General features: G+C 43.7%; 2 protein-coding genes across 2 annotated transcripts; both read right to left on the bottom strand.

Annotated features, from left to right (window-relative positions):
* Positions 1 to 28,608: 28,608 nt before the first annotated feature.
* Positions 28,609 to 38,003, bottom strand: ESM1 (endothelial cell specific molecule 1). Its single transcript, XM_044292591.1, has 3 exons — positions 37,530 to 38,003; positions 31,897 to 32,052; positions 28,609 to 29,050 (listed from the first exon to the last, which is right to left on the bottom strand). Exons 1-3 carry the CDS (start codon positions 37,828 to 37,830, stop codon positions 28,962 to 28,964), a joined length of 546 nt encoding a protein of 181 aa, XP_044148526.1. The 5' UTR covers positions 37,831 to 38,003; the 3' UTR covers positions 28,609 to 28,961.
* A 10,754-nt stretch (positions 38,004 to 48,757) lies between these two features.
* On the bottom strand, positions 48,758 to 62,091 carry LOC122936434 (granzyme A-like). The gene is made up of 5 exons (XM_044292589.1): positions 61,963 to 62,091; positions 58,139 to 58,277; positions 57,191 to 57,329; positions 50,719 to 50,988; positions 48,758 to 49,629 (listed from the first exon to the last, which is right to left on the bottom strand). Exons 1-5 carry the CDS (start codon positions 62,012 to 62,014, stop codon positions 49,474 to 49,476), a joined length of 756 nt encoding a protein of 251 aa, XP_044148524.1. The 5' UTR covers positions 62,015 to 62,091; the 3' UTR covers positions 48,758 to 49,473.
* Positions 62,092 to 72,089: the final 9,998 nt, after the last annotated feature.

Raw genomic sequence — 72,089 nt, 5'->3', positions numbered from 1 at the left:
TCGAAGTCACCTGTTGCCGCTGGTTTTTTCTTTGTTAAGAAAAAAGATGGTTCTTTAAGACCTTGTCTGGATTTCAGGGAGCTGAACAATATCACAATTCGTGACCCTTATCCGCTTCCTCTGATCCCGGACCTATTTAACCAGGTTGTTGGGGCTAAAGTCTTTTCCAAATTAGATTTAAGAGGGGCATACAACCTGGTCAGGGTCAGAGAAGGGGACGAATGGAAGACGGCCTTCAATACCCCTGAGGGCCATTTTGAAAATTTGGTTATGCCTTTTGGTTTGATGAATGCCCCAGCCGTTTTTCAGCATTTCGTGAACAGCATTTTTTATCATTTGATGGGAAAATTTGTATTGGTGTATTTGGATGACATTTTGATTTTTTCTCCCGATTTCAAAACTCATAAGGAACATTTACGTCAGGTCTTGCTCATTCTGCGGGAGAATAAATTATATGCGAAACTGGAAAAATGTGTGTTTGCGGTTCCAGAAATTCAATTTCTGGGGTTTCTTCTCTCCGCTTCTGGTTTTCGCATGGACCCCGAGAAGGTCCGCGCTGTGCTTGAGTGGGAGCTTCCTGAGAATCAAAAGGCGCTGATGCGTTTTTTGGGCTTTGCCAATTATTACAGGAAGTTCATTTTGAATTATTCTTCTATTGTTAAACCACTCACTGATATGACCAGAAAGGGGGTAGATTTTTCTTCTTGGTCAGTAGAGGCGCGTAAGGCTTTTTCTGATATCAAGGAGAGTTTTGCTTCCGCTCCCATCTTGGTGCAACCTGATGTTTCGTTACCCTTCATAGTTGAGGTTGATGCTTCTGAGGTGGGTGTGGGGGCGGTCTTGTCTCAGGGTTCCTCTCCTGCCAATTGGCGACCGTGTGCCTTTTTCTCAAGAAAACTCTCCTCCGCAGAGAGAAATTACGATGTGGGAGATAGGGAATTGTTGGCCATCAAGTTGGCTTTTGAGGAATGGCGCCATTGGCTAGAGGGAGCCAGACACCCTATTACCGTATTTACTGACCATAAAAATCTGGCCTACTTGGAGTCAGCCAAGCGTCTGAACCCGAGACAGGCCAGATGGTCGTTGTTCTTTTCTAGGTTTAATTTTGTTGTCACGTTCCGCCCTGGAGTTAAGAATGTGAAGGCACCTGCCCTGTCACGTTGTTTTCCGGGAGGCGGGAATTTTGAAGACCCGGGTCCCATTTTGGCTGAAGGTGTGGTGGTCTCTGCTCTTTTTCCTGAATTGGAGGCAGAGGTGCAGGCAGCCCAGTCAGAGGCTCCTGATCTTTGTCCTCCTGGGAGGTTGTTTGTGCCTCTCACTTTAAGACACAAGATTTTTAAAGAACACCACGATACGGTCCTTGCTGGGCACCCGGGGGTAAGAGCCACACTGGATCTCATCGCTCGGAGATTCTGGTGGCCTGCGCTTCGTAAGTCGGTTGAGGGTTTTGTGGCAGCCTGCGAGACTTGCGCTCGTGCCAAAGTCCCTCATTCACGGCCATCAGGTCCTCTCCTTCCCTTACCCATTCCTTCCCGTCCTTGGACACATCTGTCCATGGACTTCATAACGGACCTGCCTCGTTCCTCGGGGAAGACTGTGATTCTGGTGGTGGTGGACCGTTTTAGCAAAATGGTGCATTTCATCCCTTTTCCTGGTTTGCCCAATGCTAAGACGCTGGCGCAGGCATTTGTTGATCACATTGTCAAATTGCACGGTATTCCTTCAGACATAGTCTCTGATAGGGGCACGCAGTTTGTTTCCAGATTCTGGAAGGCTTTCTGTTCTCGCTTGGGGGTTCGGTTGTCATTCTCTTCTGCTTTCCACCCGCAGTCGAATGGTCAGACAGAGCGCGTCAATCAGAATCTGGAGACATATCTGTGTTGTTTTGTGGCGGAGAATCAAGAGGATTGGTGTTCTTTTTTGTCCCTTGCTGAGTTTGCTTTAAATAACCGTCGTCAGGAGTCCTCTGATAAGTCACCATTTTTTGGTGCATATGGGTTTCATCCACAGTTTGGGACTTTCTCGGGAGAGGGGTCTTCTGGTTTACCTGATGAGGACAGATTCTCCTCGTCTTTGTCATCTATTTGGCAAAAGATTCAAGATAATCTAAAGAGCATGAGTGAGAGATATAAGCGTGTGGCTGATAAGAGACGTGTGCTTGGTCCGGACCTGAATGTTGGTGATCTGGTGTGGTTGTCTACCAAGAATATCAAATTGAAGGTTCCCTCCTGGAAGTTGGGTCCTAGGTTTATTGGGCCTTACAAAATCCTGTCTGTCATCAATCCTGTTGCATACCGTCTTGATCTTCCTCAGACTTGGAAGATCCATAATGTTTTTCATAAGTCCTTATTGAAACCTTATGTTCAACCCATTGTACCCTCGCCTTTGCCTCCTCCTCCGATTATGGTTGATGGGAATCTTGAATTTCAGGTCTCTGGGATTGTGGATTCTCGTCTTGTCCGCGGTTCTCTTCAGTACCTTGTTCACTGGGAGGGGTATGGTCCTGAGGAGAGGATGTGGGTCCCAGTGACGGACATTAAAGCCTCTCGTCTCATCAGGGCTTTCCATAGGTCCCATCCTGAGAAGGTGGGTTCTGAGTGTCCGGAGTCCACTCGTAGAGGGAGGGGTACTGTCACAACCAGACAGCTGAGAAGCTCTGACAGAGGCCTTTCAGAACCTCCTCTTTGAGTTTCTGTGTTGTGGTATTCAGCTCCTCCTCTCCTTAGCCTCTCTCAGCTGTCATGTGTTGGACTAATCGCTTCCCTTTAAATTCTTCCCCAGAAGGCTTTTCTGGGCGGCTTATATTTCTTCCTGGAGTATGTGTGCATGCCCATCTGGTTCTCCTCTCCTCTACAAAGTTAAGTGTTATACTGTTATCTGTTATTTTCTGTTTGCTGGATCCCAGGTGACCCTGACTCCCTCCGTGTCTGGTGTAGGGAGCCGGTGGTCGTGTCCCCTCACTATTGTAGGGTGCTCAGGGGTTATATAGTCAAGGTACGTGGATATGCATACCTCCACCATTCGGATCTATGCATAGGCTAAGCAGCCAGGGAAAGTGCCAGGTCTTCTACAGGGGTCTCCCTTTTGTTCCTTAGCTGTTGGATCCAGCGAGTCATTTATGCATGTTGTTTTGCCTTGTTACCTGTACACATTCCGTGACACCAGAGCTACAATAGAATGGTTCAAATCAAATCATATTCATGTGTTAGAATGGCCCAGTCAAAGTCCAGACCTATATCACATTGAGAATCTTTGGCAAGACTTGAAAATTGCTGTTCACAGACGCTCTCCATCCAATCTCACTGAGCTTGAGCTATTTTGCAAAGAAGAATGGGCAAAGATTTCAGCCTCTAGATGTGCAAAGCTGGTAGAGACATACCCCAAAAGACTTGCAGATGTAATTGCAGGGAAAGGCGGTCCTACAAAGTATTGACTCATGGGGGGCTGAATACAAATGCACACCACACTTTCCATATTTTTATTTATTAAAAATTTTGAAAGCAGTGTTTCATTTTCTTTTCACTTCACACATACTTGCTAGTTTGCGTTGGTCTATCACATAAAATCACAATAAAATACATTTAAGTTTGTGGATGTAATGTGAAAAAAATAGAAAATGTTCAAGTGGTATGAATACTCTTTCAAGGTACTGTATAGTGTAATATTTATTGAGTGCTGATCGGTTTATATGGTTACATTTTAAATGAAGTAACTTAAAGGTGTTCACCTATCTGGGACATTTATGGCCAACTCAGCTTTTTTCAAAAGTGTTCGGCTAGTTTTACACCTGTGGCTGTCTCTCTGGCAGGCTCTATCAGCATAGAACAGCCGGAGTTTCCAGATCTAGCAGTACCGGATACTGCCACCTGCCCACCGGATCCCATTGACTGTAATAGAGTCTGGCAATGATCTGGCTACTACCAAGCAAATACACATGTAGCTGAGCTAGAATTGACTCTGATAACACATGGCACAGTGTTACCTTGGTTATCTTGTCACAAAAGCTATTGAAATCCATTGAAAACTCAGTTAACATTTTCTTGACGGTTTTTACTTAACACGTCAACCATCAAGTTGAGCTCGCCTGCATCTGTATAGTGGAAATTAGCCTGGCAAAAAAAACGCTGCACTCAGCGTTTTTGACCGGTCGATTCCCAACATTCTCTGCTAGAACAGCCGGAGAGGACAGCCACAGATGTGAAATTAGTGATTGCGACAGCTAGCGTACAGGTACGGTGTGCTGATTGGGTGGGTGCAGAAACTGCTCCCGTTCGATTAGTGGCAGGGGCTTGGCTGTTCCTGACAGCTGAGCCCCTACAGAATCCACCATCTTAAGTGAAAACACAGATGTCGGCACATTAACCCTTTGTATGCCACAGTCAACACTGACCGCTGCATGTTCGAGGTTTGCGGAGGGGTAGGGCTCCCTCTCCATCCCCATCAGGTCCCTGTACTGTGGTCACTGGAATCCCATGACTGGTAAGGCAACCCACAGGCATTGGGGCTTACCTCCTATGGAAGCTTGTGAGACCTAGCCCCCTGGCTGGGTCTTACTTACACAGTTTCAGTGTATTACACTGACAAGCAATGCTGCATTGGAGAGGGGATCATAACCCCAAAAGTTAATGTCCCACAGTGGGACATTTTTTTTTTTTTTTTAATAAAAAAAGTTAAGTTTCAAGTGAAAAAAAGTGCCCTCATCAAGCCATATACAATTAAAAAAAAAGAAGAAAATTAAAATGGACATATTAGATATCACCCTGTCCGTAATGACCTGCTCTATAAAAATATCACATGATCCTACCCCATCAGATGAACGCTGTAAAAAAAAAAAGTCTTTATGCTGCTTCCCAAAAAGCTAAATAAAAAGTGATAAAAAAATCGTATGTACCTCAAAATAAAAACCAATTATAAAGCTGTATGGTTGTCAGAGAATGGCTACACTAGACTCCAGAGGCTGAACAATATCAACATAGCGCCCATAAACCATTCCACCAAAATCTGCCATCCAAAAACCATATAGCACCCCTTCTCTTCTAAACCCTGTGGTGTGCCCAAACAGAAATTTACGACTATATATGGGGTGTTGTCATGTTCAGGAGAAAATGCTTAACAAAATTTGTGGTGCTTTTTCTCCTGTTACCCCTTGTGCAAAAAATGGGGGGCTTATGCAGCATTTTATTGGAAGAAATTTTCACAGCCAAGTGTTTCTAAATTCTATGAAAAGCCCGTGGGGTGAAAGAGGTAAGTACATCAATAAATCCCTTAAAGAGGACCTTTCACCACTCCTGACCTGCCTATTTTAATAGCATGCACTCCCCATGCAATAACAGTTCTGGAGCATCTATTCTTATGGCTCTATGTTGTACCATTCCTTTATTATTTCTACTAGAAGTTATGAATGAATTGCTAATAGCCTTCAGAAAGGGTACAGAGGGGAGGTAACCAGTTTGGGGGGGGGGGGGGGGGGGGCGGACCTCCACAGTCTGAAAATGGCAGCATTGATTGGATAGAGTGAGTCTGTGCAGGTACACACCCTCAACTGGTTACCTCCCCTTTGTACCCTTACTGAAGCCTAATAGCAATCCATTCATAACTTCTAGTGTAAATAATAAAGGAATGGCGCAACATAGAGTCATAAGAATAGATGCTCCAGAATTGTTATTACATGGGGAATGCAAGCTATTAAAACAGGAATGTGAGTAGTGGTGAAAGGTGCTCTTTAAGGGATGTAGTTTACAAAATGGGGTCACTTTTTGGTGGTTTCTACTGTAGGGGTACCTTAGCCTTCAAATGTACTATGACGCCCAAAAACCATTCCAGCAAAATCTGCTCTCCAAAAACCATATGGCGCCACTTTTCCTTCTGAGCCCTGCCGTGTGCCCATACAGCAGTTCCCTTACGTCCTACCAGCAGCACAGATGGGGTTAACTGCCCCTGTGGACTGGTAGGACCGGCGGAATTTTAATGAGCCCAAGAACCAATAAACGATCTTCAGCTCCCTGAAAGGGAGGAGATCACCCCCCAGCCCACCGTGTTTTTTTCTGTCCTTTGGACAGGTTGGACTGGCGTATCGCTCCCTTTTAGGGAGCTGAGAGTGCTAGGGGCTCCTTTCGTCTAGATAGGATCGCCCCGTTTTTTTGGCTCTCTTTCTTTGCCTTTATTTTAGGCTGATGGCGGCGGTTTTTTTGTACCTGGGGACCGTCGGGGGGTGGGGTGTCCCCTCCCCTCTCCTTTCAGTGTTTTCGGGTGTCCGTTCCTTCCCATCGCCGCATGCATGCGGCGCTATGGGCGCCGCCATCTTCCGGAAGTGACGCGCACTTTGTGCGCTACGTCACTTCCGGTTTCATCGCAGCGCGATCTGAGGTTTTTTCCTCATCTCCCTGATTAAAGTTGCTCCCCTATATACATCCTGGGATCCAGGATGAACCAGGGGAGCTATCTACAGCAGGCTGAGCCAGTATTTGGCTCTCTTCTATATCTGGGCTATTTACGATCTGGGAACCCGCCCAGGGGGCGGGGCTTTCTCCTTTTAAGCGCCCAGAGCCTGTCATTCAGTGCTCTGGTTGCATCGCTTTGACAAGCTAGCTCCAGAGTTCCCTGCGCCTTGTGATATCCTTAGTTGTATTGCTTGACGTGGGTTTGTGTGTTCCTCTGCTGCAGCTCTATATTTCTTCTAGTGCTGGTGGGCCCCCTTAAGGTCTTGTTTCTCCACCTCCAATTTTTTAGGTGTTATGACCTGTCTTTTCTTTCCAATTACAGACTATGGCTTCCCCCAGGGATCCGGATCAGCGAAAGTCTGGGGCCAAGAGGAAGCATTTGGCGTGTTTTGATTGCAACACGCCCCTAGACGACGGCTGTCCCTATTCTAGGTGTGAGAGTTGTCGCACGACATCCACGGAACCCACGATGCAGGAGATGTTTCAGTGGACGAAGACATACGTGGATGATTCCATTAAGGGAGTGGTGCAGTTACTCAATGAGAGGTTACCAACACCCTCTCAGACTCCCATGGATGTGGTCGCTCCAGTCGCACCAGTGGAAAGACCTACCCCCTGGTCTGTGGGGTCTTCTTCTGAGGAAGAAGAAAATACTTCTTGCTTTTTCCCTCCAGAAAAGACGCAGAAGTTACTTAAGTCCATCAGGTCGGGGGACCAGGATGTTGACATTGGGGAGTCCTCCGATCCCGCCGTTCGGACACAGCGTGTCTTCAGAGCGGATGAGACCCTTCTCTCTGTGATGCGCACAGAATGGCGCAAACCTGAGAAAGGCCCAGTTCTCACCAGAAAGTTTAAACTGATGTACCCGATGGCTAAACCCTTGGTGGAATCGTGGGGTTCCGTTCCCAAGGTGGACATGGCTATAGCCAAGTTGTCCTGGCGCACTCTAGTCCCCGCAGACGATGGGTCTAGTCTGCAGGACCCTCTTGATCGGAGGGCAGAGTGCACCCTTAGGAGGAGTTATGCGGCGGCCGCTGCCTCCGCGTCAACTTCTATCGCAGCCACTGAAGTGGCCACCTATTTACGCTCTAGGCTTAACCAGATCCAAACAGACGTGGACCAGAGCGTATCCAGGGATGATATCCTGGCAGCCTTCAAATCAGCCAACCTGGCTATGGACTTCCTAGTTGACTCCACCCAGATGCAGCTGAAGCTGGCCGCCAAAACTATGGCCTTAGTTTCGGCTGCCCGCAGACCACTTTGGCTGAAACCCTGGATCGCGGACAACGCGTCCAAATTCAACCTCTGTGGGCTCCCCTTTGAACCAAACAGGCTGTTTGGGTCCGAATTGGACAAAATAATGGAGGGGCTCTCCGACAAAAAGGGGAAGAGCCTCCCCCAGCAGCCCTTCCGGGGACGCCCCAGGCAGGGAAAGAGGCGCGAAGGACGCCCGGGGCAGCAATCTAGGCGCAGAGATTGGGGGGGACCGTCTCGTAAGTATTCGAGGCGCTCCCGTAAACCCGCCAAGGAGGCAAAACCCTCCTGACTATGGGCCTCCTCGAGGCTCTTGGATAAGCCCTGCTGCCCCTGCAGTGTCTCCTCTAGACTTTCCCATACCACTCCCCCAAACACCCGTGGGGGGCCAGTCTCTCCTTTTTCAAAGACTCCTGGAGTCAGTTGATCGCAGACCCTTGGGTTCTGAACTTGGTCTCCGTCGGGTACCGGGTAGACTTTCTCTCTCTCCCACCAGAGAGATTCGTCGCTACACGAAACTTCGGGCCGGCCAAACAAGTGGTCCTGGAATCTTACATCCAGGACTATATCTCCAAGGGAGCCCTAGAGGAGGTGCCGGCAGGGGAGAGAGGCCTAGGCATTTATTCACCAGTGTTCCTGGTTCCCAAGAAGACGGGAGACCTCCGGATTATCATCGATTTGAGATTTCTCAATCGATTTATAAGGAAAACAAGGTTTCGTATGGAAACCATAAGGTCAGTCACCCATATCCTCAATCTCGGGGATGTCATGGCTACTCTGGACCTCAAAGATGCTTACCTTCACATCCCGATCCATTCCGCCTTCCGGAAATTTCTCAGGATCGCGGTCCAGATTTCAGGGGTTCGCAGGCACTTTCAGTTCACCGCGCTCCCCTTCGGAATCTCTTCTGCCCCCCTGATCTTCACCAAGGTGGTGGTATCGGTGGTGGCAGCATTGAGACTCCAAGGGCTGACTATCATTCCTTATCTGGACGATTGGCTTTTCATAGCCTCTTCAGTTCCGATCCTTACCCACCATCTTCAGATCGCAATCTCCTTTCTTCTCCGCCTAGGCTGGATCATCAACTGGCAGAAGTCGAATGTGAGCCCATCATCTTCAATCCAATATTTAGGATTCGTGGTCGACTCTGTGGAGATGTCCCTCCGGTTGACTCAAGAAAGGAAAGCACGGATTCAGGACCTGGCAAAGGTCCTTCATGTCCCTCGTCGAGTCTCTATTCGGACTCTCATGAAGATGGTGGGGCTCATGTCAGCGGCTGCGGACGCAGTCCCTTGGGCGCTATGGCACCTCCGTCCTCTTCAGTCGGAGGTCTTACACTTATGGAACGGCAGCCCTGCGGGGCTAGATTCCCTGTGCTCCCTGTCCGGTCAAACCCGGAATTCCCTCAGATGGTGGTTTCGACTGCCAGCAGGGAAGTCTATGACCCAACCAGTTTGGGTCATATTGACTACAGACGCGTCCCTTGTAGGCTGGGGCGCTCACCTGGACGGATCCCAAGTGCAGGGATCTTGGTCCCCCTTGGAGCGGCATCTTTCCTCCAATCTTCGCGAGATGCGAGCTATCCGGCTAGCCCTCCTTCACTTCGCCCCTCAAATTCGGGGCAAAGCGGTGAAAGTCCAGTCAGACAATATGACTGCGGTTCTCTATATAAACAAGCAGGGAGGCACAAGGTCATTACCCCTTCTATCAGAGATCGGGGTGATTCTTCGGTGGGCAGAGCTGAACCTTTCCCATCTATCTGCCGTTCATATCCGAGGTTCCCTCAATATGATAGCAGACCGCTTAAGTCGAGGATTACCGACCATGGAGTGGTCTCTGCATCCGGAGGTCTTCAGGCAGCTAGTTCACAGTTGGGGTATGCCAGAGGTGGATCTCATGGCAACCAGGTTCAACGCCAAGGTGCTGAGGTTCTGTTCCCTGTACCGGGAAGACAACCCCCTGGCGATAGATGCTCTGTCGATACCGTGGAGGTTCAGGCTGGCTTACATCTTCCCTCCTTTTTCCATGATACCGAGGGTATTGATGAAAATCCGTCAGGATCAGGCCTCGGTAATAGCCATCATACCGTTTTGGCCCAAAAGATCCTGGTTTACCCAGCTCATTCAGATGAGTCGGGGACAATACTGGAGACTCCCCCCGGAGCAGACCCTGGTGTCGTGGGACACTCACCTCTGCCCAGATCTGCACAGGTTCAACCTGACAGCCTGGAGGTTGATCAGTCCCTTCCCAACATAGAAGGGCTTTCCGAGTCGGTCCTGAGAACTTTGTCGCATTCCCGAGCAGAGTCTACAAACAAGGCCTACTCCAGGATCATGAGAATCTTCGTGGCATGGTGTGATTCCAAACAGGTGGCGTCTGCAGATCCGCCCCTTCCTGCGATACTACATTTCCTTCAGGACGGATTAGATAGAGGCCTATCTCCAGCTACCTTGAAGGTACAAATGTGTGCCATCTCGGCCTGTCTCAACAGGCCATACTCTCGGGATCCACTCATCAAACGCTTCCTGAAAGGGGCGGAAAGACTAAAGCCTACTATACTGAAACCCATTCCCCAGTGGGATCTTTCAGTAGTGCTCAGGGGTCTAGCATCTTCCCCCTTCGAGCCTTTGGAGGAGGTTGATTTCAAATATTTGACTTTAAAGATGGTTTTTCTTCTGGCTATAGCCTCAGCCAAAAGAGTTTCTGAATTGCAGGCTTTCTCTGCAATTCATCCATATATTATTTTTCTACAGGACAGAGTACTCCTGAAGTTTCTGCCATACTTCAGACCTAAGGTGCCTACTTTTCAGAATATCAACCAGGTAATCTCCTTACCAGTTTTGTTTACAGCCTCCTCCTCTGATACTCCAGCTAGAGATCCGCTGGATATTTCTAGATGCCTCCAGATCTATGTGGATAGATCCAGAGAGTTCAGGATAGATGAGAATCTCCTTATCCTGTTTGCCGGTAAGTCTAAAGGCCGTAAAGCGTCTAAAGCCACCATTAGTCGCTGGATCAAGGAGGCCATTAAGGAAGCTTTTGTCTCCCAAACCTTAGATCCTCCCGAGTTTGTGAGAGCCCACTCTACTAGGGCGGTCTCCACCTCGGTTGCGGAAAGAAGCCTTCTCCCCTTAGAGTTGATCTGTAAGGCGGCCTCCTGGAGCTCTGAGTCAACCTTCATCTCCCATTATAGGATAGACGCTAGGATGGCAGAGTTTTCGGCTTTCGGGCAGACAGTTCTTACTTCTGCCAGGCATGAGGACCCTCCCTAGGGGTTTTATCTTGCTATCTCCCCATCTGTGCTGCTGGTAGGACGTAAGGGAATCGTTAATTTCTAACGATAATTTGTTTTCCCTTAGTCCTAACAGCAGCACACAAATATCCCTCCCTAATTTACATCATACTTGTTAAAGACACGGTGGGCTGGGGGGTGATCTCCTCCCTTTCAGGGAGCTGAAGATCGTTTATTGGTTCTTGGGCTCATTAAAATTCCGCCGGTCCTACCAGTCCACAGGGGCAGTTAACCCCATCTGTGCTGCTGTTAGGACTAAGGGAAAACAAATTATCGTTAGAAATTAACGATTTACAACCACACAGGAGGGGTTTCTGTAACCTGGAGAATCAAGGTAATATATATTTAGGTTTGTTTTGCTGTTAACCCTTGCTTCCTTACAGGAAAAATGTATTAAAATATAAAATCTGCTACAAAACACTTTGAAATTGTGAAATTTCACCTCCATATTCTACAATGTTTGTAGAATCCATTTTAAATACTTTTAGGGGTATAGTTTCTAAAATGGGGTCACTTATGGGTGATTTCTACTATATAAGTGACTTCAAAGCTGAATTGGTCCTTAAAAAAGTGGATTTTGGAAATTTTCTTGAAAAATCTAAAAATTCTAAGCCTTCTAATGTTCTAAAAAAATAAAATCACATTTACAAAATGATGCAAACATAAAGTAGACATATGGTTGCACACATACCGTTCCACCATGTTGCTGGAATGCTGCTTTCCTGCTAAGTTCCGTATTAGCTGGTAGTGCCGGTTGTTGTGGCGTGCTGACAAAGCTTTTCCAAATTTCAGCCATGCTAACCCTCCCTTCTGAGGTGCTGGCGGTGCCCCAGCTGCATTGGCAACTTCTTCCTCCTCCTCTGCCTTCGCCTTGTGCTTCCACTGAGCCCCCTCTGTCAGGTGGGAATGCAGTCAGCAGCGCATCTACCAGCGCGCGCTTGTACGATCACGCTCCAGTGACTGAATTAAGGATGGCATGTTGTCCTTGTAGCGAGGATACAGCAGGGTGGCCACCCAGTAATCAGGACTAGTTAGAATGTGGGCAACTTGGCGGTCGTTGCTCAGACACGGCAGCATTTAGTCGCAAATGTGTGGCAGGCTGCCCAGAGGCAACGAAAAGCTGTCCTCTGTGGGAGGTGTATGGTCTGTGTCTTACGTATCCCCCCAGCCTCGCTCCAGTGATGGCCATGAGCTGCTTTGGGTGCCATCCTGCTGTGAACACGGTTCCTCCTCCTCATCATCCTCCTCACCCTCCAGAACTTTACTAGATTTATTTCCCTGTCACGTATACAGTGCAGGTGTACCTCAGACAAACAATGGGTATATGTCACCCACCGAACTAACAGATGGATTAACTATTATTTTTTTGTGTCAGGGGTACAAAGATGGTGCATTGCACCCACAAAAAAAACGCTATAGGTCACCCACAGAATTAACAGCCAGATTATTTATTATATTTTGGTGTCAGGGGTGCAAAGCTGGTGTATTGCACCCACAAAAAAAATCACTGTAGGTCACCCACAGTATAAATAGCCAGATGAGGTTTCTAACACTCTCCCTCACTTCAGCTGCCTGCTTCCTGTTCCTGCACTACTCAGAGCTGATGGGCGGTGCTACAAGTGATCCAGCTTGTATAGAGGTTGGGTCACATGATGCACCGGCCAATCACAGCCATGCCATTACTAGTAGCGTTGGGCACGAATATTCGAATTGCGAATATCGGCACTTCGAGAATTTTTTGAATATAGAGATATATATTAGTTGCCTACCCCTTACTATATAAGAATCTCCGCCGGCAGCCATTTTCTACAGTTTTTTAAAGTTCTGAGATAGACAGCAGTGTCATCTCTGTGCTCTGTGCTTTCCACACTACATTAGATAGATAGTTAGATAGATTATATATATAATACAGATAGTTAGTGTAGGTTATATCCTGATATAGTGTAGCTGTTGCAGTGTAGAATGTTAGGTAGTGTGATAGGTTCTGCTGTCCATACATACAGTCTGTTGTCCATACATAGCAGACCTGCTAAAATTTGATGTTTCATGTATTGCACAAAAATATTCGCATCATTAGTGCCGATTAGCGATAACGCGAATATATTGGCGCACTCTAACTGTATTGCGCGAATATTACATTTCAGATTTTTTGCAATCAAGAAAATAATCGTGAATATTCACCCAATTCGCAAATTCGAATATAGCCCCTGCCGCTCATCACTAATTACTAGGCATGGCTGTGATGGCTTCTAAGTGCCCACAGCTTAAAAGCTTGTTGATTGGCTTTGTTAATAAAGCTTAATAAATAAGCTTTATTAAATGCCCGAACACCGAACTCGAACCTGAACTTTTCCTGAAAAGTTCGGGTTTGGGTCCGGGTACCCAAACTCGCAAGGTTCGGTACAGGTCCGAACTTTACAGTTCGGGTTCACTCAACGCTAATGCTGAGACAAGGATAAACATTCATACAGTATAAGAAATGCAAAAACATCACTACACAAATGGTGTTTTTGTCTTTTTAGCAAAGTTATATTCAATTCTCACTATGTACCTATATTTAAGAAACTTTCTTTAATTCTGTTCAAAATATCATCACCAGTAAGAGTTGAAAATATCCAATCCTTGTCTTAAGGGTTTAAAATACAAAAAAATGCCCATAAGAAGGAAGTCTGCTGTCAAGTGGTGTGAGAGATGTTTTGTTAAGCAACAGCTTCCCAATTGGTAAAATCCTGTTTGCCGCAGACACAACAGAAAACAGGAAATATTTACTGGCTCTGCAGGTGTCAGGAAATATCCGCAGAACAATCTGGTGACCTCAGCAGCATGATATGGTATGTGGAGGCTGCGCAGGTGTTATTAATATTTCCTTATTGTGTGTTCTTTGGCTTCAGTGTGTCATTTGGTGCGCTGTATAAAAAGCGAATAGATTTTCCAACAAAGCTTATTGGCGGCGATGTTAAAAAAAATGGATTTTGTTGGGTCAAGATTAATATACCAAGTGGTACTTGTTCTTTCGAAGCAGTCTTTAATAACTTCCCTCTCTATGGTGTGCTGTGTATGTGGGTAGATGATAGACAGATAGATAGACATGTGATGTTCACATACTGTAGGCTTCAGCACATAGGGGCACATTTATTAAGATTGGCGTTTTAGACGCCGGTCTTAATAAAGCCCTAAGCTGGTGGTGGTCTCCATAACTTCGGCGCATCCAGCGGCAGTCCTAAATGCAAGACGGCTTCCTTACTGTCTTACATTAAGACTAGAGTTGAGCGAACACCTGGATGTTTGGGTTCGAGAAGTTCGGCCGAACTTCCCGGAAATGTTCGGGTTCGGGATCCGAACCCGATCCGAACTTCGTCCCGAACCCGAACCCCATTGAAGTCAATGGGGACCCGAACTTTTCGGTACTAAAAAGGCTGTAAAACAGCCCAGGAAAGGGCTAGAGGGCTGCAAAAGGTAAATGTAGGTAAATCCCCTGCAAACAAATGTGGATAGGGAAATGAATAAAAATAAAAATTAAATAAATAAAAATTAACCAAAATCAATTGGAGAGAGGTCCCATAGCAGAGAATCTGGCTTCACGTCACCCACCACTGTAAGAGTCCATTTTCATAAATTTAGGCCCAGCACCCAGGCAGAGGAGAGAGGTCCCGTAACAGACAATCTGGCTTCATGTCAGCAGAGAATCAGTCTTCATATCATAGCAGAGAATCAGGCTTCACGTCAGCCACCACTGCAACAGTCCATTGTCATATATTTAGGCCCAGCACCCAGGCAGAGGAGAGAGGTCCCGTAACAGAGAATCTGGCTTCATGTCAGCAGAGAATTAGTCTGCATGTCATAGCAGAGAATCAGGCTTCACGTCACCCAACATTGGAACAGTCCATTGGCATATATTTAGGCCCCGGCACCCAGACAGAGGAGAGGTTCATTCAAATTTGGGTAGCTTCGCAATATAATGGTAAAATGAAAACAAAAATAGGATTGAATGAGGAAGTGCCCTGGAGTACAATAATATATGGTTAAGGGGAGGTAGTTAATGTCTAATCTGGACAAGGGACGGACAGGTCCTGTGGGATCCATGCCTGGTTCATTTTTATGAACGTCAGCTTGTCCACATTGGCTGTAGACAGGCGGCTGCGTTTGTCTGTAATGACACCACCTGCCGTGCTGAATACACGTTCAGACAAAACGCTGGCCGCCGGGCAGGCCAGCACCTCCAAGGCATAAAAGGCTAGCTCTGGCCACGTGGACAATTTAGAGACCCAGAAGTTGAATGGGGCCGAACCATCAGTCAGTACGTGGAGGGGTGTGCACATGTACTGTTCCACCATGTTAGTGAAATGTTGCCTCCTGCTAACACGTTGCGTATCAGGTGGTGGTGCAGTTAGCTGTGGCGTGTTGACAAAAGTTTTCCACATCTCTGCCATGCTAACCCTGCCCTCAGAGGAGCTGGCCGTGACACAGCTGCCTTGGCGACCTCTTGCTCCTCCTCTGCCTTGGCCTTGGGCTTCCACTTGTTCCCCTGTGACATTTGGGAATTCTCTCCGTAGCGCGTCTACCAACGTGCGCTTGTACTCGCGCATCTTCCTATCACGCTCCAGTGCAGGAAGTAAGGTGGGCACATTGTCTTTGTAGCGTGGATCCAGCAGGGTGGCAACCCAGTAGTCCGCACACGTTAAAATGTGGGCAACTCTGCTGTCGTTGCGCAGGCACTGCAGCATGTAGTCGCTCATGTGTGCCAGGCTGCCCAGGGGTAAGGACAAGCTGTCCTCTGTGGGAGGCGTATCGTCATCGTCCTGCCTTTCCCCCCAGCCACGCACCAGTGATGGACCCGAGCTGCGTTGGGTGCCACCCCGCTGTGACCATGCTTCATCCTCATCCTCCTCCACCTCCTCCTCATCCTCCTCGTCCTCCAGTAGTGGGCCCTGGCTGGCCACATTTGTACCTGGCCTCTGCTGTTGCCAAAAACCTCCCTCTGAGTCACTTCGAAGAGACTGGCCTGAAAGTGCTAAAAATGACCCCTCTTCCTCCTCCTCCTCCTCCTGGGCCACCTCCTCTTCCATCATCGCCCTAAGTGTTTTCTCAAGGAGACATAGAAGTGGTATTGTAACGCTGATAACGGCGTCATCGCCACTGGCCATGTTGGTGGAGTACTCGAAACAGCGCAACAGGGCACACAGGTCTCGCATGGAGGCCCAGTCATTGGTGGTGAAGTGGTGCTGTTCTGTAGTGCGACTGACCCATGCGTGCTGCAGCTGAAACTCCACTATGGCCTGCTGCTGCTCGCACAGTCTGTCCAGCATGTGCAAGGTGGAGTTCCACTAGGTGGGAACGTCGCATATGAGGCGGTGAGCGGGAAGGCCGAAGTTACGCTGTAGCGCAGACAGGCGAGCAGCAGCAGGATGTGAACGCCGGAAGCGCGAACAGACGGCCCGCACTTTATGCAGCAGCTCTGACATGTCGGGGTAGTTGTGAATGAACTTCTGCACCACCAAATTCAGCACGTGCGCCAAGCAAGGGATGTGCGTCAAACCGGCTAGTCCCAGAGCTGCAACGAGATTTCGCCCATTATCACACACCACCAGGCCGGGCTTGAGGCTCACCGGCAGCAACCACTCGTCGGTCTGTTGTTCTATACCCTGCCACAACTCCTGTGCGGTGTGGGGCCTGTCCCCCAAACATATGAGTTTCAGAATGGCCTGCTGACGTTTACCCCGGGCTGTGCTGAAGTTGGTGGTGAAGGTGTGTGGCTGACTGGATGAGCAGGTGGAAGAAGAAGAGGAGGAGGAAGCCGAGTAGGAGGAGGTGGCAACAGGAGGCAAAGAATGTTGCCCTGTGATCCTTGGCGGCGGAAGGACGTGCGCCAAACAGCTCTCCGCCTGGGGCCCAGCTGCCACTACATTTACCCAGTGTGCAGTTAGGGAGATATAGCGTCCCTGGCCATGCTTACTGGTCCACGTATCTGTGGTTAGGTGGACCTTGCCACAGATGGCGTTGCGCAGTGCACACTTGATTTTATCGGATACTTGGTTGTGCAGGGAAGGCACGGCTCTCTTGGAGAAGTAGTGCCGGCTGGGAACAACATACTGTGGGACAGCAAGCGACATGAGCTGTTTGAAGCTGTCTGTGTCCACCAGCCTAAATGACAGCATTTCATAGGCCAGTAGTTTAGAAATGCTGGCATTCAGGGCCAGGGATCGAGGGTGGCTAGGTGGGAATTTACGCTTTCTCTCAAATGTTTGTGAGATGGAGAGCTGAACGCTGCCGTGTGACATGGTTGAGATGCTTGGTGACGGAGGTGGTGGTGGTGTTGGTGGTACATCCCCTGTTTGCTGGGCGGCAGGTGCCAACGTTCCTCCAGAGGCGGAGGAAGAGGCCGAGGCGGCGGCAGCAGAAGAGGCCGAGGCGGCAGCAGCAGAAGAGGTAGCAGGGGGAGCCTGAGTGACTTCCTTGGTTTTAAGGTGTTTACTCCACTGCAGTTCATGCTTTGCATGCAGGTGCCTGGTCATGCAGGTTGTGCTCAGGTTCAGAACGTTAATGCCTCGCTTCAGGCTCTGATGGCACAGCGTGCAAACCACTCGGGTCTTGTCGTCAGCACATTGTTTGAAGAAGTGCCATGCCAGGGAACTCCTTGAAGCTGCCTTTGGGGTGCTCGGTCCCAGATGGCGGCGGTCAGTAGCAGGCGGAGTCTCTTGGCGGCGGGTGTTCTGCTTTTGCCCACTGCTCCCTCTTTTGCTACGCTGTTGGCTCGGTCTCACCACTGCCTCTTCCTCCGAACTGTGAAAGTCAGTGGCACGACCTTCATTCCATGTGGGGTCTAGGACCTCATCGTCCCCTGCATCGTCTTCCACCCAGTCTTGATCCCTGACCTCCTGTTCAGTCTGCACACTGCAAAAAGACGCAGCAGTTGGCACCTGTGTTTCGTCATCATCAGAGACATGCTGAGGTGGTATTCCCATGTCCTCATCATCAGGAAACATAAGTGGTTGTGCGTCAGTGCATTCTATGTCTTTCACCGCTGGGGAAGGGCTAGGTGGATGCCCTTGGGAAACCCTGCCAGCGGAGTCTTCAAACAGCATAAGAGACTGCTGCATAACTTGAGGCTGAGACAGTTTCCCTGGTATGCATGGGGGTGATGTGACAGACTGATGGGGTTGGTTTTCAGACGCCATCTGTGCGCTTTCTGCAGAAGACTGGGTGGGAGATAATGTGAACGTGCTGGATCCACTGTCGGCCACCCAATTGACTAATGCCTGTACCTGCTCAGGCCTTACCATCCTTAGAACGGCATTGGGCCCCACCATATATCGCTGTAAATTCTGGCGGCTACTGGGACCTGAGGTAGTTGGTACACTAGGACGTGTGGATGTGGCAGAACGGCCACGTCCTCTCCCAGCACCAGAGGGTCCACTAACACCACCACGACCATGTCCGCGTCCCTTACTAGATGTTTTCCTCATTGTTATCGTTCACCACAACAACAAAAATATTATTTGGCCCAATGTATTGTATTCAAATTCAGCTGAATATAAGTTTGAGGCCTAGTATTTAGGCGCTGGGTGACCGGTATGGATTTACTGACAGAATTAGACTTGGAAATGCACAGTAGCGTGTGTGTGAAGTTATTCTGAATGACCCTATGTGCACCTTGAATATTATATACCCTTTTAGGGATAGATTTCAAATAGCTCTGATATAGCAGAAACCACTAAATTATGAAATTGCTAAATTGGGAATTGTATTTCAACCCAGAACAAAAAATGTGCTTTGACGGACACTAAATAAGTACTTGCCCAGCCACAACAGTACAGCGGTAACGACAGATTTAGCGGGATATAAATTTGAGGCCTAGTATTTAGGCGCTGGGTGACCGGTATGGATTTACTGACAGAATTAGACTTGGAAATGCACAGTAGCGTGTGTGTGAAGTTATTCTGAATGACCCTATGTGCACCTTGAATATTATATACCCTTTTAGGGATAGATTTCAAATAGCTCTGATATAGCAGAAACCACTAAATTATGAAATTGCTAAATTGGGAATTGTATTTCAACCCAGAACAAAAAATGTGCTTTGACGGACACTAAATAACTTGCCCATCCACAACAGGACAACGGTAACGACAGATTTAGCGGGATATAAATTTGAGGCCTAGTATTTAGGCGCTGGGTGACCGGTATGGATTTACTGACAGAATTAGACTTGGAAATGCACAGTAGCGTGTGTGTGAAGTTATTCTGAATGACCCTATGTGCACCTTGAATTATACCCTTTTAGGGATAGATTTCAAATAGCTCTGATATAGCAGAAACCACTAAATTAGGAAATTGCTAAATTGGGAATTGTTTTTCAACCCAGAACAAAAAATGTGCTTTGACGGACACTAAATAACTTGCCCAGCCAGAACAGTACAGCGGTAACGACAGATTTAGCGGGATATAAATTTGAGGCCTAGTATTTAGGCGCTGGGTGACCGGTATGGATTTACTGACAGAATTAGACTGGGATATGGCCAAAAAATAACCACACTATTGCTGGTTAAATGCACTTGGTGTGACAGCTTGACCAACCACACTACTGAGGGTTAAATGCACTTGGTGACAGGCGCAGCTTGCCACTGATGTAGTATATGGCCAAAAAATGAACAGACTATTGCTGGTTAAATGCACTTGGTGTGACAGCTTCACCCTGATGTAGGCTTTAGCCAAAAAACAACCACACCATTGAGGGTTAAATGCACTTGGTGACAGGCGCAGCTTGCCCCTGATGTAGTATATGGCCAAAAAATAAACAGACTATTGCTGGTTAAATGCACTTGGTGTGACAGCTTCACCCTGATGTAGGCTTTAGCCAAAAAACAACCACACCATTGAGGGTTAAATGCACTTGGTCGCAGCTTGTGCTGGCGCACCACAAGACACAAAATGGCCGCCGATCACCCCAGAAAAATGTGACTGACAAACGGTCTGGGCAGCCTAAAAACAGTGAGCAATTGAATTTCAGCAGCTCAATGATGCACAACTGCAGATCGATCGATTAATCAAGTCCTTTGGAGGAGTTAATCTGCCTAATCTCGCCCTACTGTCGCAGCCGCAACCTCTCCCTACGCTAATCAGAGCAGAGTGACGGGCGGCGCTATGTGACTCCAGCTTAAATAGAGGCTGGGTCACATGGTGCTCTGGCCAATCACAGCCATGCCAATAGTAGGCATGGCTGTGACGGCCTCTTGGGGCAAGTAGTATGACGCTTGTTGATTGGCTGCTTTGCAGCCTTTCAAAAAGCGCCAAGAAAGCGTCACAAAAGCGCCAAGAAAGCGACGAACACCGAACCCGAACCCGGACTTTTACGAAAATGTCCGGGTTCGGGTCCGTGTCACGGACACCCCAAAATTCGGTACGAACCCGAACTATACAGTTCGAGTTCGCTCATCCCTAATTAAGACCATTTTCTACACCTAAAACAGGCATAGAAAATTATGAATGAGATTGGGCTGCCTGCCCATCCCCTTCCACGCCACACCCACTTACTTAGGTCTGGCGTGAGGGCAAAGTCGCAGGGGCAAAGTCGCAGATAGCTGCACAACTAACCGTTGCGCCACCATCAGCATCTGAAAAACACCTAATTTCGGGGTATTTCAGAATATTAAATGATCCCCATAGTGATCACATAGGCTGTCATATTTATTATTATACTTTTTACCTGTTCCATGTTCTTTTTGACTACTGATAATGTAATACCCCAGAGTGGTATTACCACTACTGCACCCTGCTACTGTCTTTATTGGGCTAACAAAACGTCATCTTATGTATTTCTGTCCAGGTCCTATATACTGTGCATTCCTAATCTATTTGCAATTGTTATGTTCATGTAATATGCCTGGTTCACCAGCAGGTGGCATCAAATATGGCAGAGCTGTACTCAGATAGAATGGAACCATTCCATTCTAACCCCCCTCTGTAGGGGAGTGGACCAGTCCTACTTCCTGCAGGAAAGGTGGGGACCAGTTAGAGTCAGTCTAGCTTACCCCGAGCTAGGAGAAAGGTGTGCAGGGGCACGTCTCTGCTGGACATGCCAATGCCAGCCATAGCACCCTAAGCTCTGCTGGCCATGGAGGCCGAAGCTTAAAGCCGCAGTAGCCAGGAGGAATGTTCCCTGGCATAACCCAGAGTCAGACTACAGAGAAGAAGTGCAGCATACAGAAGAAGCTGAGTTATACAGCCAGTCTGTCAGTACAGCAGAGTGAGAGAAAGATATAGCAGAGTTGAGTTTGCCTGCCAGTTTAATGCTAAAGACTGCTGGAACCAAGAAAAAGCCTATAAACTGTTTGACGAAACGTTCATTCAAAGTAAATCTGCCATTAAACTTAATCTCAAGGTCTGGACTAACGTTATTCTTTCAAATTCCTCAATTTTTCCCCCTATTTATTTCTTCTGAGCTAAAGCCTAGGGTCCAGCTGTATCCAGGTAGGAGCACCGTGACACACATAAAGAGACATTTAGGCCGCACTACATCACTCGGCATTCCTACCAAACCTTGGACGCAATATAGAGGGCCCTGGGGGGAGGCGCCCGTTGCAGTATCACTAACATAGAGTGTTTGTAAGATCATTTCTTGCAATTCGCTTGGAGTCAGATTTACTCCGAACAAATTGGTTTGTAGAATTTTTTCAGGTACAAATAAATTTGGCCTGAAACGACAGTGCCCTGAAAAGGTTTTTATGACACTCTTTGGTCTCCTAGGACTCTTTCTCTCTTGTCTTTCTCTCTTTTAAAAATGTTTTCCTCTCTCTCTTTCTGTCTCTCTCTCTCTCTCTCTCTCTCTGTCTCTCACCTTTGAAGTGCAAAAACATTAGTAATGTCATAGTAACAGTGACATATATGCAGCATGCCAGACCTGCAGGGTATAGCGAGAGTGAGGTCACGGTTATGGGCAATCGAGGGTTACTCACTTTTTAGGGGGGAACCCTGGGCAGGCATGCGGCAGTGAAGGAGAGGTAGGCACAAGTTCCTCTGGGGCACACTCTGTAGATAGGGACCAGGCCTGATGGTGTGTGAGGTGCCCTGGATGTTGCAAGTATTTTGAGTGCCTGAGGTAAGGTCCCTTTAAGGATCGTGACGCCAGTGCCTGTAACGGTGGCACACCGATTTGTAGGAGGATTAAGAGAGTACACAGTTGGTAAACCAAACGTTGCTTTACTTTGGAAAACAGTCCAACTTTGTACAGGCAGTTACAGTAGATGATGATGATGTTCTTTATAGCACAAACGCACAGCAGGTTCACTTTACAATACGGCAGGTTTAAATCTTGCAAGATACTTGGAGGGTATGTAGTTAATGCTTTGCAGTACAATGCTGCTCTATCCCCTCAACTATACTAGCTGGCTGGATCCCAAGGCCCGGATGCCTAATTGCTGGCTTTAATCCTTGGTATACAAAATCTTCCTCCAGTATTGACACTTGCTCTATATATCACAGTACCTCTGCCTCTCAGCTTACTTTAATGCTGGGTTGAAAGGTGGCTGCAGGTTTCTCCCAGGAGGTCCACTCCTACTACTGGGATGTCTCATCTGTGTTTGCTGGATTACTGGTCTCCAGACAGGCTGTACTCCTTCTAGCCTCCTGGTGCAACTAGAAACCAGGACTATCTAGCTGCATGTCAGGAGGAGGCCCTCAGCATATCTCAGGCTGGTGCCTTCTCACTTCTGTCTCCACAGACTCCTGACTATGACCTAACCCCTCCCTGTCTGGGCCTGGACATTTATACTAGGGGCTCCCTATCTCCCTCTAGTGTCTGGGATGTCTAATTACACCCAACTAGGCCTACTAAGCATTAACAGGGGAAACATACAAATGTAAAAACACACAGAAAATACATTACAATGCATGGATAAATATAATATCACTGTCCCTTGTGAGCAGAAGTAATACGTTACCCAATTGACCCTTGTGTAGTGCCCACTCCTACCTAGTGGGACACTACATATATAGCTATGAGTAAACACATGGCTGACAGTATTAATGAACAGCCTCTTTAATAACACACTTCTCTGTTGGATTTCTTATGCTTTTTTAAATTAAATTAAAAAACTTCCAAAAAACTGTCCCTTATTGGGGGAAGATGTCTGTTGGTGTTTCTACACACATGGTAGTATTGGAAAAACTGTGGCTTGCTCTGAAGAAGCATCCAAAAATTATGCCTGAACAGGAGAAGATGCCTGCCCTTGTTTATACAAACATACCGTAGTGTGAGAAGAAGCAGAAGCTTATTCTGAACAAGCATCCAAAAATTGTACTTTTTTTTCTGTAGCAGCAGCAGTACCATATGGAAAACAGACAGGAGATGTGCTGCTGATAGGGAAAGGGATAGTAGTTTTCTGATGTGTGCCAGGTTGGCGCAACACTTGAAAAAACTGTTCCATCATGTTTATCAAACTGAAATGGCTTCTGCTGTTGTGGCTTTTGCTACTTGTTGTAGTAGTAGTTCCAGAAGAGATGGCAGGAAGCTGGTGACTCAGTGGGGTGCAGAGAGGTGCTTCCTGGTCAGACACACTCTGGCAGGCACAACTACAGGGCCATGAGCAAGATGTGTAAACTATTCTTCATCCACTATACCTTGTTGCATGAGCGTGACCATTTACTCTAATATAAATATCTGGAGGTAACATAGTTGATGCTGCTATTGTCCCTACTCACAAATCTGGTGGCCTCTTTGAAGAGCTTGAGCATGTGACATGTGTCCCTAATGAGCTGCCACTGCCTGACCTCAAAAAAGCATATACTCCCTGCTGTGGTGGTCTGGTGCATGATATAATCACTGACCACTTTATGCTGCTTGTACCCTGAATAGATGCTCCAGCATATGCAAGGTGGAATTTCAGTGAGGTGGAATATCGTGGATCAAGCTGTGCAAAAGCAGACCATTCTGTAACCACAAGTCCAGGAGGGCGTGCTTAGCCACTAAGGAAGAGCAAATCGACTTCGGATGAAACATCCAAAGTTGATTTGCATAAAACTTAATTAGAATACTGTACGGAGCGAGTGCTTCATACAGTATTAGAATGTATTGGCTCCGATGAGCCGAGGTTTTTACTTCAAGAAGTCTCTCGGGACTTCAGGTCATAACTTCAGAAATTCATTTTTACTCGGTATAGTAATCTAACAAACGGGTCATGAAGAAGGGCTGGAATTGTTTCTAGTAGCCCGAAAAGCTTAGACAAGACTGTTATTTTGTATCCTCGGATGAGTTTTTAACCGCAAGCTGAATAAACGCCTATTCCTTTTTAAGTGGAGCTGGATTTTCTCAACTTCTTTTCTTCAGTAATCTAACAAAGTTTTATGCGAATCAACTTCGGATGTTTCACTCATCCCTATTAGCCACATAAGAATTGCCAAATGTGCAGATACTCTCCTGGACCCCCCGCCGGAAATTTGCTGCTTAATTCACATTAGCAACTGATCTGCTGTGTTGCTGCTCTTGCCCAGACTCATCAGTTCTAAGACAGCATGGCAATGCTTCTGTTTACTCATATGAAAGGAGGGATGTGGAGTGGGAGCAACGCTCTGCCCTTTTGCTGATGGGGATCGGAGGATGTTAATAGTGGCATCCACCTTGCCGCACAATGACAATTCCAAGGAGTGGCCCACGTTCTCCGCAATGACAGTACAAGGCAGGGTTGACTTATTTAAAGAAATAACAGAGGCTAGGTATCTTCCATCGAGGCTGAGTGCCCGCCATCAGTTCCCTAATGGCAGTGGAATCCAAAAAGTGGTACAGCAGCAACCACATTGCCAGCAACTTAACCAGGTAAGAGTTCAGTTTGCACACAGGTGGATTTCTGGGCATTTAGAGTTCTTTCCTGGCTGCACTTTCTGTCATGGATGACTGACAATGAAGTTGAGGACAAGGAGGAGCCGTTTGAGCTGGAGAAGCAGACGCTGATGATGGTGACAACCACACTGTACTGCTTGTGGATGCGTCCTGGCTGCAAAAAGGAGGACAGTCTGGTTCTGATTTCTAGTCAGTTCGATTTTTCCACTGTATCTTGTGAGGCCGCATCATGTGCTGCAATAAAGCCGTGGTGCCTGTGTTTGAATGCCCACGGTTTATTTTCATCTTGCAGAGCTTGCACACGGCTTTTATCTACGGGCACTGTGGAGAAACATTGCTACAGTATATGGGAGATAGCTGCACAGAGTATGGCCTAGGCCTGTGATGGCTAACCTTTAGCACTCCAGCTGTGGTAAAACTACAACTCCCAAGATGTACAGTTGCTTGGCTGTTCTCAGAACTCCATAGAAATGAATGGAGCATGCTGAGAGTCGTAGTTTTACCACAGCTGGAGTGCCGGAGGTTAACCATCACTGGCCTAGGCTGACACACTTTGAGCCTGCATGAACAATCTCAGCGCCATCACCTGTTACTGAGGTGACCACAATAGAGGCAGATCTGGCTTTGGCAGTTTTTGGGGATTTTTTTTTTTTTGGTCATATATTGTCCCTCCTTATCTGATGTCAACACCTTCTAAGGGCTCATGCACACGACTGTATGTATTTTGCGGCCCACAAAAAACAGATCCTCAAAAAATACGGCTGACGTCCGTGTGCATTCCGTATTTTGCAGAACAGCTGGCCCTTAATAGAACAGTACTATCCTTGCCCGTAATGCCGACAATAAACGGACATACAGAAACGGAATGCACACGGAGTAACTTCCTTTTTTTTCGGACCCATTGAAGTGAATGGTTCCGCAAACGGTCCACAAAAAAAATGGAACGGACATGGGAAGAAAATAAGTTTGTGTGCATGAACCCTAATAATAGTAATAATATTTATTGATATAGCAGTCATTCTCATGGGCACGCAAATACATGCTTTTTCATGAGCACTGGGGATCCCAGCAGTTGAATCCAAAGGGATCAGAAACATACCCCTTTTCCAACCATTTGAAAGATATCATTTCACCTCATTCCAGCCACCACTAGGGGGAGCTTAGGAGGTTACTGCATACTGTTATACATGAAGGCCATTTATCATTTTACCAAACTGCACACCTTGGAGAGATGAGCAGAAACAAAGAGTTACAACTCCCACAGGCTTCTGCTCATGTTTTCAATACATTTATCATTGGTGGTGCATGAAACTTCTTAGAGGGGTTAAATGGACCAACTTAGAGGGGTTAATCCTTTTAAGACAGGCATCCTCAAACTGCGGCCCTCCAGCTGTTGTAAAACTACAACTCCCACAATGCCCTGCTGTAGGCTGATACCTGTAGGCTGTTAGGGCATGCTGGGAGTTGTAGTTTTGCAACAGCTGGAGGGCTGCAGTTTGAGGATGCCTGATTTAAGACTTTGATGGCATATTGCTAGTATATGCCATCAAAGTCAGATAGGTGTGGATGGGACCTGTTCGGGGTCCCCTAAGTGAAGAAGTGCACACTGCGCATGCGCTAGTACTCTACACTTACTGCTATGGAAGTTCTGAAAATATCTGAGTGAGCACACTTGGCTATTTTAAAAAATCGCATTGAAGTCAATGGAGAGCGCACCGTGCATGCACAGCCACCTCTCCATTCATCTGCATGGGACTGGTGGAAATAGCTGAGTCAGTGCTCAGCTATTTTCGGAACCTCCCTAGTGGTGAATCAAGGGTGGCCACACTTGCGCAGTGCACTCTCTATCTTTCTGGAGATAGATGAGAGTCCACCCATCTCCTAGCGATATGCCATCAATGTGTGAGATAAGACAACCCCTTTAAATCTGACACATCAGTAACTATGTCTAGTATCACCATTATAATTATACTGATTATTCAAATCAAGTTTCATGTCTATATGGGTGGACAACCGGCAGAATTGTAAATACAGCTCTGGATTATAATGATGGCTGTAAGTGAGTATTGCAAGGTATATACAGTGGTCCCGTAACTTACAATATTAATTGGTTCCAGGACGACCATTGTATGTTAAAACCATTGTAACTTGAGTAATTGGATTCAAGGGCCCAAAATGTCATCCAGATCAGAGAAATATTTTACCAGAGAAGTGGCCTTGACTCGTTGGATCTGAGTCTGAGGCATGGTATGTTGAGTCTGGTTTCAACTTACTATGGGTCAGAAAAGACCATTGTATGTTGAAATTATTGTATCCTGAGGCCATTGTATCTTGTAACAGTATATAAGGCCGAAAAAAGACATTTGTCCATCCAGTTCGGCCTGTTATCCTGCAAGTTGGTCCCTGTCTAAGAATCCTGGAAGGGAGAGGAGGAAAGGTTTTGTTTGGCCTGTATGCTTTCCCATGTTCATGATTATCTAACTGGTTTCGAGTGTGGAATTTCTGTTGATCCTGAGGCGGCGCGGTTCAACAAAAGAAATGCATCTACATGTGTGAACTGTACCCACTTCACAATTGGGACCTGTAATGCACCTAAGGCAAAGTACATTTGAGGCTGATTTTTATTGTTTAACTGTTATCTTGCAAGTTGATCCAGAGGAAGGCAAAAACCCCTGTGAGGTACAAGTCAATTTTCCCCACTTAAGTGGAAAACAATTCCTTCCCAACTCCAATAAGGCAATCAGAATAAATCCCTGGATCAACGACCCCTCTCTAATAGCTATAGCCTGTAATATTATTACGCTCCAGAAATACATCCAGGCCCCTCTTGAACTCTTTTAGTGAACTCACCATCACCACCTCCTCAGGCAGAGAGCTCCATAGTTTCACTGCTCTTACCGTAAAGAATCCTCTTCTATGTTTGTGTACAAACCTTCTTTCCTCCAGACGCAGAGGATGTCCCCTTGTCACAGTCACAGTCCTGGGGATAAATAGATGATGGGAGAGATCTCTGTACAGACCCCTGATATATTTATACATAGTTATTAGATCTCCCCTCAGTCGTCTTTTTTCTAACGCGAATAACCCTAATTTTGATAGTCTTTCAGGATACTGTAATTCCCTCATTCCCGTAATTACTTTAGTTGCCCTCTTCTGAACTCTCTCCAGCTCTGCTATGTCTTTCTTGTTCACAGGAGCCCAGAACTGTACACAGTTGTGTACTCCATGTGTGGTCTGACTAGTGATTTGTAAAGTGGTAGGACTATGTTCTCATCACGGGCATCTATTCCCCTTTTGATGCAACCCATTATTTTATTGGCCTTGGCAGCAGCTGACTGACACTGGATTTTACAGCTTAGTTTGCTGTTTATTAAAATTCCTAGGTCCTTTTCCATGTCAGTGTTACCCAGTGTTTTACCATTTAGTATGTACGGGTGACTTGCATTATTCCTTCCTATGTGCATAACTTTACATTTGTCAGTGTTAAACCTCATCTGCCACTTATCTGCCCAAGCCTCCAATCTATCCAGATCCCTCTGTAGCAGTATACTGTCCTCTTCAGTGTTAATTACTTTACACAGTTTAGTGTCATCTGCAAAAATTGATATTTTACTGCTCAAGCCTTCTACAAGATCCCTAATAACTATATTGAAAAGGATAGGGCCCAGTACTGTATAAAGTATAAAGTTGCTGAACTTTTTCTGAGGATTCTATCTAGATGTACTGTAGACCGTAAAATGGTTCGGGCCTGCCTTAAAATCATGTTCACTACAGAAATGAGAAATGACGGCAAAAGTAACACCAGTTTATTCTACAAAGCATTTATTTAAATACACATGTAAACCGCATTAGATATAACAGATGACTGAAAATGATCCAAAATAAAAAGTTTATATAACTACACATTTACAAAAAAAATGGTTGACCAGATATTTGCTTCACAGAACAAAAGATGTACATCTGCAATTCTTCCACAGTCTATCAGGATCTCTCCATGGCTATAAATTATCGGTGTCATGTGGCGAGCCGACTGCCCAATAAATGACGCGTCCACTTTGTCTTCATGAAATCCCGCTGTATTGTTATGTTCTCCCTTAGTCCGATGTTCACACGGCCCTTCTTATACGCCATTATAAAGTAGTGATCAGCGGGGATTTAACCATTTTATTCCTGATCGAGATCCTTTATCCTTATCCTTGACGCTGTTCCCATCTCCCGAAGCCATTTCAAGATCTAAGAACAGAAAAGAAATAAAGTTTAATGAAATTGCTTATACCACCAATAAAGGATTGTGCCATTTGGATAATAATTGGGAAGAAAACATATAGTTATGAGTCCATAGGCATCAATAATTGGTCAAATGGGGTCAACAGGCTCACAAATACAGAGGACTCGGAGCTGTACCATCCAATCGTAAGTCTGTGGACCAGTCTGTAGAATCCACAGTTCTTAAACTAACTCTCCACCCTTGAACACCATTTATTTCACATCTCAAAAGATCCTAATTCTGTGCTCCATTTTTCAGATACAGAGCTCTTTTTAGGAGTAAAATAGAGATGACCTATCCTCAGGATAGGTTACCAATATCTGATCAGTGGGGGTCCAACTTCCCCATGATAAGTTGTTTGAAAAGGCCGTGGAGTTCCATTGAGGACTGTGGCCACTGATGTCACGTTCCTTGATCATGTGAACTTGGTATATCTCAGTTCCAAGTGAATGGACCTGGCCTGCAATACCAAGGACAGCCACTATAAAGTGTATGGCGCTGTGCTCTTCCGAGCACTGTAGCCACTTCAAACAGCTGATTGGCTGGGGTATCAGAAGTCAGGCGTGGACTGGGAACTTAAAGCGGTCCCTGGAAAATATAGTTAAAGTGGCCCCATGTTGTTGGCGTAGCCAACACAAGTGGGAGGGACAACAGAGGTAGGCAGTGCCAGCAACACCGTAGTGCAGCACCAAATATTGCCCAAAGTAGAACCAAATATCACAGAGCAACACAAAATTCTGCAGTATTTTGCAGTATGTGACTGTATTACTATCCTATAGATGGCGATACAGTTTAATTCAGGAAGGATCCTGAGACCACCCGCTCGGTGCATAAGTACCTGATATTCTTAGCATTAATTAATTCTGACAGCATCAGATTGTTATGTACTTGGTCAGCATCCATGAGGAGCGCTTGTGCGCCCCCCTGGACATCATCCCACTGGCCAGTTCACCTCTGCCAGAAGTCATACCCACACCCATCTGATATTGATGTAGGACATCAAACTTGTACTTCCGGAAAAACTCTTTTAAAGGGATATTTCAAGACCTCAAAAAATGTATGCAACATTAGGAAGTGCGTGAGCCCCCGCTGTTACAGCGATGCCGCTTCAATGCTCCACTGGATCAAACAGGCGTGTGAGCTTTCTTTATATTAGCACTGTCTCTAATTACACAAAGGCGCTTACTGCTTCGAACATTGAACTCAATAATAAAACATTATGAGGTTACCTCCTTATCTCCCTCTAGTGGCAGCTACAGGCAGCCATTATTTTATCACTTAACTAAATTTATGCATGGGGCTCTGTTTTAGAAAAAATGGACCTTTGACCACTATAAAGATATATGATAAAATTAATCAGAACGGATTATGGGATCAAAAAAAAATAAACGTGAAGACAAACAGTGGACATTCACTTTAAAGTTGTTTCCTCCTTATTATTTGACAGACTGATATCTCATGACTGGTGCCTGCTGTAAGAGGCCTGTAATTTATGATGAGGTATAGGCCTTTGTCCTATCCTTGCACAGTATGTTTACTACTTTATTACAATAGGCCATCAATCTTACTTTCCGCACTCATCTATTTGAATGGTCTGTGGTGCTCCATTCATTCATCACCCTTCCAGTATTCATTTATGTAAAATATTTGGAGGGACCTGACTGTTTTGCCTCAGGCCTGATGCAGCAGAACCTTTCCTGCACCGACAGCAAGCAAGTTTTCCCTATAGATACAATAGGGTTCTCTAGGACTGTCAAGGTCAATTTATAAGCAAAAGTAGCCCATAGTAACCTTTCACATTCCAGTTATCATTTTGCTACTGCAGGTTACAAACAGGGGCGGAGTGGGAACTTAAAGAGGACCTTTTACCGATTATTACATTGTGAACTAAGTATACAGGCATGTAGAGCGGCACCCGGGGATCTCACTGCACTTACTATTATCCCCGGGCGCCGCTCCGTTCTCCCGCTATGCCCTCCGGTATCTCCGGTCACTAAGTTATGGTAGGCGGAGTCTGCCCTTGTTCTTCTGTAGCGCTGGCCAATCGCATTGCAGAGCTCACAGCCTGGGAGAAAATAACCAGGCTGTGAGCTCTGCGCTGCGATTGGCCCGCACTAGAGCAGAACAAGGGCAGACTCCGCCTACCATAACTTAGTGACTGAAATCTCCGCCTACTATAACTTAGTGAGCGGAGATACCGGAGGGCATAGCGGGAGAACGGAGCGGCGCCCAGGGATAATAGTAAATGCAGTGAGATCCCCGGGCGCCGCTCTACATGGCTGTATACTTAGTTCACATTGTAATAATCGGTGAAAGGTCCTCTTTAAAGTGGCTCTGGACAAAAGACCTAAAAGTGGCCCCATGTTGTAGGTGGGTCCAAACTCACAGAAGGTAAGACAACACAAGTAGTCAGGCCCAACTTGTGGGCAGGGTGAGCCCAGCAATACTGTAGCACAATAAAATACCGCCTCAACAGAACCAAATACCAGAGTGTAGCACACAATAGTGCCACCCGGGCCACAGTATAAAACTGCATTATTGTCCTGAGGAAGGCAATACAGATGAATTCAGGAGGACACCTGCGGGCACTGGCCAGGTGCATAAGTATCTCATGCTCCTACATTAATTAATGCTGGGAGCATCAGATCTTTATGTATCTGGCTTATGGCCAAGAGAAGGACTTCGCTGGTCGTTTGGGCATTGGTCCACCAGGAAATTTCCCTGTAGGGTCTATGGACAGTCCACCCTTGGTTAGAAATCATGAGAAGTGATCTGATATTATAGTATCCAGTATATTGTACAGGGAACATACCAGAGGATGAAGAGGGTCTTCGTTTGTCTGCAGGTCTGGTTCCGGTCAGTTGGAAAAAAGGAAATTTCAAGCATTTTCCTGTCACGCGATCACATATTCCAGACGGGCAGTTGCAGGTTCCTCTGCAGTCCATCCCGTAGGTGCCATATGGACATTCTGTAATACAGCAAGATGGAAGGAAGAGTGTTACAGTGTGCAGCAAATTAGTTTGTTCCAATGGCACACAGGTAGGTTGTTTGGAGGAGTCATGAGCACTCCGGTTACAAGTATCTCCACCGTGTGGCAGGTGAAACAACAACTTACGCTTTGTAGTATGAAGGGCTTTCATAGTATAGTAGTATAGTTTCCTCCAATATTCCCAGACTCCTATATGGTATTACTGCCTAGTTATTTCATTGTACTCACTTATATAGTGCCTCCATATTCCGCACAGCTTTGCAGGCTTTTTTGTCACTTGTTGTCCCCAGGGGGCTCACAATCTAAATTGTGATGTACATGCCTTTATAACGAGGCAAGTTGGGAAGAATTTGGGTTTGTATTTTATCTTACACTACAAAACATCCTGATGATTGCTTCCTACAGATATGAATGAATGTAATCTGTACATGTAGGTATATGTTATATTTTAGTTATATTACTGTAGACAATGTGATAGATACAGTGGATAGAGATAGATAGATAATAGATATGAGATAGATAGATAATAGATATGAGATAGATAGATATGAGAAAATAGATAGATATTAGATAGATAATAGATATGAGATTATAGATAGATAGATAGATAGATAGATAGAGAGAAGGGCTTTATGTAGACACTCTAGATTATAATACAGTATATTATTTAGCAATGTTTCTGTCTAAGAACTTTGAGAACGCAATTCTATCACCGTCAGGCGAGCCCCTGCTTAATTTAGGCAAGATTTATCTGTGTCATGAATCAACAATGTGCTGCATTCAGAAGAGAACAGATGAGGGGGACACGAGAGATATGGAAATAATTAAAAAGGTTCATTTTCTTGGAAGTGAAGATCAGGTTAGTCAGCTGGCCCGGCTCTTCATTCCTCACATCCTCCGAGGCTGTCACCAGGACCTCTGTCCTGACAGCTAAACCCACAGAATAGTTCATTTTGTTTTCTGTAAAGAGTTGGCTTGTGAAAATAAAGAATCCTGACTAACAAAAAGTTACCGTATTTATGTGCAGTGGATGCAAAATGTCTTTTGTACAAATACACAATATAAAGGACTATCACAACGTATGGACTCTGCCGTAGAGACAATGACTCATTAGAATGTCACTTTTGAAGTACTTCCTTAGTCCGGATAATATAGCGGTCATTAGTCTAATAGTCGGCTGCGTTCACTTTCTTATTAGAAAAGCATTTTATAAAATCTCATATCTATCTGTATTTCTGTTTATTTATCTCATATCTATCTATCTATCTATCTCTATCTATATATCTATCTATCATCTATCTATCTATCTATCTATCTATCTATCATCTATCTATATATCTATCTATCATCTATCTATCTATTATCTATCTATCTATCTATCTATCTATCTATCATCTATCTATCTATTATCTATCTATCTATCTATCTATCTATCTATTATCTAGCTATTTACTTTCACTTTTGACGAGAGAGTGCTGCTGTTGTTTTTTGTATCTATCTCTCCAGCTGTTTATTATATATCTTCTATCTATCCATCTTTCTTTCTTTCTTTCTATCTATCTATCTATCTATCTATCTATCTTGCTATCTGTCTACCTCATATCTATCTCAAATCTATCTAATATCTATCACAATATACTGTATCAGTGTTTTGTCAGTGCTTTCCATCAGTTATTGGGAGCCAAAACCAGGTGTGGGTCAAAAACACAGAACTGGTGGAAATCTGTCGGTTATGCTTTACCTCTGTGTAGCCTCCACTCCTGGTTTTGGTTCACAATCACTGATGGAAATCACTGACCAAACACTGACATGTGAAAGTGGCCTAGGTAGGATGTCTTGAGAACTGGTAAGGCTACTTTCACACTTGCGGCAGGACGGATCCGACAGGCTGTTCACCATGTCGGATCCGTCCTGCGGCTATTTCGCCGTGCCCGCGGACCGCTGCTCTGTCTCCATTGACTATAATGGGGACGGAGGGGGAGCTCCGGCGCAGCACGGCGGTGCACGGAGAAAGCCGCCGGATTAAAATTACTACATGTCAGGCTTTTTAGTCCGGCGGCTTTCTCCGTGCACCGCCGTGCTGCGCCGGAGCTCCCCCTCCGTCCCCATTATAGTCAATGGAGACAGAGCAGCGGTCCGCGGGCACGGCGAAATAGCCGCAGGACGGATCCGACATGGTGAACAGCCTGTCGGATCCGTCCTGCAGCAAGTGTGAAAGTAGCCTAAACCAGCTGAAGATGTTTTTAGCAAAATCTTGCCAGTGCAGTCAACAAGATATATTGGTGAGCAGTCCTATTCTGTTATATGCAGTATTTATATAGCAGGAGAGCTGAACTTGTTCTGAACTGTAGTTCAGTAGGCTGTGCTAAATAATCTATCTATCTAATTCCAAAACCGAGGCAGCACTCCGACATCAGGTGAAAAGGTGATGATGACCCAATTTAATCCCAGGCAACGTTTCAGCCCACTCAATGAGGCCTTTATCAATATCTATCTATAAGATGTCGGGCTCTGCTACACCTCTATGTCATCACTGTATTTCCATCTGTCCATCTAAAATCTATCAGCGCGGTCTATCTTGGTCTTGCATGTAATGTGTGAGTACGGTGCACCAGGATGCTGTCAGGGTTACAGATATCAAGGTCTTGCACCTATACTATAAGTTTTCTCTAATTAAGGCTTTCACTTCATCGTGATAATATAATACAATCTGAAGGAAATATTTCTATAATCACCAAATGTAATATTCAGTTTACGTTTAGAAAATGAGGAACTGCTGTTACCTGGAAACCATCAGCAAGCTGCCATTACTAAAGCTTATAACTGTACTATAACCCTATACTTTATAAACATAGAAACATGTACTTTATAAAAATATACTATAGTAAATCAGAGATATAGTCATTCACATCCGGGTACATGATATGAATACCAGATCTGCTAACAGAAGCTTGCTGTTGGGTCCCAGATAGAAACAGAAGTATTTGATATTTACAGATCACTGATGTAAGTTATTACTACTGATATTAAAATGTTGGTGGAGGACATCAGTATATGCCCTGTATAGGATACACGTATATACCCCACTCCAGTCATCTGCTGCGCAAACAGTCAGTAAAATGCTCCCTGCATCATATTCTATGCTCTCTGTGTTCATTACTTGTGGTTATGTGGGTTTACATGACTGCAACTAGTGTTCTTTGATATCAGTCTGGTGCGGCTTTTATCTGGAAAGCACAGGGAGGTGTTTAATTTAAGGCTGCATCTATCTATCTATCTATCTATCTATCTATCTATCTATCTATCTATCATCTATCTATCTATCTATCCATATCTATCTATCTATCTACCTACCTACTGTATCTATCTATCATCTATCTATCTATCTATCTATCTATCTATCTATCTATCTATCTATCTATCATCTATCTATCTATCTATCTATCTATCTATCTATCTATCTATGTATCATTCTACCTACTGTATCTATCTATCTACTGTATTTATGTATATATCTGTTATCTATCTATCTATCTATCTATATCTCATATCTATCTATCTATCTATCTATCTCTATCTATCTATCTATCTATCTATCTATCTATCTTCTATCTATCTACTGTATTTATGTATCTATTTATCTATCTCATATCTATCTATCTATCTATCTATCTATCTATCTATCTATCTACTGTATCTATCTATCTATCTATCTATGTATCATTCTACCTACTGTATCTATCTATCTACTGTATTTATGTATATATCTGTTATCTATCTATCTATCTATCTATCTATATCTCATATCTATCTATCTATCTATCTATCTATCTATCTATCTATCTATCTCTATCTATCTATCTATCTATCTATCTATCTATCTTCTATCTATCTACTGTATTTATGTATCTATTTATCTATCTCATATCTATCTATCTATCTATCTATCTATCTATCTATCTATCTATCTATCTATCTATCTATCTACTGTATCTATCTATCTATCTATCTATCTATCTATCTATCTATCTACTGTATCTATCTATCTATCTACTGTATCTATCTATCTATCTATCTATCTATCTATCTATCTACTGTATCTATCTATCTATCTATCTATCTATCTATCTATCTATCTATCTACTGTAGCTATCTATCTATCTATCTATCTCATATATATCTATCGAGTACCTGTCTATTGAAATATATATCTCTCTATCTAATATCTATCTATTATCTGTCTATTTATCTATCTATTTATCATCTATCTATCTATTATCTATCTATCTATTATCTATCTATTTATCTATCTATCTACCTACTGTATCTATCTATCTATCTATCTATCTATCTATCTATCTATCTATCTATCTATCTATCTATCTATCTATCTATCTACTGTATCTATCTATCTATCTATCTATCTATCTATCTATCTATCTATCTATCTATCTATCTATCTATCTATCTATCTATCTATTTATCTAGCTATCTATATATCTTATTTGTCTAGCCACCCATCTTTTTCATTATCTATCTATCATCTATCCTCCTAATAGCTATCCATAAATCTTCTCTTGTACAATATATATGGCATTTCTGCACGTTTTTGAGTATACACATTTTTTGGTCCAACTAGACAAAGTATAGAAAATACTAAATATTCATACAGTAGTTAGGCAATGGTAAAAACAAGTGTTTTCAATCAACCAACACTAATATCTGTTCACATGGTCTTCAACACAAAATAAATCAACTTCAAAAATGAATATAAGGTGAGCTATCTATCGCTCTGTCATGTGGATATTGTCCCGTTGCACCTGAATCCAAGGAGAAATCATTTTCTTCATGTATACCCTACTGTATTATGTAATCCATCATATGTGTTGTTAGACTTTTATACCTGTTCCGTGTTCTTTTTGACTATTAAGAGAGTTTGTAAGATGTATATAGATGGATATACAGACAGACCAATATGGGATAGATAGATAGATAATAGAGACAGATAATATCTATATACACTGGCAATATGGGAATAAACTGTATAATTATACTAGAATTGCTTGAAAACTGTCAGAACTATACAAGGAAAGTGATTTTTGCATTTACGACACTAATAAATGTATATATGTAGCAGAACTGAGTTTGCTATGAGGCATAGGCCCTCTTGATGTTGCAACATGTTTCACATAGGGCTGCAGTAAACCTACTAGTCAGGCAGTTGTCACAGATCATAAAAGATGCAAAATAACACATTCAGCTCTGCTACACCTGGTGACGGTTCTGTAGTTGTGACTAATGTCTTCTTCCTACAGATTTGACCCTTAATGGGGCACGTAGCTAGTTCCAAAAGTCATTAGTATTATTTATAACCATGAAATGATTGCACACAATGTTAGAACTGGAAATAATGCAACATTTGGGTCATTAGCAATTGCCTAAAATGTGATTATTACCTCTGCATATTCCAAACTCATCTCCAAAATCATCCTCTTCTGTCAAAAAATGGCATTTCAGTCCAGGCCCACATTTAACACCATCCATGCCAGACACAGTCCGGTAGCAAGTTTCCCCAGCGGCTGCAGCACAGACCCTGCAGCAGCCGCAGTCGTCCAGCACGGTCCGCTTGCACCTTATGGTGCTCTTGCACTCATTGCTGTCGCAGCGTTCTGGGCAGTCCACTGCGTACTGGGCATTCCAAGCTGTGCCAAGGTGCACGTTCATCAAGAGAGAGGCGACCAGGATGCAGCACTTCATATCTGCACACAGGGTGGACTGGGCACTGAGCTTCAGCTGACGACAGGAACAGATCCAAAGTAGTAGCTGAGCATCAACCTACAAATTTAGCAGCTTTATACATTGTCTTCCCACAGGCTTGTCAGTCGTCAGCTTCCTCAATCCGGCAGTGCTGTCCTACTGCCAGCCTCCCTTCTTTTTACTTCATGAGATCCAGGATGGAGGCTGGATTAACAAGCTGCTGCTGCCATCCAGGAATTCAAAAGCCTGAGTTGATGTCATTTGTTTTGTTTAGATAGCTGATTTTTTTTGTGTGTGTTTTCTTTCTTTCTTACAAGCTCTGGTCAAAGTACCCAAAATATCAACATGATTTACAGAAGGATGAGAAGAACGGAAGACAATAGCAGAAGTAACTTTTTTCCTTTCTCATTATACTTTTCAAAAATATTCTGGGTCAAAACTTAAAGGGATTTTCTAGCTTTCACACATTTTTCACACATAGGTCACAGCTGTGGCCAGTTATTGGCTGCAATGACTCTCGTGACCCCTGTCCATTCTCAGAGTTGACAAGCGGGAACCAGAGAGTTAGGAACTAAAGGAACCACAACCAAGAGGTGGGGAGCAGGTAACTATGCTTCCCTTCACTGGTCCAGCGAAGATGGGGCTGTCCAAAAATGTGTGAAAGCTTGACAACCCCTTTAAGGGTGACTTAAATATTGAAACCTATCCTCTCGGTAAATCATCAATATCTGGTCGGTATGGGTTCTGCAATACAAAGCACAACAATAATACCATTTACGGCACTGTTCTTGGTTTACTATCAAGTGACCACAGCACTTGTGTGAGCACTACAACCCCTTAAATCAAGTGATCAGAGGGGCGGAAGGGAGTTGAGCCTCCACTGATCAGATAGTGATGATCTATCTTGAGGACACGTCATAAATATTTAATATCTATTCAGTGATAGCATATTGTGCATGGGGAGGAAGGATCATAGCAGCTTACCACTGTAGAGGGTGCAGAGGGTGGGTGTAAAATGTAATTATGGGACCACATAGCAAAAGTTCTACAGAAGCATCGCTGTACAATGGCCACCATCAGCAGTGAGTGTCCTCAAGACACAAGAAGGTTATGATTATGTGCTCTATCTAGTTGGTCTTTTACTCCCTTCTTTGGCCCTTCAGTGTTTTGCCCAGAGCTCCAGCTCATGTTCAAGTTCTTCCCCATCATTCTGCACCTTGTACTCCATAATGAGAAACTATTTTATGGAAAATGAAAAACTAAAATCTTGACATACTGTAAGTATTCAGAACCTTTACTCAGGACTTAGTTGAAGAATGTTTGGCAGTGATTCCAGGCTCCAGTCTTCTTGGGTATGATGTAGACCTGGATTGGGGGGATTTTATTCCATTCTTATCTGCAAATCCCCTCCAACTTTGTCAGGTTCGATGGGGACCATTGATGGTCAGCCATTTTCAGAGATGTCCCATTGGGTTCAGGTCAAGGCTCTGGTTGGGCCACTTAAGGACATTCACAGAGTTGTCCCTAAGCTGCTTCTCTGTTGTCCTGGCTGTGTGGTTAGGGTCATTGTCTTGTTGGAAGGTGAACCTTAGGCCCAATATGAGGTCCAGAGTGCTCTGAAACAGGTTCTCATTAAGAATATTGCTGTACTTTGCTCCATTCAGCTTTTCCTCAACCCTGACCAGTCTCCTTGTCCCAGCCGCTAAAAAACACGTCCACAGCATGAAGCTGACAGCACCATGCCTCACTTTAGGCAGTGTGGTGCAGAGGACCAGACTGCAGGGCAGTATGTGAGTGCACGGTGGGCTGATGGGGTTAGTAGTCGAACTCACGTTTTGTAGCTCTCTGGGTCGGCGTGCAGTGATGAGGAAGACAGCACTAAATCTTCAGGGGCACTCTTTATTGCAGTGAACACTAGCCAGATGGTAGTTGAGGTGCTCTTGATGGTAGTGGATATGCCTAGGGTGCTTTGGTGGCTGGGCCCCTGTGTTCGTGACGCCAGCACCATGAGGTGTAATTAGGAGATGATGTGGAATAAGGAGACAAAGTTTCTTAACAAACTACCAGTACTTTACTGAAGCTGATCCTAAGGTCATCAATGTATGTAAAAGTCATTTACAGCAAGGCAGCTTCTACAGTGATTCAGATTAGTTCCCAGAAGTTGCATAAGGGGCAATTTTCTATGACAATCAATCTTTCTCCCTTGTTTCTCCAGGTTGGAGGGATGTACTATCTCTGCTGTACTGTATAGTCATATACTTCTCTATCCTTTCTAGGAATACTATCTCCTGACAGATGGCTTTTCTGTCTTTGGTTATGATGGGCAGCTTGTAGCTTAGAATCTCCACGACCACGCCGGCAAGGACAGGATGCTTTACAGATGTGTTGTTGATGGAGGACATGCAGAGCTTTTTAAGTCCTATGCATTGGCACAGCCCTTCGGGGTCCACCCTCAGAGAACGACTCGACCGACAGGTAGCAGACTACCTTGCCTTAACTGCAGATATCGACACTGAGGAGCGATGAACCCCTTGACTACTGGGTGTGCAGGCTTGACCTGTAGCCTGAGCTATCCCAATTTGCCATAGAACTTCTGGCCTGCCCTACTTCAAGTGTCCTGTCAGAAAGGACCTTCAGCGCAGCAGGAGGTATTGTCACTGAGAAGAGAAGTCGCCTAGGTCAAAAAAGTCTAGATTACCTCACCTTTATTAAGATGAATGAGGCATGGATCCCGAAGGGACTAATAGTGGGGGATGCATTTGACTAAAAAAGGCCTGATGAGCTGCCTTGGGCTAAAAATGGTCCCCACGCTGCTGTATTTAATCTCTGCATGCCGGATGACTTGCGTGACTTCTCCGCCACCAACTAGGGTTCAAACCGCAATGTTTTAGTGCACTTTCTGCCTGAAAAACATCAATTTTGCGGCTGCAACAATACCTAATTTTTCAGGCATGTGTACATGCCTAATTTTTCTGGCCTCTGGTGCTGCACTGTGGCTGCAAAACCCCCCCCCAAAAAAGGCACATACATGTGTCAATTCCCCTTCGTGATCGTTACCTTGTTGTGGTGAAGGGGCTTGCGTATCACAATGAAGCGATCACCTCTACGAGTGTGTTGGCAATGTTGGCACACCCCAGATGATAAGGTCGTTGCTTCATTGTGAACAGACCAAAAGCGATCGGCTGGATAATTTTTCATAGAAAAAACATTAATTTTCTTTGTGATCATCTAAGGTGATCATTAAAGCCTACTAGGACAACAATGGGCCCACACTGCAGAATCATTGTTTTCTGGGTCACTTAACTGTCACTGAACTACCTCAGCACGACCATAGGCTGCAAACGTGCGCACGAGCACAGTCATCACTACACTAAGATTGACACATAGAGGAATAAAATTTATGTCATGAGTGTGTCAACTATTGACAACTCTTTGCGGTTGTTTGCGGTGCGTTAAACGGGGAGTTTGGTCTGTCAGAGTTTGGTCTGTCACTATGAAGCGGGCGTAACCCTTACACTACCTGATCGATACAACATCATACCTGATCATATACACACACTGGATGTTTTAAAGCACGTTATTCCAAACAATTTAGGAATGTTACGGGATTTATGCCCTTTATGGATTAAAACCCGACTCTGCGTCAACTACGCAATTTTCCATGGGAGTTTTGCCATGGATCCCTCTCCGGCATGCCACAGTCCAGGTGTTAGTCCCCTTGAAACAACTTTTCCATCACTATTGTGGCCAGAAAGAGTCCCTGTGGGTTTTAAAATTCCCCTGCCTATTGAAGTCTATGGCGGTTCACCCGTTCGCAAACATTTGCGTAAAGTCGCTTTCGCCGTTCGCGAACGGAAAATTTTATGTTCACGACATCTCTAGTCTTTAACAGGTACAGCTACTACAAATTTGGTGTAGTGATGAATCATTGTCATGGTGTAGGTATATCCTGAGCGACTTGGTTCTAGCTTTACATCATCAATAGCCACTATTTCTAGAGGTGTTCAGCTTACAATGGGATGTAATGGTGCTCTTTAGTCATGTCTATCATTTCTTCCAATGGCACAAGTAGAACATTCTCGACACCAATTTTCAATATCTTCTCTCATTCCAACCCAATAAAATCTTCGGCGGATGGTAGCTTCTGTTTTTTGTACACCAAAGTGTCCTGACCTGTCTTGGTACTTTTCGAGGACAATTCTGGCATCTCGGCGTGGTACTATAATTTTATGCAGCCGATCCTTGGTGACGGGATCTAGGGTTCTTCTTAACATTAGTCCCTTTTGCAAAAACAGTTGCTTTCTGTGTCTCCGTAGCTTGAGCAGCTCTGGATCTGAATTCTTTCTGCGGATTCTTTCTGGTGTTCTTCCAGTGGTGAAGAAATCTTGTAGCTCACCTAATACTCTGCTCTCTGCTTGCAACTTGATCCACCTTTCTTTCTCAACTTGCTGCCACCACCATGCTTCACTTTAGGCAGTGGTGTACTGCCAATAGAGGCAGACCAGGCAGCTGCTATGAGGTCTGTGGGGAAGGGGGTCTGAACGTAAAAAAATAAAAATAAATATCCCTGCCTCCTAATTAACTTAATTCAGGCTCCTAATCTGAGTCCCTGCCCTCCGACTTCCTCTGTGATGTGCTTTGTCCTCCCTCTCTTAACCACCAAGACTTCTCATGGCAGGTGCATTGGTGTGTGACACATGGGAAGAGGATGTTATGTGCTAGGTGCTTAGGAAGGTGAGGTGCGGGGTATGTGCTGTGTTCAGATAAAGAGGATCGACTGGACACACCGTCATTGAGCACACACTCCCAGGTACAGAGCTGCAAATGTAGTGTCCCACTAGGTAAATGTGAGCACTACACAAGGGTCAATTGGGCCACGTTGTTCTCCACCTCCTGTGGAACAGTGGCATTGTGTTTAACAGTCCATTTTAGTGTATTTTTATATGTATTTATGTGTATTTTCCCTGTGATGTGTGTAGCAGGCCTATTAGGGTGTAGTTCTTCCTCCTAGACACTAGAGGGAGCTAGGGAACCCCTAATATATATAGTTAGGCCCAGACAGGGAGGGGGTGGTCTGTCTGCAGAGTCAGAAGCAAGAGGACACTTTAGCCAGAGTGGAGCTGAGGTGTAGACTCTGACATGCAGCTAGACAGCCCAGGCTTCTAGCTGATCACCAGGGGAAGAGTTTACCTCCTGAGAAACCTGCAGTTCCCATTACAAAGCAGAGCAGAGCCAGTATTCCAGCCAGACAAGAGAGCTGAAGGGCATAAGGACTTTACTTAAAGCAAGGATATATACCTGAGGAAGTTTTCTACCAAGGATAAAGCCAGCATTAGGGCATACGGGCCTTGGGATCAAGACAGACAGGAGTTCTGAGGAATAGTGCACAGGATTTCTGAGGAAAGGTGCAGCCTGTTCTGTAAGTGTTTTAACCCTCTGAGTATCTTGCAAAGAACATTGTACCTGCCATTGATGTGAAAGCCTGCTTATGATTGCTGCTGCCAAGTGGAACTGAACCTAGCATGTAAAAAGTTAACTGTTTCCAATAAAGGAAGTTTTGGTTCACCATAACAACGTGTTCCTCAATTATTCCTATCATAAATCGGTGTGCCACCGTTACCGGCACTGGCGTCACGAATTTAAAGGGATCTTGCCACCGGCACTTTAAACCTGCAACATCCAGGGCACCTCACCTACCACCGGCCTGGTCCCTATATACAGAGAGTGCCCCAGAGGATCCAAGTGCCAGCCTCTCCATCACTGCTGTACGCCTGCCCGGGGTCTCCCATAAACTGTGAGTAACCAAAAGCAACCCTCGTTTCCCTATTAACTGTGACCTCACCATCGCAATACCCTGCAGGGCTGCGTACTGCACATACATATCATGGTGTCAGACAGGGACTGTTCAGCTGGAGAATCCAAGTGGCTGTGCTGCCTGGAGGAATAGTGATGGGTGAGAGGCAGAGTCATGTGTTGTAAAAGTGTGCCGGGGTGCAGAACAGTGATGTGTTGCATGGGTGAAGGTGTGTCAGAACTATTGGGTATGAATAAAGTCCATAATTATAAGGCCTATATAAGAGTATGGACATGAGCCTAAGGGACAACCATTTTGTCTTATTTTAAGGCAGAGTGAATTCAGGATTTTTTTTTACTCTGAAATTGCTAACCTAAGGTTTACGATATATACCAAATTGTTTACCTAGGTCTGTTTTGTGAGAAGGAGATGTCCCAAGGCCTAGATAAGACAATGTATTTGAGTTCTGATGATTTTAGTGAATATAAAGACTCTAATCTTTCTTTGTGGTTTTTATATTAATCCATATAGGAGTAGATTGATTTTATATTATCAATTTTAATAGGTGTGCTGAATATATAGTATATATATAAGAGTATAGTCCTCATAGATATATTCAGTTTTAAGATTAGAAACGAGGTATAAACTCCTCTGTCATGTTTAGAATCTGTCTCAGTGTAACACACAAATTAATTATTTCTTTCCTTGAATGGAGAAATGTGGACACAGGTGATCATGAACAAACCCTGTCTCCTCCAAGAACAATGAATTGAGATAGCCCTATTTATCTTGATTTAATTAAGTCTGGTCAAAAGACTTAAGGATACACAAGGTAGTTGACCAAGTATAAAAGTCATTGTCTCTTCAAGATCTTCTCAAGGTTTTGTCTGAAACCTTAGATAACATTTATTGCTATTATATAAATAAGAGAAATAAGTGAGTGCTTCGATTTTAGTATGGAATACTAGTGCCATCTAGTGTTAGGGTAACAAAGATCTAGGGTATATTTTTCCCTAGAGGGAGGTTCTATTAATTATAAAGTGAGGTCACTAGTTAATGATAAAACTTGGCCAAGCCCTTTCTAAGATAGGATAAAAAGATGGTATGGGCTGACAGAAGGGGATCTCTCTCTCTCTCTGAACATCATCAAAAGACCAGATCCAACCCTGACCACCTTGCCGGTCATTGGAGGCAGCCATCTTAGAACCATCGAAACTGATTTCTGTTAGCTGACATTTTGGTATAGTATAACCTTACCTATATTTTATAGGATAATTAATTAATATAATACATATCTATAGATATATTCAATTAACCATACTTTGTGTATAGTATCTGTTTTGGAATAAGATTGGGGTGTACCTGCAGCATCATCCTGAAAATTAATCCAATACAGGGAGATTGAAAATATACTAGTGAAAACACGGTATTATCTCCAAGGAACTGAATTCAGTTCTAGACCAGTATGGTTGATAATATATATATATTTATATAGATAAAAGATAAACCAGATTTGGGTTTAATCGGACATTTGTCGGCTGAGAGAAATCAAGTATTAAATTGACTTTTAAAATAAGTGAGGGGTATTATTATAAGAAGGCATAATTGTATATATATATATATATGTTCTCAATTATTTTTGTCTTTACCACTATTTTGCATATCATTGAGTGAATTTTATTACCACCAATTTTATTATATATATTATTTTGCACTATAAATCGTATTAATAAATTACATATATATTTTGTCTGTAACTGGGTTTTGTCTTCAATTCAACGCAGATCACGAGCTTGTTTTAGCTTGATATTTATGATAATAAGTTAGAATCTCCTTTATTACCGATTTTAATTTATTCACATAAATCATATAGACTATCAATCGGAGACAGCATAAATATTCCGACAGGTGGTGGTGCTTAACTCCAGAGGAGCCTAGCATTTACAAGCTGAAATACAAAATAAAGTCTCCTTGTGTCCCTCAGATGTCACCGAAAGAGTCAGTAGATTCTACGGGTGTATGGGCAGACTAAGAGTGCATTCACACGACCGTATCCGTTCGGTGGTCCACAAATCGTGGATCAGCAAAATACAGTAGCATCCATGTGCATCCCGCACATTTTTGTTGACTCCACTGAAAAATAGTTTTTTTTACAGAAGTGGACACGAATGAGACATGTTCTATAATTTGCACCATAGCCTCACAGATGTGGAAAATACAGTTGTGTGAATGCACTTTTACAGGTATTGTTACTAGCTGTTCAGTGTTATACATAAAGAATCGGTCTGGCGGCATAGTGGAAAGCTGGAGGACTACTCCTGTGTTTGCTAGTGAAAAGAGGGCATTGCAATGGAGGGGCTATGGCAGGTAGTGGGAGAAGCATGGTACAGGGCATGGAGGGCCAATTCAGATTCTTGCTATGAGGCCCAACGATGTCTATGCATTCCCCTGACTGTAGGGATGATATTGGGCAGATGATGAACAGTGCCTGTTTTTCTCCAAATATAACGCTTACAATTGAGGCTGAAAAGTTCAGTCTCGGTTTCATCAGAACAGAGAATCTTGTTTCTCACAGTCTTAGATTCCTTTAGATGTTTTTTTCTTTTGCAAACCTTCATGTCTTGTACTGAGGAGAGACTACTTTCTGGGCTATTTATGTCACTCTGCCATAAATCTCAGATTGGTAAAGTGCTTCAGAGATGGATGACCTTCTGGAATTTTATCCCATCTGCACACAGGATCTTTGGAGGTCAGCTAGAGTGACCGTAGGGTTCTTGGTCACCTTTCTTACCAAGGCCATCTGCAGCAGACTAAAAATGTTCTCACTTGGCCTCTCTCATAAGGCACTTACTCACGACCTGGCAGGCCAACTAGCGCAATTCGAAAAGACTCACTGGGTCACAAAATTGTCTAGACACCAAGGGCAATGTGCTTACTTAACTGTGCAGACACCAAATACAATGCATCTGCACCTCAAATGTTCAGTCACCCAGAACCATGCACTCACTTAGGCCTGTTTCACACTTGCATTGTGGCATTCTGGTTTTGATAAGCCAACCCAAATGGTTCAGTTTTGTCCCCATTCATTATCAATGAGAACAAAACTGATCAGGATGCATCAGGATACATTCTGTTCCATTTTGTTGCATTTTTTTGTTTAGTCTGCAAAACGGAAAAAAAAGGATCCGGCAGCAAAATCAGTGTAAGTCAATGATGCAAAATCCTAAAAATGGATCTGTCATCCATTGGCTTACAATGATTTTAGTGCCGGATCTGATTTGTTCCGTTTTGATGTAACACAATCGCATCCTAACGAAACAAATGCATCTGGATGTGTTAACATCAAACTGAACCGTTTTGGTCTCAAAACCGGAAACCAAAATGCAAGTGTAGAACAGAACTTAACTATCCAGAGGACAGCACCCACTGTCCACACACCCAAGGTTATGCACTCATCTATCCAGACACCCAGGACCATATACTCACATACGCTCACAATTCTGTCTTGACCCCCCAAAGGCATGCGCTCACTCAACTATCTGGACATCAAGAGCCATGCATTCAGTATTCTGTCTAGATACCTAGAGCTATGCACTCACTCAACTACCCAGATATTAAGAGCCTTGGACTCACTCACCTATCCAGACACCCAGGAACTGGCCATACAGCTGTTGGCTGAACAATCACTTGGCCAACATCTCTCCTGTCTCCCTCCCGGTTTCCCCATACACGTTTGGCTCATCAGAACACATCTGTGTATGTGATGGGGAGAGCGGAGGAAATCATTGACAGACAGTTCTGGTGGTGGTTTATCTCCCCGGAGTCCAAAAGGATCGGGCAAAAATTTGCATTTCCCCTGATCTTTGTCTCTCCAGAGTCGGAAGCTCTCCACACACATTAGGGTGTTGGTGGGTTTGGCCAACAAAGGTATAATGTGTATGGTCAGATTAAAGTGGTATTTCCAACACAGACAATGGGGGTTTATCACTAGGATATGCCCACATTGTCTGAAAGGCACGGTTCCCACCTATGCCGAGAATGGAGCGGGGAGAGCTGTGGCTGGAGGACCCCAAGGTTCCTGGGGTCCGGCCAGCACCAAGCACTCACCCCATTCAAGTGAATGGGAGCGCACTGCGCTTGCGCGGCCACCACTGCCATTGATTCCTATTGGGCAGATGGAAATAGCCGAGCCAGCACTCGGCTATTTTCAGCGGCCCCATAGAAATGAATGGAGGGCAGCTGCACATGCACAGTCCGCCCTGCACCACCCTTCCTCGCTCCATTCTTGGTGTAGGTGCGGGACCCAGAGATGGGACCTGCACCTATCAGACAATGGGGGCATATCCTAGCGATATGTCCCCATTGTCTGTGATGGGAAAACCGCTTTAGGGATACAAGCCACCTGTGCAGTGTAAAATTGAAATGTTTAAGTGTATTACGTGTATGATTGAAAAATTATACAGTCAGAAATCATTTTTTTATAGATTAGTTTATAGCACGGCTTACACAAAAATCCTTCATATTTAAAAGCACAAGACACAAAAAGAACCTCATTCACAAATAGCTTTAACCTTGTAAACTAAAACACTAAATAACAACAACCATAAACCAAAGCATGTATGTCATGTGTGGAACCATGCCAACTGATTGTACCCACTAAATTGAACCACACATGTAGTATAGAAAAATATCTTTATTGCACATAATCATATCAACTCAATATTACACAAAAATACAATATAAAATCTGCGGGTGAGAGCTATAGAGCAAAAATCCCTTGTCTCTATCACTCTGATTGCTGTTGGTGATACTTATTGGGATATCCCTAAGTTGGAGTCACGTAGTTCGGACCATATTTGATGGGGGACCCAGTGTGTGCCCTGGCTATGTGTGAGATGAGTATTGGACTTTTTTCTACTGACCAGCCATAGATGACTGCACCATACCCTATAGCATTAGCACTTTATTATGCGTTACCTGTTTGTGTGCATATATTACCTGTATATGTAATATAGGTTTATAGTGTTTGGGGGGGGGATTTTTGCTCTGTAGCTCTCACCCGCAGATTTTATATTGTATTTTTGTGTAATATTGAGTTGATCTGATTATGTGCAATAAAGATATTTTTCTATACTACATGTGTGGTTCAATTTAGTGGGTACAACCTTGTAAACTAAGCAAGAGGGTCTGTAAGGGTACGGCCGTGCTGTTTCCGGAGTAAATTAAAGAAAGAGGCAAAGTCGTATCTGTCTTTTATACTTTCTCTCTTTCTATGATCCACTCCTGATTTATGGTAGTTTCCCAAAACTGCATACAGAAGCCTGACAGTGTGACCATACCCTTAGTATTTTGGATCAGTCTATCCAAAATACATTCATTCTATAGAGACGGAGGTACTGCATTCAGAAAGTGGTGGTAGCACCTAAGCGTAAGCTGAAAGGACAATCTTTTGGCATGTGTCCCATCCCATTATATACTATGGCAAAATTGTGAGCCTATCCAAACGGCCTTTGCTTCCCTTAGCAACCAATCACAGCACGGCCTTCATTTTTCAAGTGCAGTGTAAAAAAAATCTCCAGAGTGCACACGGCCTAGCTAATATAATGGCGCAATATAGATGACACAATTCAGCACACCCCTTTTTTTTTAATAGAAAGGGAACATAACGACACGTACATTCAGTAAGCCATGTTTTGTGACATGGTTCCTGTACTTGCTTAAGGTCATTTATACACGAGGCCCAGTATACTGGTATTTATCAAACCTAGCTTTATGGAAAAGTGGTGAAGCTGCCCATAGCGACCAATCAGATCCCAGCTTGTATATATTTATACTGTGTATGTTTCCAATTAATCCCCGCCGGTTGTATCCCGAATCCATTTAAGATAGATGTCTGTAAGTCGTGTGTAGACGCCGGGGATCCTTGGGGTGCCGCACTTTGGAGATCCAAATGAGACAAGGCCGACATATTTTTTATCACAGATCAAAGGACCTCCGGAGTCACCCTGAAACAGATCACAGAGCACAGTTATTTTATGTCCACAGTTGACGTTTCTGAGCCTTCCACAGGTTTCCAAACAGTCTTCAAGACTTCTGCTTACAGTCCGTGAATGAAAACATTCTGTTTCAAGGTTCTCAGACTCCCACTAATTGTAGGAATAAAGGTATAAATAGTTTTTTATCCTAAGCCATTTTTGTCATAGCTTCTGGAATTTACTTGTGGCATGGTGTTTTTCAAGAAACAGTGTGGTAACTACTTTACTATTAAAGGCTATGTACACCTTTGTTTAAATGATTGTAATTGTACTCATTTTAAGCTAAAAATCATTTGTTCAATTGGTCTTTATTAAAAATATTGAACCCCTGTCTTTGTGCAGCCTTGAGTTTCTCTAGCAAAAGGATCTGAATTTGCACTCTGTTCCGTCAGGCAGTTCAGCTGAAGGGCACCTTATCTATTAAAAACACACATTATAGCTCAATTCTTATCTTACTGATTGGAATATTGCTTAAATAAGTGTTTATGACCTCGTAGTGAAAGTACGATTCACACAGCTAGACAGTTAAATCTTTGTGACAGAACAGCTCAATATTTTTAATAAAGACCAATAAAAAAAAAAAAAGATTTTTGGCCCAAAATTAGTAAAATGCAATCATAAATTATTTGAAGGTACACATAGCCTTTAAGGCTCTCATACACTGTACTCAATTGTCAGCTGAACCCACAGAGAACAGTGGGTTTGGCTGACACTCTAATATGTATGGGGAGACCCGGAAGGATTGGGCAAAATAAATATTTTCACACTGTCCTTTTGTTCTTCCACTGTCCCCACAGAATATACATAAACATTCGGCCAAGCTGAATGTGTATTTGTATGGGGGAGCTAGGAGGAAATTGGAAGAGATAGCTGTTGAACAAAGGATCGTTTGTCTGACAGCTATTGAATGTGTATGGGGGCCTTTAGGGTCTGGGTCCATATACAGTAATACTTGGATTCAACAGACAAGTGAAAGCGTCATATAAAATGATCAAAACTGTAAAGTAACAAGAGCCATTTAAAAGGTGGGGGTAAATACTATATAATACTACTACTTACATTACATGAATCATCGTTACGCTTTTTAAGAGGTCCTGCGCACATCATACTACTGGTTATGGGTTGATTTTTCGAGTATGCTTTCTTACACGTCTCATTGTCAACAATTTCCAGATTCGCTTCTCGAAGGACATTTGATGATATCTTTTTCCTAGAATCAGTTAGTCCCCACCCGGCCACGCTACATATTTTCTTTGCTGCGATTTTTTCCTCTCTTTTTGGTAGTGCGATAACAGTTACGTACTTGTTCAGATTTGCAGGTTTCTCCAACTGTAACAGAATAGATATACACCAATCAACCATAACATTAAAACCTAATCTTGGGTACTATGTGGATATGTGCAGCAACCAATGAGGAGCTGGAACAGAGGATGGGAGTGATAGTGGCTCTGGCTGTCACAATCAATCACGTCAGCTATCTCACATCTTTGCTTCCTAGGGCCGTGCAGTGAAAGGAGGGGGCACCCTTTCTTCCCTAGGGACACATCCTGATTCTGGGGCTCCTGTCCACGTGATGTGCCCCCTTAAGTAAATGCTGTAAAAATTAAAACTATTAACTATTTTTTGTCACCTTGCCTCACAAAAAGTGTAATTAATGGAAACCATACTTAAGGAGAGGATTGTGGACCATCTAAAATCCCATGGATTGAAAGATGAAAAACAGCATGGGTTTACTTCAGGGAGATCATGTCAAACTAATCTTATTGATTTTTTTGATTGGGTGACTAAAATAATAGATGGAGGAGGTGCAGTAGACATCGCTTATCTAGACTTTAGTAAGGCTTTTGATACTGTCCCACATAGAAGGGTTATCAATAAAGTGCAGTCTTTGGGCTTGGACTCCCATATTGTTGAATGGATTAGGCAGTGGCTGAGGGACAGACAACAGAGGGTTGTAGTCAATGGAGTATATTCAGACCAAGGTCTTGTTACCAGTGGGGTACATCAGGGATCTGTTCTGGGACCCATATTGTTTAATATCTTTATCAGCGAAATTGCAGAAGGCCTCGATGGCAAGATGTGTCTTTTTGCTGATGACACAAAGATTTGTAACAGGGTTGATGTTCCTTGAGGGATACACCAAATGGAAAAGGATTTATATAAACTAGAGGAATGGTCAAAAATCTGGCAACTAAAATGTAATGTTGATAAGTGCAAGATAATGCACCTGGGGCGTAAAAACCCAAGAGCAGAATATAAAATCAGTGATACAGTCCTAACCTCAGTATCTGAGGAAAGGGATTTAGGGGTCATTATCTCAGAAGACTTAAAGGTAGGCAGACAATATCATAGAGCAGCAGGAAATGCTAGCAGAATGCTTGGGTGTATAGCAAGAGGAATTACCAGTAGAAAGAGGGAGGTGCTCATGCCGCTCTACAGAGCACTAGTGAGACCTCATTTGGAGAATTGTGCTCAGTACTGGAGACCATATCTCCAGAAGGATATTGATACTTTGGAGAGAGTTCAGAGAAGAGCTACTAAACTGGTACATGGATTTCAGGATAAAACTTACCAGGAAAGATTAAAGGACCTTAACATGTATAGCTTGGAAGAAAGACGAGACAGAGGGGATATGATAGAAACTTTTAAATACATAAAGGGAATCAACAAGGTAAAAGAGGAGAGAATATTTAAAAGAAGAAAAACTGCTACAAGAGGACATAGTTTTAAATTAGAGGGGCAAAGGTTTAAAAGTAATATCAGGAAGTATTACTTTACTGAGAGAGTAGTGGATGCATGGAATAGCCTTCCTGCAGAAGTGGCAGCTGCAAATACAGTGAAGGAGTTTAAGCATGCATGGGATAGGCATAAGGCCATCCTTCATATAAGATAGGGCCAGGGGCTATTCATAGTATCAGTATATTGGGCAGACTAGATGGGCCAAATGGTTCTTATCTGCCGACACATTCTATGTTACTATGCAATACCAAGTGATCAAAAAGTTGTATGTACCCCAAAATGGTACCAATCAAACCGTCATCTCATTACACAAAAAATGAGACCCTACCTAAGACAATCGCCAGAAAATGTAAAAAAATATGACTCTCATAACATGGCAACACTAAAACAAGATTTTATTCTGTTCAAAAATGCTTTACCGTGTAAAAGACACATTAGGTGTCACCGGTTCCGTAACAACCTGCTCTATAAAAATATTACATGATATACCCCCTCAGGTGAGTGCTGTAAAAAAATAAAACCTGTGCCAAAACAGCCATTTTTTGTCATCTTGACTCACAAAAAGTACAATACCAAGTGATCAAAAAGTCGTATGTACCCCAAAATGGTACCAATCAAACCGTCATCTCATTACACAAAAAATGAGACCCTACCTAAGACAATCGCCAGAAAAATTTAAAATATATGGCTCTCAGAACATGGCAACACAAAAACAAGATTTTATTCTGTTCAAAAATGCTTTTACCGTGTAAAAGACACATTAGGTATCGCCGTGTCCGTAACAAACTGCTCTATAAAAATCTCACATGATATGCTCTGCCAGGTGAATGCTGTAAAAATAAAATGAATAAAAACTGTGCCAAAACAGTCATTTTTTGTCACCTCGCCTTACAAAATGCATAATATTTAGTGATCATAAAGTCATATATACCCCAAAATGGTACTACAACTCAAAAAATAAAAACCAATGCCGTACGTAAACCAATCCATCAAAATCTACGCTGCAAAAGCCATATGGCACACCTTCCATTGTTGCCGTATTCAGGAGAAAATGGGTAACAAATTATGGGGTGCTTTTTCTCCTGTTACACCTTGTGAAAATGAAAAATTTGGGGCTAAAGCAACATTTTATTGGAAGAAATGAAACTTTAAATTTTCACAGTATTCATAAGTATTTCCAAATTCCGTAAAACGCTTATGTGGTCAAAGTGCTCAGTACACCCCTTTATATATTCTTGGAAAGGGTGTAGTTTCCAAAATGGGATCACTTTTTGAGGGTTTTCACTGTAGTGGTACGTCAGGGTCTCTTCAAATACAAAAAAAAACATTCTAGCAAAATCTGCCTCGAAAAACCATATGGCACTTCTTTCCTTCTGACCACTGACATGTCCTCTGAAAGCGGTTTTCTACCACATATGGGGTATTTCTGTAAACTGCAGAATCAGAATAATGTATATTGAGGCTTATTTTGCTGTTAACATAATAAATCTACAAAAAAAAATGAAATCTTGAAATTTCACCTGCATTTTCCTTTAATTCTTGTAGAACACCTCTAATGTCCTAAAAAAAATTTGACATTTACAAAATGAGGCAAACATAAAGTAGACATATGGAAAATGTAAAGTAATAACTAATTTTGTGAGGTGTCACTATCTGCAATAAAAGCAGAGAAATTTATTACCACAAAAATTGAGATGTGTCAGATTTGCAAATACCGGCCTGGGATTTAAGGTGAAAAGGGGCCTGGTACTGAAGGGGTTCAATAAGGGTGAATGTGTTTGCATAAATATTTGTGTTGTTTCTTCTCTATTGAGGAATGTTTAATAAATCCATTTTGCCATTTTAGTTGAAGGGAGAAAGGCACCCTCCTAGTCAAGGAGTTTGGTGGGGAGGATGTTTACTTTCTGAAGTGCAAGGTGAAATTTCCTGGATGTATACTCAGTTGGTGAAAAACTGTCTTTAAGTGTAGTCAGGGGGGAGGGGCACATGGAGCATAAATCCCTGATATGGTCGTCTTTCCATATTTTCATTTCAGCGGGGAGTGCTCCAATAGTGGAAGGTGATAATATTTTAGGAGACTGAGCAAGTATTAAGTGCCTCAGGCTGCAATACTATTTGTAAATGTACAAAAAGGACTAATCATTCTATAGAGTGGAGATGCCACAATTTCTAAGGGGTTGGTATTACAAACTTTTAGAATAATTAGCTATAAATATACGCAAATCTATAGTACAAGTTGCCTAGTAACAACTTTACTTCTTTTGTGGGTGACCACCATTTTTTTCTTAAATTGTGTCACTTCAACTTTTTCTAATGTATAGGGGAAGTTATTTTAAGTATTTCTGTAATGTACTTGATTAGCTAATTTTGTTGACTTTTATTTTTAAAAAAAATGGCTCTGAAGTTTTCCATTAGCAATGTTCTAAAAGAGCATTTGAAATGATGTTGTCTTGATTCTGCGGGTCAGTAAGATTACTGTGATATCACATTTTTATACTTTTTCTTGAGTTTTAATACCTTAACCCCTTAAGGACCTTCACCGTATATGTACGGCGGAAGTCCGGTCCCTAAACATGGCACCCACTCGCACGTGCAGTGGGCGCCATAGCACTCAGGTTTCCGCTATTTTAAATAGCAGAGACCCGCAGCACATGTATGCAATCAGCCATAAGGTTGATTGCATACATTTTACCCTTCAGATGCCGTGGTCAAATGTGACCACGTAATTTTTGCAGTCCGACTCCGATAACAGCGTTCCCCGACTGAGATCGGGGAACCTGTTACATCTCTAAAATAGCCCAAAGCCTCAAGCAGGCTTCGGAGTCTATTGCAGAAATATACCAATACAGGACACTAGGTGGCAGCATTGTATTGTTATATTGCAAATTAAGTGTTCAATAATGGCTATATAGCCATCAATGAACACAATGGGCAATCTAATGATTACCAGTTATTGTCACCCAAAGTGACTTAAAAAAGTAAAAAAAGTAAAAAAAAGTTTTTTCTAATAAAAAAAACAAACATAAAAGGTAAAAGGCTGTGAATACAGAAGTGGATGGCGCAGGCACGGGATTTCGTCAGCGATGCTGCGAACTCTGACATCAATCAAGAGGAGCAGGGCGGGGCTAGACGGAGGAGCAGGGCGGGATAAATGGTTAGTAGAAGGAGCCTCTAGGTGCTGAATCAACGCCCACATAGCACCTAGAGGCTCATTAACATATTATAAAAGTGTTTTTTTAGGAGAACGGCCGCAGGGACAAATGTAAAAAGAACACTGTTACGTACTGCTTACATTAGCACATCACTAATGTCAGTCAGCTACATAACAGAAATTATGATGGTAGAAACCCTTTAACAGTAACCTCCACAGCCCCCCGCCCCTTAACACTGAACCCCCCACAGTGGCCCATCCTTTAAAATTGGACCAGCCCACCCCCTTAACTTTGACCTTTACAGCAGCCTTCCCCTTTCACAGTGACTTTCACAGCATACCACCCCCTTGACAGTGACCTCCACAGGGGCCCGCCCCCTTAACAGTGGCCTTTACAGCAATCTGCCCCTTAACAATGACCTCCATAGCAGACCATCCCCTTAACTGTGACCTCCACAGCAGTCTGCCCCTAGGGTGGCCATAGGTCCAGTTTTAGGCCGGATAGTCCGACTTTCAGACTCCCTGTCCTCCGTCTGACGTAGGGTCTGGATAGACACAAGGATGTCCTTTTGAACAGCTCACTCTCATAAAGCAGCACTGTGCTGTCTGAGTGTGAGCTTCAGGAAGAAAGCCACCATACCCCGCACCCCTGCAGCAGACAGAAGTCTCAATCCCTGTCGGCTGAGGAGTGGGAGGGGTGTGGCCTAACCAGATCGGGGTGTGGATTAGCGGGACCTAGAAGTCGATTTTTTATTTCATTTTTTCAATCCCTGTTGGCTGAGGAATGGGGGTGTGTGGCCTAACTGGATTGGGGGCGTGTCCTTTTGAACGGCTCAGTGTAAGACAGCACTACTGTGCTGTTTGAGCGTGAGCTGCAGGGAGAAAGTCACCCTCCCTCCCACCCCTGCAGTTTACAGAAGTTGATTTTTAACTTCATTTTTTCAATCCCTGTTGGCTAATGAGTGGGAGGGCGTGGCCTAACTGGATCAGGGGAGTGGCTTAGTGGGACCTGGGGGCAGGGTTTTAAGTTCCTCTTTAGAGGATGGACACATTGTGGCAGGGGGTGTGTCTGGGCTCCTTCTTACTGTCTCATTTGCATACCAGATAAACTGGATTTTCAGAGAATAAAATCATCTATTGCTAGAACAAAGGCACATCTTGAAATAAGGTACTAAGTGCTATTAGGCCATGGCTTTACTTCAATAACGATTATCCTGGTAACAGATTTCCTTTAAAGCTCTCCTATAGCAGTGAAAATAAATGGCTGGGTTGTTATGGAAACCTGGAGTAAAACTGTATGTGGAGGCTGGAGGACCTGCGAGCTTCTATTGGCTGATGCATTTTTTCAGAATATCTCAGGAACGTTACGTCCTAGAGAGCCGAGACCTGTTCTAAAACCTTCCCGGACACCTGATGTAACTGTGTGCCAAATTTCGTGATTGTAAATGCGACGGTGCGGATTCCTTTAGTGGACATACACACACACACACACACATAGACTGAGCTTTATATATTAGATTGAGCAAGAAAAGTATTGGAGTACAGAAATAATACATTATCAAGATGTATGAAAGAGGGTGACTTTCAAGATAGTGGAAAGTAGGGCCTTGGTTTATATCCTCTATTACATTTCATTCTTACCTGTAAAAGTTGAATGTCATTCAGTTTGAGACTCTTGTCATAACAGGGATATTTAATGGCTTTTTTAACTTTTATTTTCTGTTGCCCTCGAGTATCGTTCCGTTTGTGTGCGCCTAGTATAGCGAATGATTGATCATTACTGAAAATAAAATTCAAAATCAGCTCATGCAATTTTATGGCAAAATAAAGATCATCAATTGTGATGAGTGAAGTTATGAAAAATTCGATTCAGAGTACGAATTTCACAAAGAAATTTGATTTGTTACGAATTACTTCGCCACAAATCGCATTCATTTGTAAGTAGAGGGCGCAATAACGGAGAATGACGATAGTGCCACCTCCTGTCATTGCACCCCTCAGACAGGCCTCCATTTTAACATTGGATGCTGTTGGTTTAAAAGAAATACATATTCAGCTTATCCATTTGCTCACGGAAAGGCCGTCGCGGGCCCCTCTGATTGAAGAAACCACATGTCATCATGCTGATCGGGCGCAGTGACGTCATCACTGATTTGGCGCAGTGTATTCAATCAAGATTGCTGCAACGGCCTATCCGTGAGCGAATGGATTAGGTGAGTATGTATTTTTTTTTTATGCCATTTCAGGAAAAATATATTTCTTACCATGAAATGCGAGGAAATTCAGCTTCGCGGTGAATCAAATTTTTCCTGAAACTCGGGTCGAAGTCAGTTTGTTTGGCTTCAATTTGCTCAACACTAATCATTGCAAAATATATGGCCTTTGTCAGAGGCTCTCTATTCTGGAGTATAGGAAGGCGGTCTCATCGATGACCCACCACTCTATTTCCGTAAAATGCCCTGATAGAGCATTTTACTGGAAGGTTATGTACATGGGACTAGTCCAGGGTAGCGGTCCCTGAAAAGGACTGTATACTATCCAGCAGATAGCACATCATACAGTCAGCTCAGTGTGGGTGCACGTACTTACATATCACAATGAGCAGCAGTTACAATCCAGTTTGGTTTAATTAATGCCCCTCCACATAGCCCGTTACTATCTAGGAGAGCCATGTATGGTCTGGAGTGTGGAGCAGCCTCATTTCCTCCAATAATATCCATGCAGATACCTGTGGATAAGGACAGATATTGGACATCAGTATGGGGTGGCGAAATAAATACCATGTTGTGTCGAGAGCAATAATGTGGAATGCTTCAGGCCATAGCCAACTATTTATTAGGAACCCAGCAGACGTTCAGGATTTATTCCGATTTTTTATGTAATTTTTAAAGCTAAAACCGGAAATGGATTAAAAAACAGAAGCAGAATCATAACATAAGTCAGAACATAACGTACTTTCTTTCACGTATCCAGACCTGGTTTGGGCTTCAAAACTGCACAGCCTGAACATGACATGCTAAGGCCCCTTTCACACGGGCAAGAATTCCATGCGGGTGCAATGCGTGAGGTGAACGTATTGCACCCGCACTGAATCCGAACCCGTTCACTTCAATGGGGCTGTGCAGATGAGTGGTGATTTTCACGCATCACTCTTGCATTGCGTGAAAGTCGCAGCATGCAACGCAGGCCCCATAGAAATGGGGCTGCGTGAAAATCGCATAGCATCCGCAAGCAAGTGCAGATGCAATGTGATTTTCACACATAGTTGCTAGGAGATGATGTTAGTAAATTGATTAAAGGGAACCAGTCATCAACTTTATGCTGCCCATACTAACGGATGAGTTGATTTCAGCGCTCTGTCATTTATAAGTTAAAAGTAAGTGGTTGCAGAGAACCAACATCACAACCATTGCAGACTGGGCCTGGAAAAGAGTCCCGGCCACCTGAGAAGAGTCCTGGTTATTCATGAATTCCTGCTCTGCTGCCCACCTGCTGATGGCTGACAGTCTTCTACCTAGTTTTCTCCCTTTCTCTCTAGGAGGGAACTGCCAATCATCAGCAGATGGACGAGGAGAGCAGGAGATTATAAATAACCAGGACTCTTCTCAGATAGATTTCACACTTTTCTAGGCCTAGGCTGAAATGATTATGATGCTGGTTCTCGGCAAGCACTTACTTTTAGCTCATAAGTGATACACCGCTGAAATCAGCATTTCTGTCACTATTTTATGCTGCCCTCAGTAAGGTCAGCATAAAATTGATGACAGGTTCCCTTTAAAGTCAATTTACTGTATTATTTTCCATTATAACATTATATAATAAAGGAAAATAATAGCATACTTAACACAGAATGCTTAGTAAAATGTTGCTTGAGGGGTTAAAAAAAAAAAGAACTCACCTTATCCACTTGATTGCGCAGCCGGCATTGTCTTCCTTCTTCTTCTTTGAGGACCTGCAAAAGGACCTTTGATGACCTTTGATGAATGAAGATAGAAGGATCTTCTATCTTCATTCAGTAGGACTTGTGCTGACGTCACCGCGCTCACCACGTCATCAAAGGTCCTTTTGCAGGTCCTCAAAGAAGAAGAAAGAAGACGATGCCGGCTGTGCGAACAAGTGGATGAGGTGAGTTCTTTTAGCATTCTGTATTAAGAATGCTATTATTTTCCCTTATAACCATGTTATAAGGGAAAATAACAACATCTACACAGCACCGAACCGTCTGGGTACCACATTCAGTTTTTTATCACACGCGTGCAAAACGCATTGCACCTGCGTGATAAAAACTGAACAACGCAACGCAATCGCAGTCAAAACTGACTGAAATTGTGTGCGCACTCGCACAGGTTTCCCTCAATGCACCCGGGACGCATCCGGAGCAAATCCGGGAAGCCCTTCTGAAAGAGGCCTAAGGCTGGGTTCACCCATGTTTTTTGTGGCAATTTTCAGTACTTCTGTGGGGTGTTTTTTTTTTACCAGTTTTTTCATCTGCAGTTTATGGTGCATTATTGCTGGAAAAAATATTTGAAAACAAATGTGCTGCCATTTTTTGTGTCTCTAGCAGGATGTTGAAGCTTGATTAAATATGCCTGGGATGGCTAACCTGCTGCTATCCAGCTGTTGTAAAACTACAATTCCCACCATACCCTGCAGTAGGTTGATAGATGTAGGCAGTCTGGGCATGCTGGGAGTTGTAGTTTTGCAATAGCTGGAAAGCCGCAGGTTGGCCATCCATGAAATATACCAATAAAATGTGAACCATGCTGTAAATGCAAGGACTAGCCTCAATGGTGCCAGACCCCTCTGAGAATTAGAATACCATACACCCAAATACGAACAAGAGAGTATTTGGCGGCACCCACCAAAGTATTTTAATAAATAAAACCCATGCTATCTACTACATCTTGTATTTTGGTAAGGTGTCTCAGTGGTCCTGAGCAGATCTGTACAAGGAAAACATGCAGGTTAATGAGCACTATCTAACCCTATTATGCATCTGACCCTTATGCTACAAGCCCTACAGTGATCCTAGCCCATAATCCCAACATGTCATGTTTCACTTGTGGCTTATCAGGGAATCTAAACAGGCAAGTAGAACCACATAAACTACCTCTAAAAAATACTGCTGTGAAATTGTCGTAGAAATGTTGCAGTTTTGCCACAGATTCCATCCTCATCGCAAAATGTGAAATCTCCGGCAGATGTCCGAAACATAAACAGATTTAAAATCTGCACAACATGTCAAGCTACGAGCAACAGTTTTTGTGGAATATTTCCGCATGGTGTGGGTGAGCTTTTTAAAAATGTCATTCACTTCATTGCTACTGTAAATGCTGTGGATTTTCCACTGACCTTCATGACATCTTCAGTGTCAGCTGTAGAGACGGCTAGTCCCTGATGACTGCCACTCATTTAAACTACTCCACATTTGGGAAAAGAATGAAACCCTGAGATCCGAATTTTATATGTCCATTGGATGTTCACCTACAAGCTATGGACAGAGGTGGACTGGCCCACATGAATAGCAATACATTCTCTGAGACCTGTGGTCCCTGTCTATTATATACATGCCTTCACCAACCTAGATGACTGTTTCTTACCTTCAGTCCATCAACAATTACTGCAAACAACCAGAGGTACTGCATTATCATTTACACTGTCACTGTCCGAGACCACCAGAGATGTACTCATTAACCCATTCTCTGCTCCACCCCTCTAGGAATGTAACCATCAACCCCATTACTTCCCTAGTCCACCAGAGATATCATTAATCCCTTCACTACCCTAGACTACTAGACTACACTACATTTTGACCTCTCCACCATGAGCAACACTGTATAAAAAAAAACTCTTTTTAAATAATTTTTGCCCCTTCACAAATCATTGTATATGGACACAGTGAGGCAGATTTACTAAACATGTCTAAAAGTAAGACACTGTAAACTTACATAGTCTTTAACTGGGCCAGATTTATCACAGTGGCTGAAGCTGGGTGATAAATCTGGCACACTCATAGACTGTCTTGTCTAACTTTACACTATTTGTTGGCTTAGTGTACGCCAAAAATGCATCAAATTTTGGTACACGGTGGCACATGTAAGCCATGCCCCTTATTGGATGAGTTACAAAAGGTGTCTAAAAGAGTCAACATTTAATAAATGTGCAAAGCATGTACACCAATTTGGCACAAGTTGTAACTGAATTCTTGAACATTTTGATTAGTCACACACATTAATAATGCTCCCTGAGATCTCACCTTGACGAGCCAATTCCAAGACCTAAATGTGCTGTAGATTTTAAAGGTTCAGCGCTGTAAATGCTGAATCAAATAAATTATGTGTGCGAGAGTGTATATATATGATGGTGTAGAATATAAAATAATCCCGTAGACTTTCAGTATAATATTTACTTACGTCCATTGATGTGAAGCAAGGATAATACAAATATCATTAGAAGACGCTCCATTTTGAGTGGTTGCCTTGAAGGTAAAGCAGGTTTCGCTGTCTTTCACATACATATATATATATACAATGAGCTTGTCATGTGGTTTGACTTCTGTGAAATACCAGCGTCTTGTGGTTTGTGAGTCAACAAGTTATTACTAATGTGGCCTTCAAGGAAAATAAAAATAAAAATCTTGACGTAAGGATTTAAAGATTCGGTTTCTATCTGTAGTCCCACAAATGGACTATAGGTACTTTATTTTTAGTTAGATTCGTCAGATAGAAATTGAACTATTATAATCCAATAAGGTGGAAATGTAAAGCACAAATATTATTAATATGGTATGCCCTGGTATAACTGTGGAGCTCCCAATGTAAGTAAAGACTGGGTCCAAAAAATGTGGACTGCATGCAAGTGAAATTCTAGCATGAAATTCTAGACCAGGGATGCCCAACCTCTGGCCCCCCAGCTGTTGTAAAATTACAACTCCCACCATGCCCTGCTGTAGGCTGATAGTTGTAGGTTGTTACTGCAGTGGCGTCGCAAGGGGGTTGCGGCGGTGGGTGACACCAGTCTGATGGGGTGAGTCACCCGCCGGACCTGGACCCAACACCACTACTAGCACGCCCCCCCCGGTAAGCGATCTGACTGCTAGAACTCCCCCCTGTTACCGCTTGGGTCGGTCGGCAGGCTCAGTGAAGGACGTGAAGGGACGTCAGTGGCGGCAGGATGGAGCTTGATGGACATTCCCTACGTGACTCGTCCGCACAGGTTAGAACACGATGACCACACGAAGAAGTGGTCACCAGAAGAAATTGAACAGCATTTGGTGTCTCGGTCAGCCAGCCAGCAAAAGTGTGGTGTACCTGACCTAGGTGAGCTGCTGCCAGGGGGGAAAGGTGGTGCTGGGGCTCTAAGCTTTGGGGGGGGGGGGCTTGGGGGGGTGACACTATTTTCTACCGCATCGGGTGACACCAGCCCTAGCAACGCTATTGTGTTCCTGGCATTCTGGGAGTTGTAGTTTTGCAGTAGTTGGAGGTCCACAGGTATGGCAAAAATAGAAAAATAAGAATCCATGGCACTCACCTTTCTCGAAGCCTTGAGAAAGCAACAGAGGATATGAAAGATGTAGCTATTTTACCCCATTTTACCATGCACTGGTAAAATAAACTGGATTAATATTATAGGTGAGTGCCATGGATTGATTCTTCTGTTTTTTTAATGGTTTCCACTGCTCTATTTTGCTGCCACAGAGCACCATCTGTTATTTACCCGATAAGCCTTATTACTCCATTAATTGACTGCTGAGTGGTGCCTACTTAATATTTTTTTGTGCATTTGCAAAACTACAACTCCCAGCAGTTGTAGTTTTGTTACAGCCACAGAGCACGACTGCTCTAGACCCTGACATCGACTTATGGCAGATACCATAGCTATGGATTGATGATGTGCAATAATTCACCAGGAGATGTCCTGCTGAGAAGAACCACATATCTCACTTGTACTTAAAATTGCAAAAAAATACTTTGTACAAAATTTAAATTTATTGTTGCGTCCAACAGAACAACACTGCAAGTAAACAAAATAATACACGAAAAAAAATTGCAAAAAACAATTTGGTCTATCAGTGAGGCAGAAAAATTGAATAAATACACTGTGTCAAAATAACCCAAGGGGTTTTCTAGGACTTCAGTTCTGATGACCCATCCTTAGGATAAGTAATCAATATCAGTAGAAATCCAACATCCAGCACCCCCACCGTTCAGCTGCTAGAAAGATAGGCAGTCATTGCAAATGCAGTGTACGAAGCCGGAAGCAGAGCACCTCATACACTGTGTAGTGGCCATGCCGGGTTATTGCAAATCAGCTCCCATTCTTGTATATGGAGAGTATGTACTTAAATGAATGCTAAAATAAATGTTTTAAAAAAGAGTTGATTAGATTTTAAGGTTCCTCCACATTATTATAAAGAGGACCCGGCACCAGTGAAGTCCATTTAAACACTAAAAGGTCATAGAAACATATTAAAAGCCTTGATCGGTGGGGTTCTGAGTGCCGAGACCCCCAACAATAGCTAGATTCAGGAGAGAGAAGCACATGCATATCACACTCTCTTTGCTCAATACAGGAGAGGAAGTGAGACAGACTTAACTTGAGTGAGTAATTATCTTTACTCGTTCTACAGATCGGTGGGGGTATCAGCACTCAGACCGCACCAATCAAAACTTTTATGTCTCTATGACATATAAAAAAAATTCTGAAAAACTTTGAGACCCTTTAAGTTCTATTTAATTATTTCATGTCCCACCAGCATCAGTAGGAGATTGGTTAACCACTGACTCAACTGTTATGGCAGAGTATATGTGAAACTGGGAGTGACTGGGCCATAACTGTTATATGAATGGTAAGATGATTTCCCACTAGCATGTCATACCACCAACAACGTAACCCCCTGTGCTGCATTTACTGTATAGCTGCCATAGCTGAGTCAATATGAATTTTGAAGCAGAAGCCACAAGAACAGTTTATTTACCTATTGGAAAGATACCGTATCTTGTGTCATTGCCGAGGTTTGGTGGTCTTTACACCTGTGTATACTGGAACAAATTATGAGGACCACTTGTCATCTGCTGCAGCCCCGTATGAGAGGCACCATGACTCACCTATAAGAACTCATTGTACTGATTTACTGGTTGAAATACTAACTTATTTTATTTTAAAAATGGACGTGCGTGACGAGTTTGAATTGATGGAGCACACCATTTTATACAACATATCAGGGGTCATCTATTAAAACTGTTGTGATTTAAATAGATGCTATATGGTCTAATAGGGCACTTAATATTAAAGGGGTTGTACAACTTGTGCCACAATTTTTAGTTGTAAATATGCAACAGGCCCCAAAGGAGCTGGTGCAGTGGATGGTAATGGTAGTGACCCTGATGAAATGTAGTGTCACAGTGTCCTACCACAGGCCGACTATCCCAGGGGTTTGGTGCAGTGAATAAGTGGTGATGAAGGAACCAAACAGAGATTATAGAACAAAGAACATCTTGCTTAGTGGAAAGACAAATAGCGGCACATCCAGCAGCAGTTCATACAAAGTGCAGTTTCTCCTCCCAGATAATGGGGTATGGTGGCTAGCAATGTGGCAGAAGATGACACTAATTCCCTTCCCTACAGCTTTACTCTGGCACCTGTCGCTGTAAGTGTCCATGAAATGATGAAGGCTTCTACTATGCCAATCTTGAGGTGATGGTGTTTTAAAGTGTTTCCCTCACCTTGCAGTGGAGTCTTTATAGCTTGATTGCTTGATTACTCTGCTGATACAAATATGCCATAGTTTACAAATCTTCTGTAGCCTAAGACACTGCAGTCTCTCTGGGGCAAGATGAGCCTAGATGAGCTGCCTCTGGGGTACACATGGCTTGGAGGAGCGGGAGATGGCTCGCATGTAGCCTCATTCCTCACTTTTTCTAACTAGCTTTGCCTCTCCTTTGGCAGGAAGTCAGTCCAGCCCACTCCTACTGCTGCCAAACACTGCCAACCATACCCCATCAGCTGGTAAACAAGGTTTGCAGTATGACATTACATTACATGGAAGTAGGGACTGGAACAGTTCAGAAGGAAAGGTGTAGGGTAAAAAATATACATAAACCTCTCAAATGTATGTATACTAGTGCCAGAAGCCTGACTAATAAAACTGGGGAGCTGGAATTAGTGATGTGTGAGGAGAACTACAAACCAGATTCTAAAAAAGTTGGGACACTATACAAATCGTGAATAAAAACTGAATGCAATGATGTGGAGGTGCCAACTTCTAATATTTTATTCAGAATAGAACATAAATCACGGAACAAAAGTTTAAACTGAGAAAATGTACCATTTTAAGGGAAAAATATGTTGAATCAGAATTTCATGGTGTCAACAAATCCCAAAAAAGTTGGGACAAGGCCATTTTCACCACTGTGTGGCATTTCCCCTTCTTCTTACAACACTCAACAGACGTCTGGGGACCAAGGAGACCAGTTTCTCAAGTTTAGAAATAGGAATGCTCTCCCATTCTTGTCTAATACAGGCCTCTAACTGTTCAATCGTCTTGGGCCTTCTTTGTTGCACCTTCCTCTTTATGATGCGCCAAATGTTCTCTATAGGTGAAAGAGCTGGACTGTAGACTGGCCATTTCAGTACCCGGATCCTTCTCCTACGCAGCCATGATGTTGTGATTGATGCAGAATGTGGTCTGGCATTATCTTGTTGAAAAATGCAGGGTCTTCCCTGAAAGAGATTACGTCTGGATGGGAGCATATGTTGTTCTAGAACCTGAATATATTTTTCTGCATTGATGGTGCCTTTCCAGACATGCAAGCTGCCCATGCCACACGCACTCATGCAACTCCATACCATCAGAGATGCAGGCTTCTGAACTGAGCGTTGATAACAACTTGGGTTGTCCTTGTCCTCTTTGGTTCGGATGACATGGCGTCCCAGATTTCCAAAAAGAACTTCGAATCGTGACTCGTCTGACCACAGAACAGTCTTCCATTTTGCCACACTCCATTTCTTTGCACTGTAGAGTTTCAGCTGGCAACGGCGGATGGCACGGTGGATTGTGTTCACTGACAATGGCTTCTGGAAGTATTCCTGAGCCCATTCTGTGATTTCCTTTACAGTAGCATTCCTGTTTGTGGTGCAGTGTCGTTTAAGGGCCCGGGCATCCAGATCACGGGCATCCAGTATGGTTTTACGGCCTTGACCCTTACGCACAGAGATTGTTCCAGATTCTCAGAATCTTCGGATGATGTTATGCACAGTTGATGATGATAGATGCAAAGTCTTTGCAATTTTTCGCTGGGTAACGCCTTTCTGATATTGCTCCACTATCTTTCTGCGCAACATTGTGGGAATTGGTGATCCTCTACCCATCTTGGCTTCTGAGAGACACTGCCACTCTGAGAAGCTCTTTTTATACCCAATCATGTTGCCAATTGACCTAATTAGTGTTAATTGGTCTTCCAGCTCTTCGTTATGCTCAAATGTACTTTTTCCAGCCTCTTATTGCTACTTGTCCCAACTTTTTGGGGATTTGTTGACAACGTGAAAATTTGAATCAACGTATTTTTCCTTTAAAATGATACATTTACTCGGAATAAACGTTTGATCTGTCATCTACGTTCTATTACAAATAAAGTATTGACATTTGCCATCTCCGCATCATTGCATTCAGTTTTTATTCACAATTTGTTTAGTGTCCCAACTTTTTGGGAATCCGGTTTGTATGACATAGTGGGGATAACTGAGACATGGCTGGATGATAACTATGACTGAGCAGTTAATGTACAAGGTTATAGTCTGTTTAGAAAGGATCGTCAAAACCAGAGAGGGGGAGGGGTCTGCCTTTATGTAAAGTCTTGTCTAAAGCCCACACTCCGTGAAGATATAAGTGAGGGACATGAACATGTGGAGTCACTGTGGGTAGAGATACATGGAGCTAAAAACAACAATAAATTACTAATAGGAGTTTACTATAAACCACCTAATATACCAGAGTCCACAGAAAATCTACTACTAAATGAGATAGACGAGGAGGCAAAATCATAATGAGGTGGTTATTATGGGGGACTTCAACTACCCAGATATAGACTGGGAAACTGAAAGCTGTACATCTCATAAAGGAAACAGGTTCTTGGCATTAACCAAAGACAATTACCTCTCCCAACTGGTTCAGGACCCGACTAGAGGGGCGGCAATACTGGACTTAGTATTAACCAATAGGTCTGACAGAACAACAGACGTGCAGGTTGGGGGACACCTGGGAAATAGTGACCATAAAGTAGTAACCTTCCAATTATCATTAAAAAGAGCGTTTCTACAGGGAGGAACAAAAATACCAAACTTCAAAAAAGCTAAATTTAGCCAACTAAGAGAGGCCATAGGCCGAACTAACTGGGACAAAGTCCTCCAAAATAAAAATACAGCCACAAAATGGGATATCTTTAAAAACATCCTAAAATCTCATTGTGAGAGGTACATACCGTATGGGAATAAAAGGTTAAGGAACAAAAAGAAACCAATGTGGATAAACTGTAAAGAAAGCAATAAATGACAAAAAGAAAGCATATATATCACTAAAACAGGAGTGTAGCACGGAAGCACTGAAAAACTATAAGGAAAAAAATAGAACATGTAAAAAACAAATAAAAGCGGCCAAACTAGAGACCGAGAGATTAATTGCCAAAGAGAGTAAAACTAACCCTAAAATGTTCTTCAATTTATATAAATGTTAAAAAGTATAAATCTGAAGGTGTCGGCCCTTTAAAGAGTAATGAGGGGGGAATCGCAGAGAGTGATGAGGAGAAAGCAAAGCTGTTAAATATTTTTTTTCTCCAATGTATTCACTGAGGAAAATAAACTGTCAGATGACATGCAGAATGTAAAAATAAATTCCCCATTAAAAGTGTCCTGTCTGACCCAGGAAGAAGTACATCAGCGACTTAAAAATATTAAAATAGACAAATCGCCAGGCCCTGATGGCATACACCCCCGTATCCTAAGGGAATTAAGTAATGTCATAGCCAGACCCTTATTTCTGATATTTGCTGACTCTATACTGACAGGGAATGTCCCACAGGATTGGCGCATGGCAAATGTGGTGCCAATATTAAAAAAGGGTCCAAAAACAGAGCCTGGAAACTATAGGCCGGTAAGTTTAACATCTGTCGTGGGTAAACAGTTTGAAGGTTTTCTGAGAGATGCTATCTTAGAGCATCTCAACGTAAATAAGCAAATAACGCCATATCAGTAGACTTGACAGCGGCGAATCAATGGATGTCGTATATCTGGACTTCTCCAAAGCATTTGACACTGTACCACATAAAAGGTTAGTATATAAAATGAGAATGCTCGGACTGGGAGAAAACGTCTGTATGTGTGTAACTGGCTCAAAGATAGAAAACAGAGGGTGGTTATTAACGGTACATACTCATATTGGGTCACTGTCACTAGTGGGGTACCTCAGGGGTCAGTATTGGGCCCTCTTCTCTTCAATATATTTATTAATGATCTTGTAGAAGGCTTGCATAGTAAAGTATACATTTTCACAGATGACACTAAACTGTTTAAAGTAATTTACACTGATGAGGACAGTATACTACTACAGAGGGATCTGGATAGACTGGAGGCTTGGGCAGATAAGTGGCAGATGAGGTTTAACACTGACAAATGTAAAGTTATGCACATGGGAAGGAATAATGCAAGTCACCCGTACATACTAAATGGTAAAACACTCGGTAACACTGACATGGAAAAGGATCTAGGAATTTTAATAAACAGCAAACTAAGCTGCAAAAAACAGTGTCAGGCAGCTGCTGCCAAGGCCAATAAGATAATGGGTTGCATCAGAAGAGGCATAGATGCCCGTGATGAGAACATAGTCCTACCACTTTACAAATCGCTAGTCAGACCACACATGGAGTACCGTGTACATTTCTGGGCTCCTGTAAACAAGGCAGACATAGCTGAGCTGGAGAAGGTCCAGAGGAGGGCAACTAAAGTAATTACTGGAATGGGGCAACTACAGCACCCTGAAAGATTATCAAAATTAGGGTTATTCACTTTAGAAAAAAGACGACTGAGGGGAGATCTAATTAATATGTATAAATATATCAGGGGTCAGTACAGAGATCTATCCCATCATCTATTTATCCCCAGGACTGTGACTGTGACAAGGGGACATCCTCTGCATCTGGAGGAAAGAAGGTTTGTACACAAACATAGAAAAGGATTCTTTACGGTAAGAGCAGTGAGACTATGGAATTCTCTGCCTGAGTAGGTGGTGATGGTGAGTACAATAAAGGAATTCAAGAGAGGCCTGGATGTATTTCTGGAGTGTAATAATATTACAGGCTATAGCTTCTAGAGAGGGGTCATTGATCCAGGGAGTTATCCTGATTGCCTGATTGGAGTTGGGAAGGAATTTTTTATTCCCCTAAAGTGGGGAAAATTGGCTTCTACATCAGTTCCATCTTCAAAATGCGTTCAGTGTTACTATGGCAGCCAGGACGCTATTAAAGTCCTGGTTGCCATAGTAGTAGTGGGGAGCGGTATACTTACAGTCCGTGCGGCTCCCGGGGCGCTCAAGAATGACGTCAGAGCGCCCCATGCGCATGGATGACGTGCCATGTGATCACGTCATCCATGCGCGTGGGGCGCCTTGACGTCCCTCTGGAGCGCCCCGGGAGCCGCACGGATGGTAAGTATGCTGCTCCCCCACTCCCCACTACACTTTACCATGGCTGCCAGGACTTTAGCGTCCCGGCAGCCATGGTAACCATTCAGAAAAAGCTAAACGTCGGATCCGGCAATGCGCCGAAATGACGTTTATTCCGGATCCGGCCTTGCGGCAAGTCTTCTGGATTCCGGACCGCTGGATATTCGGGTTGAGCTGGTTTGACCAAACTGAGTTTCAAAGTTTGGTTCAGGTCCCAAACCTGACGATTGAAGTCAATCAGGACCCAAAATTTGGGGCACTAAAATGTCTGTAAAAAAGTCATAGAAAGGGCTAGAGCACATATGGCCAACTTGCGGCTCTCTAGCTGTTGCAAAACTACAACTCCCAGCATGCCCAGTCTGCCTACAGCTATCAGCCTACAGCGGGGCATGGTGGGAGTAATAGTTTTACAACAGCTGGAGAGCCGCATGTTGGTCAGCCCTGGCCGCCTAGAGAGTTACAAAAGGATCAAAATGGGGGGTAAGAGCAGTACAATTGCTCTGGAAACAAATGTGGATAGGGAAATGACTTAAAATAACATAAACTACATAAAAATAAAAAATAATAATCTTGAACCAGGAGGCAGAGGTCCAAGTGGAGTAGAAAGTTGAGGTGGCTGTGGACATAGTGGTGTAGGTAGAAGTGGTGGAGGAGGTGGACGAATAAGCCAAAACTCTTTCTGTTTCGTTTTGTTTTTTAAATGTGTCTGTTAATTCTGTGTGTGACTTTTTTGGGGTGCGGCAGGTATACTTCTATACTCTTCACTGCCAATACAAGACATAATAATCTTGAGCCAGGAGGCGGAGGTCTGATTGGAGGAGTAGGCGGACGTGGCGGTTCAGGCAGGGGAGACAGACGTGGTGGTTCAGGCGGAGGAGGTGGACGTGGCAGTGCAAGCGAAAGAGGCGGAGGAGGTCACCAACCTTTTTTTTGTTTTGTTTTTGGAGGCCCCAAAATATTGGGAAATAGCAAAGAGAATGCACAAACTGGCCTGGAGTATAACAATGGCTGGGTACGGCCAGTATACTTCTATACTCTGCAAATATAATCTTGAGCCAGGAGGCAGAGGTACGAGTGGAGGAGGAGGCGGACATGGTGGTTCAGACTGAGGAGGCGGACGTGGAGGTGTAGGCTGAAGAGGCGGAGGAGGCGGACATGGTGGTGCAGGCGGAGGAGGCGGAGGAAGTCAGAAATCTTTTTTTGTTTTTAATTTAGTTTTTAATTTTCTACAATTTATTTTTTTACAATTTAGTTTTTTGTTTTTTGGGTTTGTGGAGGACGCAAAACATCGGGCAATGGCAAAGAGAACGCATAAAATGCGCTGGAGTATAACAATGGCTGGGTGCGGCTGGTATACCTCTCCACTCTGCCCAAGGTACGGACAAGACCTGTGGGATCCATGCCTGGTTTATTTTAATGAACGTGAGCTTGTCCACGTTGGCTGTGGACAGGCAGATGCGCCTGTTTATGATCACAGTCCCTGCCGTGCTTAACACACATTCGGACAATACACTTGCAGCAGGGCAGGCCAGCACCTCCAAGGTGTAAAGGGCAAGCTCAGGCCATGTGCCTAATTTTGAGACCCAGGAGTTAAATGAGGCAGACCCATCAGTTAGTACGTGCAGGCGTGTGGACACGTACTGTTCCACCATGTTGCTGAAACACTGTTAAGACGGTCCATATCAGATGGTGGTGCTGTATTTTGTGGCGTGCAAAGCTTTTCCACATTTCGGCCATGCTAACCCTCCCTTCTGAGGTGCTGGCGGTGCCCCTGCTACGTTGTAGACTTCCTCCTCCACCGGCTCTGCCACGTGCTTCCACTGAGCC

The sequence above is a fragment of the Bufo gargarizans genome, chromosome 1 (assembly GCF_014858855.1).
Source record: "Bufo gargarizans isolate SCDJY-AF-19 chromosome 1, ASM1485885v1, whole genome shotgun sequence".
Taxonomy (NCBI): Eukaryota; Metazoa; Chordata; class Amphibia; order Anura; family Bufonidae; genus Bufo; species Bufo gargarizans.
Note: the sequence above shows the minus strand (reverse complement) of the source record. Positions and strands in the feature narration are given on the sequence as shown.

What these genes read in the sequence shown, in the direction of transcription:
- LOC122936434 (XM_044292589.1), bottom strand. Translation starts at nt 62,014, where the DNA reads ATGGAGCGTCTTCTAATGATATTTGTATTATCCTTGCTTCACATCAAT. An exon ending in CTTGCTTCACATCAATGGAC is followed by an intron (nt 58,278 to 61,962) that starts GTAAGTAAATAT and finishes CCTTATCCACAG; the next exon opens with GTATCTGCATGGATATTATT. An exon ending in ATGACATTCAACTTTTACAG is followed by an intron (nt 50,989 to 57,190) that starts GTAAGAATGAAA and finishes ATTCTGTTACAG; the next exon opens with TTGGAGAAACCTGCAAATCT.
- ESM1 (XM_044292591.1), bottom strand. Translation starts at nt 37,830, where the DNA reads ATGAAGTGCTGCATCCTGGTCGCCTCTCTCTTGATGAACGTGCACCTT. An exon ending in TGAGTTTGGAATATGCAGAG is followed by an intron (nt 32,053 to 37,529) that starts GTAATAATCACA and finishes GCTGTATTACAG; the next exon opens with AATGTCCATATGGCACCTAC. An exon ending in AAGACCCTCTTCATCCTCTG is followed by an intron (nt 29,051 to 31,896) that starts GTATGTTCCCTG and finishes TTCTGTTCTTAG; the next exon opens with ATCTTGAAATGGCTTCGGGA.